General features: G+C 37.5%; 1 protein-coding gene across 8 annotated transcripts; it reads left to right on the top strand.

Moving 5' to 3' along the window:
• Positions 1-24,752: 24,752 nt before the first annotated feature.
• On the top strand, positions 24,753-52,396 carry LOC131053705 (disease resistance protein RPV1). 8 transcript variants are annotated; one of them, XM_057988309.2, is made up of 10 exons: positions 24,753-25,400; positions 31,889-34,954; positions 35,983-36,065; positions 36,359-36,443; positions 36,723-36,772; positions 36,898-37,118; positions 37,221-37,335; positions 37,581-37,678; positions 51,748-51,868; positions 52,060-52,396. In XM_057988309.2, the coding sequence occupies exons 1-2, from the start codon at positions 24,898-24,900 to the stop codon at positions 34,521-34,523; spliced, it is 3,138 nt and encodes a 1,045-aa protein (XP_057844292.2). In that variant the 5' UTR covers positions 24,753-24,897; the 3' UTR covers positions 34,524-34,954; positions 35,983-36,065; positions 36,359-36,443; positions 36,723-36,772; positions 36,898-37,118; positions 37,221-37,335; positions 37,581-37,678; positions 51,748-51,868; positions 52,060-52,396. The 8 variants fall into 8 exon arrangements, with proteins under 8 accessions (XP_057844292.2, XP_059068149.1, XP_059068148.1 ...); XM_059212166.1 differs by having other exon boundaries at positions 36,728-36,772; positions 36,898-37,335; XM_059212165.1 differs by having other exon boundaries at positions 36,728-37,335.
• The last annotated feature ends 19,693 nt before the right edge of the window (positions 52,397-72,089 follow it).

Here is a 72,089-nt window from a genome sequence, read left to right as displayed (position 1 = left end):
AACAAAGAAATTAAATAATGCAAACACAAAACCATTGGTATGACTAGATGATCCCAACATAATCGACACAACCCACTTGATGAAAATATAGACCCATAAGACACTTTTACAAAATAAGAGACCGTAGGATGACTAATGACGATAAATAATTTAAACACAGATGAATGATTTGTTAAAACCAGTGAAGTCATTTAGCATGCTATTGACTACACATAATACACACAAACCCAAAATTGTCTACACAACAAACTAAAAAGCATTGACAAGATCTTTTTTTGATATTTTATTAAATGGATTAAAAATCAAAACACATTGATTTTTAATTTATTTAATAAATGTAAAAAAACATCTTGTCAATGCTTTTTAGTTTGTTGCATAGCCATTGCCCGCAAGCCCAGTCTTTACATAGAATACCTACATGGTAGCAAATGGAAAACCAATGAATGTATATTGAGAAGAGAAGTAGCAGAGTGGGGGACTCTTTAGATAATTCCTTTCGATAGAGGATTTGACAGCTATAAAGATGAACAAACAATATATATTTAATCATCTTGCATTTCTGCTCTGAACGTTCAACCATTAATTCAAACTATAGGCATCGTTTCATATAATAATGAAGCACCTTTGCTGCTATGAGATCCACTAAGATTACTTTATTGCAACCATATATAATATAATTAAACATTGACAAAGAAGAATTATATCCACTAGCATGACTTTCCTAGCAATCTAAATAAAGGAGAGGGGGCCCTATAGTGTAGTGTGGTTCAATAGTGATGATGGTAGTGGGGCTCAAAAAAATATAATGTGAATACTCATCCCCAAAAAGATTTCATAAATTTGAAAAAGCAATCAATTATGTGATGCTGCATCAGCGCACCAATAAATATGATTTCGTGGACAACTATGAGTCTTACTTTGAGACTATTTTGGACACCTTGATTAAAAAGACATGTGATATGGTATATTTAACCATGTGAACTTGAAATCATTTTTTGTTAAGTAAGAGGCTTTCAACAAATAAATAGCTATACAAAATTCAAAGTAATTTTAAATATCTAAAACAAATTTCCTCTATAATATCCTCTCCCTTGTCATTGAATATTGATAGGCGAGAAAAACAAATAATAAATGAGGACCACTAAGGTACATAACTTTATTTATCATTGAACATCGAGAGTGACTATATTAATCATGAATATTGACCGACAAAATAATACAATTAAAAGCGAGCACATGCGTCGTAACTTGCACTCCTAAATCTTCCCAGTCGTTATAGTGGGACGTGGCAGGTTGACATCAGGAATGCAAATTTTTCTTTTTAGATTATCGAATTCTAATTGATAAGTTGTAGGAAGTGTAGTGGAAGTTACACTGTAAGAAAGCGGACAAGTGTGAAGAGATAAGAAAACAAATAATTCAAATAGAGAATGAGTTTGGATAAAGTAGAACTGGAATATATGACAGGAATTTAACTTAATTGGGTTCAATCCTTTCTGTCATTATTTTCTATTGCGGCTCTCATTCTAATACAAATTTAATTGTATCCACTTAGAGGAGGTTAGGATGTTTTATGAAAGTGCTGAAGTCTATTTTACTATTGGAATGGAAATATAATTTTTTATAGTTTATTAGATTATCTATTTTGAGATCTATTTTGCGATTGAAATGGAAATGAATTCTTTTATAGTTTATTAGATCATCTATTTGTTAGGATGAAGAAACAAATTTAAAAGAGCAGAGAAAACATATTTATAAATTCAGAACATAGACAAATGAGACACATAGATTTATCGTGGTTCAGCAATTGCCTACATCCACACTTAAGGTAGGGGAATCAATATATTAGTAAGCAAGTCTGGTTTGTACACACACAGCTGCAAGCAACTTCAGAATTCATCTCTACAAATGATATGCAATCAGCTCTTAAAGAGCTTACAAAGAGAAGTTGAAGAGCCAAGAGTTTTGGTGGTAAAGGGAAGGAGTCCATTGGACTTCACTTCCAACAATCTCCCACTGAAGGCCAACGAATTGCTGCAACAAGTAGATTCCCCCACTCAGTCCTGCTATTAGTTATTGGAAAGGCCGAGAGAAGCTCGATAGAAATCGAACTTCTCCCACTTAACTACTTTAGTGAGCACATCAACCCAATTCTTGTTGGTATGAAATTTATCTACATGAAACTTGCCTTCTTCGACCATATGGCGAACATAATGACTGTGAACATCAACATGTTTTGACTGAGGCTGAGATGTCTGATGTTTAGTCATAAAGATGGCACTGCTATTATCACAAAACAAAGCAAAATTTGATTGCTTCAAACCCAACTCGCTGAACAAGAGTTGCAACCATACCATCTCCTTGGCTCCCTCAGAAAGAGCTATGTATTCAGCCTCCACAGTCGATTGAACAATTGTATGTTGTAATTTTGAAGCCCAATAATTGCTGCCTTAACAAATGTGAAAGCATAACCTGAAGTAGACTTTTTTTTGTCTAAATCTTCGACAAAATCAGAATCAATAAACCCTTGCAAAACTACCTTGTCCTTCCCAAACCATAAGCAAAAATCAGAAGTACCCTTGAGATACCGCAAGATATAATTGACTGCCTCCCAATGTGATTTGCCCGGATTAGCCATAAATTTTCTCACCACTCCCACGACATGAGCAATGTCCGGACGAGTAGACACCATAGCGTACATAAGACTTCTAATTGCAGATTTGTATGGAATTTTGTCCATAAACTCCTTATCTTTTTGTGTTTTTGGACACAATTGAGAAGATAACTGAAAATGAGAGGCTAAGGCTATGCAAACAAACTTAGTATCCGCCATACCAAATCTGTCCAATACTTTTTTAATGTAGTCTTGCTGAGATAGTTTGAGTTCCCTCTTTTTCCTATCTCAAAAAATAGTCATTCCTAGAACTTCTTTGCCGCCCCTAACTCTTTCATGGCAAGTTCATTTGCTAAGTGAGTTTTAAGTTCACTCACAATCCTCATGCTTGTGCCGACCACTAGCATATCATCCACATAAAGGAGAAGTATGACAAATTCGTCATTAGGAAGATTTTTAAAATAGATACAAGGATCCGACTCGCTACGAGTAAACTTGTGATCAATCATGAATTTGTCAAATTTAAGATACCATTGGCAGGGGGCTTGCTTAAGCCCATACAATCTGCAATAGAGGTGTTTCTGACCCTTTTTAATAAACTCTTTAGGCTGATGCATAAATAGTTCCTCATCAAGATCGCCATGGAGAAATGTCGTCTTCACATCCAGTTGTTCAAGCTCAAGATCCCAGGCTGCAACCAATCCCAATACTGCTCGGACGGTAGTCATTTTGACTATTGGCGAGAAAATTTATTTGAAATCGAGGTCTTGCCGCTGAGCATATCCCTTGACAACTAGTCTTGCTCGAAATATTTTGCGACCACCGGCTTCATCTTTTAATTTATACACCTGTGTATGGTGAAAATGGATAACAATAATAACAATATTGAAAGGCTAAATGAATTCAACCACAAAACCCTAGCCTAACAATCAACAAAGATCCACCATAACATATGAAGATTACCTAAGACAATGCAAATCACATGAAATCACAAGGATTATACCATCACATGTCCAATAGGGTTTTGATCTCCATTCTTCCTATCTCCATTGATCTTGCTTGATATATTTGCTCTCAGATTTTATATGCACAAGAGCTCAACAAAGAACGGAATGTGGTTGCAAGTAGGATCGTAGTGTAGTCAAAATGATCATTAGGGTTTGATAATGAATGAGGCATCTCCTTAAATAGAAGACACAATATGAAATGGAGGGATAAGATTGAGAGGTGTAAAAAGGAGGTCGGCTAGGATTAGAGGGTAGGTAGAAGAAATAATAAAATAATGAAAGGGGTAGGTAGTGTAGGAATTAAGAGATGAATGACATGTGTCATGTGTAGAAAAAGATAATGAATTAATTAAATAAATAAAGATTTATTTAATTAATAGAAGAAGTGGGATAATTAAATAAATAAGATATTTATTTAATTTAGGAAAAGGATAATTTAAATAAATAAATGTATTTATTTAAATGAGAAATAAGGCTAGAAGAGGATAAATGAATTAATTAAATAAATAAGAATTTATTTAATTAATAGAAGAATTAATCTTAGATAATTAAATAAATAAAATATTTATTTAATTAGAGTGAACAATTTTGAGTGTCTACAACACCCACTTATTTCTTAATGCCTTTCTGTCAGGTGGAAGTGACACCAAATCCCATGTCTGATTTCGCAATAGTGCGTCCATTTCTTCACACATTGCAGCATGCCAGTTATCACAATTTGCAATTTTACAAGCTTCTTTGTATGTTGCAAGCTCTGTTTGATCAGAAATTAGCAAAGTAGGCTCAACTTCTTCACAAAACAATGTCATAGCCGGAGAATTTTGTAGGAGGTCACCTCTGTCTGGTAGATTTCCTCAATTGACTCTCTATTGGAGTAGTAGATTCATTCAATTTATGTGTTCTCTGTTTATGCAAGTCGATATCACTCCCACTGTTAATTTGCCTGATAGTGTCTGTTAATTTCCCTGTCTGCAGGGCAATCAATGACCTGTGGATTCTTATCCATGTTGGGTGCAGGCAAGTTGTGGGAGGATGAGCTCGCAGAGACATTTTTCTCTACCTATGTTGGGCAAGTGAGCAGGGAGTTGGGTCTACGAGAGGAGCTGGGTCCATGGGAGGAGGCTGCCACATCACTGTTGGCAGGGAAGGTATGTGGTGGTGGCACTAAGCTCTTGGAGGCTTGTGAACTCAAGAGAGAGTGGGGTGGAGAGCCCATGGAGTGAGGGCCTGTGGGGAGCCCATGAGGGGAGACTGTAGGGAGCCCACAGAGGTGAGTATGCTACGGGGTGTGGAGACAATGATGCAGGGCACCGTGAGGTGTGTGGACTATGTCATCCAAGAAAGGTTGACTGTGATGCAGGCCGTGGCACAAACTGGTTGAAAACATTTTCAACCGTCTTCCTACAAGCCTTTGAAGGCTGTGAAATGGTCTCCAATTCTTTTGTGTTACGATGTGCTATTTCAAATGGTAGTGGGCTGTCATAATAAATACTTTCTTCTTCATCATTCTCAGTCTGAGAATTGTATTCAATCGAGGTAGATGACATAGGGGCTCCCACTGGATGAGAGACCGGAGGCAGAGAACTGGTAGCAGAATTTTGAAACAGAGACATAGGGACATATTCTTTTTCTGATTCATTAGAACCTTGTAGCGCGGGGAAATAAATCTCATAAAAAATGGCATCCCTGCTGCGAACAATTCTTTTATGAATAGGATCCCACAATCTGAAACCAAATTGCTCTTCACCATACCCCACAAAAATACATTTCAGCGACTTTGGATCCAATTTGGTTCACTTCTCTTTGGGTATATGCGAGAAGGCTTCGCATCCAAACACATGAAGATGCGAGTATGAAATCCTCTTCCCTTGCCATTCCTCTTCTGGAATACCAAAATCCAATTTAGATGAGGGACTTCGGTTGGTTAAATACACTGCCGTGTTACATGCTTCTGCCCAAAATTCCTTGCCTAAACTTGCATAAGACAACATACATCTTGCCTTTTCAAGAATTGTCCTATTCATCCTCTCGGCTGCACCATTTTCTTGAGGAGTGAAGGGAACAACCTTAATTTTGTTAATCCCACTATCAGCACAAAAATCATCAAATTCATATGAACAAAATTCTCCACCATTATCGGTTTGTAAACACTTAATCTTATCCCCAATCTGATTTTCAACTAATGCTTTGAAAATTTTAAATTTTGAAAAGACTTCAGATTTCTTAGAAAGCATATAAATCCATACTTTTCTTGTACAATCATCAAGAATGGTGACAAAATAGTTAGCTCCTCCAATGGAGGTTACCTCGGTAGGCCCAAAAACATCCGAGTATACAAGCTCCAGCGGTGTTGTCTTTGTGTCATGCCCACCTTTCAAAAAACTAACTCTCTTTTGTTTGCCATAAAGGCAATGTTCACAAAAGGCTAAGTCAACAAGTTTGAGGCCCATAAGCTGATTTCTTGTGTGCATAACATGGAGTCCTTTCTTGCTAATATGCCCAAGTCTTTGATGCCAAAGATCTGCTTTGCTGTCCTCAATCACCATTGCATCTCCCACTTCACCATGAGTCTTAAATATATATAGACTACCCACTTTATTACCATTTGCAATCAGCATGGTACCATGAGTTACCTTCCATGTATCTGAAAGAAAATTTATATTAAGACCTTGATCAAAGAGCTATCCAACGGATAGCAAATTCCGCTTCAGTTTTGGGACATGGCGAACATCTTTGAGCAACCATGTTTTACCACCTTCTAATGGCAGCAACACATCACCTTTGCCTGTAATTTCACAAGCTTTGTTATCTCCTAAGAAAAAATTTCCAAAATGACCTTCATGGTAGTTAAAGAATGCTTCAAGACATGAGGTAGCATAATGGGAGGCACCAAAATCAAGCACCCATGAATCCAAAGTAGTGTTGGTTGTTGAAAGGATTAGTACACTATCATCTTTATCATAGACTGTATTTGCTTCGTTTTCCCACACCCTCTCTTGTGCCCTTTTGAAGTTTCTACAATCCTTCTTTACATGACCAACTTTGCCACAAAACCAACAATCACCATTTCTGTTTCTAGACTTCGATCTCCTTGCTGATTTCGAACGTCTATGATAATTATTTCTGCCTCTATTATGACTTCTACCTCTATTTTCGGTGCTGACCGCCGTTAAGGCTTCATCGGATAAATGTTCATCATTCTTTCTTCTCAAATCCTCGCTGAGAAGAGTAGTTGCTACATCATTAAAAACCAACTTATTTTTACCGGATATTGATGTGCTAACTGCTGTTACAATGCCGTCCTAGCTACTTGGCAAAGAACATAATAAAAGAACAACCTTGCTCTCATCATCTTGTGTCATCACCACCGAAGTCACTTGACTAATCAATGTATTAAATTCATTGATGTGGTTTGCCATAGCACAACCTTCCTTCATCTTAAGTTTGTACAAGCGCTTCATGATAAACACTTTATTTGCAGTCAATGTCATTTCATACATGGTTGTGAGTCTATCCCATACATCTTTTGTTGTTGCATCACCCGTGACATGGAAGAGAACATTGTTGGACAATGAGAGAAAAATTGTCACTCTTGCCTTCTTGTCTAATTTTTCTCATTCTTCATCAACCATCCCAGTTGGCTTCTTTGCTTTCCCTTCAAACACAAGTGAAAGGTCTTGCTTTATCAACAAAGACTCCATCTGCACCTTCCATAACCTGAAGCTCTGACCGGAGAACTTCTCTATCTTCGCTTCTTCCATGATTCTGGAATTTCAACCACCAAAATCTTAACAACAATCTAACCTCGCTCTGATACCAATTGTTAGGATGAAGAAACAAATTTAAAAGAGCAGATAAAAGATAATTATAAATTCAGAACATAGACAAATGAGACACACAGATTTATCGTGGTTCAACAATTGCCTACGTCCACACTTAAGGCAGGGGAATCAATATATTAGTAACCAATTATGGTTTGTACACACACAACTGCAAGGAGCTCTAGAATTAATCTCTACAAATGATATGTAATCAACTCTTAAAGATATTACAAAGAGAAGTTGAAGAGCCAAGAGTTTTGGTGGTAAAGGGAAGGAATTCGTTGGACTTCACTTCGAACACTATTTTGGGGTCTACAGATGACTTATAGTATATTAGACTATTCCATATTTCCAATATAGAGGAGGCATCTAGCTTTGCTTCAAATAGGAGGCTTACATTCTCTAGCCCTACAAAATTTCAACTTATTACCTCTTTTTCAAAAATACAAATTCTCTACTTAAAACAATTCAGATATGTACAAAAATAACTAATTACAATCAACTGGATCCACATCTTTCTCCCCAAAATAAATTTTTCAGTGAGTGTTGTTGAGATTTTTTAAGATTATTTTAAAGTGGACAGTCCCACAAATTTTGTAGTGTAGTTCAGGTTTAAGAGTTTAAGCTTTAAAATTTAAATAAATATATGAAAAACTTGTAAGTGGTAGAAAAATAGTCTTGGTTGGTGGGGCAATTTCTAGCCCCCCACCTTTTCCACCCACTAAAATCTGCAGTCTTAAAAGATAGGAGATACCATTCTCTATCAAAAGATTCCAATGAATCAAATAATTTTTAGAGATAAATGGGGGTAGAGGAAGAGAGAGAGAGAGAGAGAGAGAGAGAGAGAGAGAGAGAGAGAGAGAGAGAGATACAAATAGATAGACAGGTAGAGAGATCTAGATGGAGAGATAAATATAGAGAGGGATAGGGAGATAAAGAGGAAGCGAAAGAAGAAGAGATAGATAGATGTAAATGGTGAGATGGAAATAAAAACAAAGATTAACTTGTATCTAAATAAAAGAATTCACAACTTTATCTATCTAAGAGGTGTGTAGTTATCTTTAGGAACCTTTAAATGCAAACAAATATAAAGAATAAGAATAGTATCACATGCATTGTTAGTCATTTGACTTTGTGTTCCTTTAGGTTTATGAGATGATGTATCATTTTTCTATGATTTGCTTGGATATAGTAGCCTTAATTCTAGTAAGTGAAGACACTGGCTTGCATAGAGGGCATGAAGCTTTTTTGTCACTGTAATGTTGACTATACATTTGTTTTACTATCCAGCAATTACAAGCTTTCCAAAAATTACAAACCATGGGATTGAATCGAATTATATAGGGCCTACGCATGGGCGTGTGCACAAAGATGGTGGTAAAAAAAGTGGACACCATCCAAAAAAAACTTGAAAAAACAGGCAGCGCATACGCGGGTTTAAAATTTCAAATTCCTGCGTATGTGCTTAGGTTTGTTCTTCCCGAGCCTAGAAAAGGTAGCGTGTACGCGCTGCGTTTAGGAAACTTAGTGTGTATGCGCTACACCTTGGAAAATTAGCACGTATGCGCTGCTTATAGGAAAATGAGCGCGTATGCGCTAATAATCCTAGTAAAACCGCGTACGCGGTGCCTAATAAAAAAAGTTAAAAAAAAAACCGGGTCCTCATTTACCTGAAAATCGTGTTTTTTAGTTTGTTTTTTTCCCATTTTCTAACCTAAACCATGAATGGGGTGCTAAATTTGTCCTCCAGGCTATGGATCAAGGTTAGTTTTTGTTTATTTTTATCTTTCTTTCTGGTTTATGCAATTTGTTTTACATTTTGAATTTAATTTCATTAATTTTGATTAGGTTTTTTTATTTTTTGTTTCAAAAACCAGATTCTTCTAATCCAGAACAAGAACAACCAAATGCACCTCCTGAAAACCCACAAGAACAACCAAATGCACCTCCTGAAAACACACAAGAACAACCCCCAATTCCTCCTTTTGACCGCACAGCCGAAACATAGGAAGAATTAATTAATCAGTTAGGGCAAAATACATCCAAAATCAATAGACTGATTGTAAACTTGAAAACTTCTAAACTTGACCATCATCAATCCCTCGCCACTAGCCTAGAAACATTAACTAGTGGTGCCATAGCTATTTCCATAGAAATTACCAAATGGGGAAGCTTTAGGGATAGGTGTCGTCAATTCTATGCCAATGGGCTATCATACGATGGAGTTAAAAAAAATAAATTTCTAAACAACAAATATGTGCCCTTTTTGTTGACCCCAAAACTGGTCAGTCATTACCTCCTAATGCAAAGAGGTTTCCCATACATTGGTGTACCAATGTGCAGATGAAGAATCTTTTTTGGCAGAGGTGGTGGATGGTCTTTGACGATCCACCTTGTAATAATTATGAGGTGCCATTATATTTTTTGAGAAAAATATATTGTGAGTTTGTGCTCAATGTGCGCCCAAATTATTTTGACCTGGAGCCCGTAGGCGATTAGCCGCGGAGAGTCGTCGCCCCCTAGCACCCAAACCCAAGGTGCATTAGGTTGTCCCATTAGAGCTAAAAGAGTCGATGGAGCTACTGACTCTTTAGGTGGCCTCAACATTGACTGGTGCCATCATCCAGCATGGGACATCATTAGCACACCCTATTGTATTGGATGATGAGTCGTTAGAGGGCGACAGAGAGCCCATCGAGCATATGTGTGTCAGTTGCTCGGGGATATGCTCGGGGATAGATGATGCAACCGATATAGATGGATACTCATATCATCTATGCACGATTTGCGGTTGTAGATGTCAGGCTCACACGGTTGAGGATGTTGCGCTGACAGATGAGTTGATGGACATGGTGTTTGCCCATGAGCCACAGACACAGGTGTGTTGATTTGAATTCATAACATTTTATTTATCAGTCACTTTAATTTTGTAATTACATAAATGAATTTTCATTTATACATCAATTTAAATTGAGACAAATAATATGCATTTCAGGATGCAGCAGTGGTATCCCATACACCTCCCCTAGTTACCACAGCTGCAACTTCGACGCCTGAGGTATAAATTTTGTAACATGTTAAAATAGAATAGTACACTTTGAATTCAAAAAAATACAAGATATACTAACTATCTTTAATGCTTGGTCCAATTTCTGGTTTGTAGGTGTTGACAGGGGGCAAAATGTCCCAGATTGATGACATCACGCTCTCAGCGATCGATTTTGGCCTACAAGGCTATATGGTATGATATTTTGTACAACTCTTTTTATGTATTGTTTTGATGGAATATGCAAGTCATTTCATATTAGATTTTTAAAATTATGTTTAATTTATTATCTGTACTAATATCTCATGTTAATTTTGTGTTTTTAGGGTACCACCTCCGCGTCTAGGGCTTGTCCTAAGAAAAAGAATTCCTCGAAGACGCCAAAACGTGTGAAGAAGGTAATTGAACACATTTTTAGTTGTAGAATTGTTTGAAAATGTTGAAATCAAGTATTAGTTGGGGTTTGTAGATTGATTAGTGTTTTTTGTCTATTTTACATGTACAACGACCATTGAGCTTTGTGGATATGTTGAATGCACCTGATTCACCCACGGATCAAGAGAGGGCGGAGGTATGTATCTCTACTTTATTTTCTTGATTTCATGATTATATGCACGCGTACATGTGAACTTGTGATATATTATAATCTTATAATCTTTTCATACAGGAAATATCCATACCTATTTCGTCAATGGCGAACCCTCCTCCTTGCACTGGAATCTAGTACACTTTTGTTTGATATGTAAAATTAATTGTTTTCAACCTTCAATACTTATCATTATATTAATTGTATTTAATCTTTGTACATTTTTTGTATAGGTAATAGCGTCAGTTTCTACATCGATGGTGAGCCATCCTCAGTCCATTGGAGAAGCATCTCAGGCACAGGTACCTCATTGTTCTCTATATTATAGCTTTTAAGTGTTTTTGATATATTTATGTTAGTACATTGTATTAATTGTACATTTAATCTACAATAGACTCCTTCGCAGTACGGCCATAACGTGGATCAATTTAAGTATGTCTTCAAGAAAACTCCTAAGAGTGACAAGGAGAGGAGAGCGAAGACATTATCTCCTGGATCAGCCAATGAGGTAATCTACATTTCAATTGCAAAGGAATTAAAGTTAAATGCATAGTTATGATGTTAATTGTGAACTATTTTCTACAAAAGAATTCTAACTTGGCTTTTGAATTATGGTTTTGCAACCATCTACAGAGCCCCGTACTGTGCCAAAGAGGCTTGATTTTGATGATCCCCCAGAAGTTTAGGATCATATAGTGTTAGTTTTGGTCATAGAATGACCAATACATGTAGATATATTCTACATTTTTATTGTATATCGATTTGGACATGGCATATGCCACATTTTTGTAATACTTGTATTGACTTGGTAGACATGCCTTTTTTATATATATAAATATCGATATTCAATCCAATAAATGTGTAATGAGTTCATTATTTTGTATTCGTTGTATTTTGTGGTTGTCCTTTTATAAATTTAAATGAATATTTGCATATGTAATCAACAATATGAATATAAACAACAAAAATATATGATATAAAGCATTGCAATCGTGGAATATGATTTGATAAAATTTCTAAAATGTTGACTTAACCCTACAAAACTCCTTGTATTCAGTTCATTATTGTGTATTCGCTATATTTGGTGGCTGCCCTTTTATAAATTTAAATGAATATTTGCATATGTAATTAACAATATGAATATAAACAACAAAAATCAACAATATGAATTTAAACAACAACGTGTTTGGTGCGAGAGCGCCCTCACGCTCGCAATGGTCAAATTTTGTTCTTCGTGTGCACAAACCGACGTCGCAAGTGCGTCCGGGTGGGCAAGTTTACGCTAGGCATGCCCCTGTCGTGCATCCCAAAGCACCAGAACGTCGAGAGTCATACCCTACCGGTGAGATCTCTCAAGTGCCCTGAGTCCAAAAAATTGTCAAAATTTGGCGAACTGTTTCTTCCAATCCACGACACATACGGTCAATTTTTTTGATCATGTGGGGTCGTGTGAGGCTCCTCTACAATGGGCTATCTCGGTTTTCAACGTCTCGAAGCCATTTTCAATTAGTAGCATTTTTTCACCTGCTCAAAAAACCGTCAGTTGCTTGCAAGGAAAAGTTGCAAGATTGGCTAGAATTGATTCTGTTCCTCATGTGCACAAAAAGACGTCACGAGTGCGTCTGAGTGGGAATGTTTATGCTAGGAATGCCCCTGTCATGCATCCCAAAGCACCAGAACGTCGAGAGTCATACCCTACCGGTGAGATCTCTCAAGTGCCTTGAGTCCAAAAAATTGTCAAAATTTGACGGACTGTTTCTTCCAATCCACGATACATACGGTCAATCTGTTTGATCCTGTGGGGTTGTGTGAGGCTCCTCTATAATAGCCTATCTCGGTTTTCAATGACTCGGAGCCATTTTCAATTAGTAGCATTTTTTCACTTGCTTAAAAACCGTCAGTTGCTTGCAAGGAAAAGTTGCAAGATTGGCTAGAATTGATTCTGTTCCTCGTGTGCACAAACTGACATCACGAGTGCGTCCGGGTGGGCATGTTTACGCTAGGCATGCCCCTGTCGTGCATCCCAAAGCACCAGAACGTCGAGAATCATACCCTACTGGTGAGATCTCTTAAGTGCCCTGAGTCCAAAAAATTGTCAAAATTTGACGAACTATTTCTTCCAATCCACAAAACATACGATCTATTTGTTTGATCCTGTGGGTCGTATGAGGCTCCTCTACAATGGCCTATCTCGATTTTTGACGACTCGGAGCCATTTTCAATTAGTAGCATTTTTTTGCCTGCTCAAAAAACCGTCAGTTGCTTGCAAGGAAAAGTTGCAAGATTGGCTAGAATTGATTTTGTTCCTCATGTGCACAAACCAATGTTGCGAGCGCATTTGGGTGGGCATGTTTACGCTAGGCATGCCCCTATCATGCATCCCAAAGCACCAGAACGTCGAGAGTCATACCCTATCGGTGAGATCTCTCAAGTGCCCTGAGTCCAAAAAATTGTCAAAATTTGACGAACTGTTTCTTCCAATCCACGACACATACGGTTAATCTGTTTGATCCCATGGGGTCATGTGAGGCTCCTCTACAATGGCCTATCTCGGTTTTTGATCACTCAGAGCCATTTTCAATTAGTAGCATATTTCGCTTGCTCAAAAAACCGTCAGTTGCTTGCAAGGAAAGTTGCAAGATTGGCTAGAATTGATTATGTTCCTCATGTGCATAAACCGACACTGCGAGCGTGTCCAGGTGGGCATGTTTACGCTAGGCATGCCCCTGTCGTGCATCCCAAAGCACCAGAACATCGAGAGTCATACCCTACCGGTGAGATCTCTCAAGTGCCCTGAGTCCAAAAAATTGTCAAAATTTGATGAATTGTTTCTTCCAATCCACGACACATACGGTTGATCTGTTTGATCCCGTGGGGTTGCGTGAGGGTCCTCTACAATGGCCTATCTTGGTTTTCGATGACTCAGAGCCATTTTCAATTAGTAGCATTTTCTCGCCTGCTAAAAAACCGTGAGTTGCTTGCAAGAAAAAGTTGCAAGATTGGCTAGAATTGATTATGTTCCTCGTGTGCACAAAATGACATCGTGAGCACGTCTGAGTGGGCATTTTTATGCTAGGCATGCCCCTGTCATGCATCCCAAAGCACCAGAACGTCGAGAGTCATACTCTACCGACGCAATGTAGAAGTTGCTTGACAACTTTTTTGACAATTTTTTTGACAACAATGACAATTTTTGCTCAAATTGTATCTAGTCTCCATCTATCACCCCTATGACCCGATAATGACTCAAATAATTATCCATGATTATACAAGAATCAAGAATGCTCATGATTGACCAGGGACACATCACATATACTCAAAACATAGTCACAAAACATTGACACACAAAATAGTCACAAAACATTGTCACATATTATTCAAAAATTTGCCTCTAAATATGGTCAAATCAGCTCTTGGCTATTTGATTATACAAAAAATTGTCTTACAAATAATCTCATGGGCTTTTATACAAAATTTGGCATTACAGTATATGCAATTCAGCTCATCGCCATTTTAATATACAAATAATCTCATGGGCTTTTATACAAAATTTGGCATTACAATATGTGCGATTCATCTCATCGCCATTTTAATATACAAAATTTGGCATGTACATATGTACAAATCAACTCATTGCCACTTAAATATACAAAATTATGCCCCTAAACATGTAAAAATCAGCTCATGAGCATTTATATATACAAAAAACAAATATAGAACAATTCGTCGACGATTTATACAAAATTCTCAAAATCATTCTACTTTGAACCGTAGAATCAATCAAGTGAGCCTTCAGGATCGGCTCTAACCTGTATTGTGTCAAGTATTGCCTCGTGGTCAAATTCATGAAATTTTCATAAAATCTTGTTATGAGGTCTACCACAATACTTCATCAAATGAATATTTGTTGCAACAACAAGGTTAGAGAAATGAAGAATATGTTTGTATGTTTCAAAGTCCTTGAACAACCAAACATCAGAATTCTTGATAGGGTATCTTCGAAGCCATGTTCCTGTCACGACAACATACCCTATTGGGTACTCAATACCCTCTCTGTCAATGATTGTGGTTGTCAATTTTCTTTTAGGCTCAACACGACACAAATAGTAATCTGTTCCTTCTTCATTGTTCTCTTTTGCAACAACTGCATACACATGACCTGCATTTTATAAAGTGTTAATTAATACCAAAAATAAAGTATGATGTACAACAAAATGAACCAAAAAGAATACTTGCAAAAAAATTAACTCAAAAAATCACCTGAATCCACGAGGTCAGATACATGGTCAAAATCCACTGATGTCTCCATTTGGCTCAATTGTAGTGCATTGGGAATTTGATATGAATCAATGGGAACCAACGGTCTACAAGACCATTTGTCAACCCACTCTTCTGATTCACATTCTTCCCACAAACAATACATGCATGAAGAGCAAAAACATACCATCTATCTCGTATAATTTACCAGTGAACTTGAATTTGAACTCATAAATGAGTGCATGTCACTCGATCCTACAACTGTACAACAATCTAGATAGTTTTCAATGTTAGATTTAGTAATCAACCAAAAATATCTACGAACCAATGACGTACCTGGACCCATCGTAGACTTACACCATCGCACAATTGTTTCTGCATCTACCAACTCAGCACCACCTTCGTACTTCAATTCTTCCCTGGCTAGGGCTCTTTTCACATATGCTCCTGCACCATTGTGCTCTCCCTTACCATGTCCAACCTCAGTGGAATTCCAAAAATGTTGTACACTGCTTGTCACATGCATCCTTGTCAGTCAATAAAACATCCTTGCATTCTTAAATTGTGCGGTGCAATTATCTGACCATATTAAGTGTCGGTTGTATCGTATGTTCCTTTCCCTTAAACTATCATAGAAAACTTTAAAGCATCCTTGTACAAACTCCGATGAATGAGTACGATCATCACTTATGTAGAAGTGATACTCTCTTACAACCTTTCTATCCTCCTCTGTGCTATCATTTGCATGCATGAATGCTATGTGTACAAAAATAGAAACTTGTGTAGCGTGATAATACATGGATTGCACTTCATTTTGAGGTTGTAGTGTATAATTTTTAGCGAAATCAATGATAGAGACAATGGTGCCAAGAGGAAATGTGTCCTTACACAACTTGAATTGCTCATCTAACCATCGAGCTCTATGTGTATGCATTATGTACTCATAAACTAGTTTCTCTTGAAACATTTTCATAAATTGAGCTACACATATATCATTTTTCACTAGCTCACATCTCTTCAATTTTTTTCCATCTTTAACTCCATATGTGACTGTCTTGTATTTTCCAAAAGAAACTAGTTTCGTACCAATTTCATGTGTGCTCTCGAAATGTATGCATCTTGGTAAATGTTGCAAACCACCACATATAGCACAAGAACCTTCCAAACAAGGCATCTTATAATAAATGCAACCATCATGTCTATTACATAACACACTTGAAATAAACTCTTGCCAACTTAGGAGGTGTTTGTATATTACATTCCTGCAAAACATTGTTAGTGTGGAAAGTAGAACAAATATGATGAAAAATATCATAATGCATGGAAAATTCAATATGCATCCTACAACAACACGTGGTGCGTACATGATTAATCTTAATATAAAAAGGTTTTGCCATTTCAAAAAATCTTTGAGAAATTTTTATTTGAGGAAACTTTTGAAGGAATCTTTCATAAAATTTAGTTTGAGTCATATCCAAATAGTGTTTCGCATGTGGCTCACAATTTTTAGACCCAATTCGCCTTCTAACAACATCTCTTTGGTTGGGCGATACTATTGTGTTGTCATGCCAAAAATTTTCAATTAATGTTTTTAGTGCATCTACAACAACCTTGTCTTTGCGTGGTAGTCTAGCCGAGAATGCCCAAAGAGAATTATTGTTAGGTTCCTCTAATTGTTCTCACCTCTTTAATGCTTTACTTAATGTTGTTCTACTAATGTTCAATAACTTACTTGTTTTCCTTATCAAACGATCTTTTTTTATTTTCTTGCTCATTATGGTTGATGTAATGACACATCGAGTAGCATTAGAATCTTTACTACGTGATTTTGAACAAATAGATTGATATGCATCAAATAGATTTCTGACAATAGTTCTTTCACTGTTACTTTCAGATGATCTTAGGCCTAGAATTTTCGTTGTCTCTCTAAAATTCAAATTTTTAATCATTTGAACAATTAATTGACATCTTGCGGTTTGATTTAAGTTTTTAAAATAGTTTTGCCATATTCTTTTAACCATTCTCTTACAAGTTCGCTCATTCATTTTATTGGGCATTGACTTCAATATATTCTCATCAATGTCAATTAGATACTTTGGTTTCCTACAAATGATTCTAGGAGGTGTTAACATCGATGCATTATGTACATTCAATTCATCAAGTAGAGAAGGTGTAATATCTTCATCATTTAATTGATTATTCAATGCGGTATCTTCTTCAATTGCATTAGGTTCAAACGGTAAATTATCAAATGTTTCTTCTTCAATTGCATTAGGTGCATTATATTCATTTGGTAAATCGAATTGAGATGTTGAGGTTGACATACCTTCTTCTCCCATTGTTCTTATGTCACGCAATTTCTTCATACGCTGCCTTTATCTTTCCTTTTGAGCCTCTCATTGTTCCATCGTTCCTCTCTTGTTCTTTCCCATGGTTGAGATCGGTTGACTTAAATAGAATCATATTACATATATATGTAAAGAAAAGTTCAAAAATAGATAAATAACCATAAGTATGCATCTTATCACTATTTTTTGGAATCAAACTATTAAACAATCACAATTTAATCATTTGAAGCCATGCAAAAACAAAAAAACTAATAAAAACAACAATTCAATCATTTGAAATCATGCAAAAAACAAAAAATTCACTTACTTTTATGTATACAACAATGATAGAAGTGTAGACACAGTTCCAGTGGGGCCTTCAACGACCTCAAAAACTTCTTTTGAGGCCGTTGAGGCTCTTGGGCAACTAAAACTATGTCTATAAACCGCGTATGCTTTGCTAGGCCATAAAATGTTGGCAAGCCCAACGTTATTCTCGGCTGATAAGTAGTGCGTACATGCTACTAAGCCTAAAAATGTTATCCCAGGGTATCGAATAATGGGAATAGTACCCCGTACGCGTTTATGAGTAATAAGTACCACGTACGTGCTACTAAGCCTTAAAAAAGTTATGGAAGGGGTATGGAGGAAGGGAGAGGGAGAGAGGGAGAGAAGAGGGGGGAAAGGGAGAGAGAGGGAGAGAGAGGGAGAGAGGGAGAGGAGAGGGGAGAGGGGAGAGGGAGAGAACATGGGGGGAAGGGAGAGGTAGAGGGAGGGAGAGAGGGAGAGAAGAGGGGGGAGGGAAGAGAGAGAGAGAGAGAGAGAGAGAGAGAGAGAGAGAGAGAGAGAGAGAGAGAGAGGGAGAGGAGAGGGGAGAGGGAGAGGTAGAGGGAGGGAGAGAGGGAGAGAAGAGGGGGGGAGGGAAGGTAGAGAGAGAGAGAGAGAGAGAGAGAGAGAGAGAGAGAGAGAGAGAGAGAGAGAGAGAGAGAGAGAGAGAGAGGAGGGAAGGTAGAGAGAGGGAGAGAGGGAAGAGGGAGGGACAGAGGGAGAGAAGAGGGGGGAGGGAAGGTAGAGAGAGAGAGAGAGAGAGAGAGAGAGAGAGAGAGAGAGAGAGAGAGAGAGAGAGAGAGAGGGAGAGGGAGGGAGAGGGAGAGGTAGAGGGAGGGAGAGAATACATGATAAAAATCAAAGAGGAAGTTGCAGATAAGAAATAAATTCACTTACTTCTATAGAAGTGCAGACACAGTTGCAGTGGGGTATGGAGGGAGAGAAGAAGAGAAAGAGGGATGGGGTATGCAGGAAGGGAGAGAGAGAGAGAGAGAGAGAGAGAGAGAGAGAGAGAGAGAGAGAGAGAGAGAGAGACCTTGTATGCGTTTGAGAGGGAGAGACGATACACTTACATGTGTATATATATGTTTAATATATTATATGTATATAAACATATTATATATACAATGTCATATTATACACATTATATATTACATATATTATATGAATATAAACAAATTATACATAGAATATCATATTACACAATAGCGCGTACGCGCTGTTTATAGTAAAGATAGCGCGTACGCGCTGTTTAAAGGGAAACAAGCGTGTACGCGCTTCTTACACTATAAATACCCCGTACGCACTGTTTAAACCATAAGTACCCCCGTACGCGCTTTTGAATTTTTAGGCTTGGAAATAGGCCTGGATGACAAAGCTACGGATTGGAAGTTTGATTTCCCTCCATTTCTCTCATTTTTGACGTGTTTTATTTTATTAACTTGGTTTATCGACTTTGTCATCATCAGGTTTACACTTCATAAAGTGGGTATTTCTAAAATTGCCACCATATTTTCACCCATCTTCTGAGCTTTCTAACCATATATTTTTTTTTCAATTTGAACAACAATAACATATCATTATTGAATTTCTTTTACTAGTGTCTCCATAGTTCTCATAGACATAGGTGCACCATTTTTTGAATAAATTTTAAAATACCTATCTAAATTTTAAAAACTTTATATATTATTGTAATGCACTTGATTCTTTACAATTTAAAAAAAAAAATTGTATTTTCGATTTGTTTAGTGCAACTTATGCTTGGTGCACGAACAGGTACCGAATTTTTTAGGATGTGCTCGATTGGAAAAATCATTAAAAAAAAAAAATCAACAAAAAATTACAAAAACTTACACATCTTCTAATGCTCACTCTTAACTATCTTTCTGCCAAAGGATTTGTCAAAATACTAAATCTAACTATGACTTTTTTGATGCGCACGTCAGACACTATGTTATGTTTTTCAGAAAAAAAATAGGGTCAGTTTTTCGTGCGCGAAGGATTTGACCCCCTTAATCTTATCCAATTTTGAAAAAGTTTAGTAGTTTGGAAACTAGATTCAGAGTACTACAATATTTGTTCTTTGATTATCTTCATATCTTGAGTGGATGACTTTCAAATTTTGCCTCTAAGTTCAGGTTCACCTGATTTCAGAAAAAAAAAGTGTCCACTTATACCCCCCTTTTTGACCACCATCTTTGTGCACTTACCCACATCCGATGTTTTACTTTAGGATCATTGAAAGATGCATCTCTCTAGATGTTGTGACAAATGATTGATTTAACTTAGTTGTTTTAAACATTAAGAGGTTGATTTTTTTTATCTAATGCAATTTTGTGTATTTAAATGGCAATCAAAATGACTTTCTCTTGCATAGAAATAACAAGGAATGGTCTTACATCGACTTCAACTTATTTGGTAAGCTCTCATAATTTAAGAATAGTTAGATGCATTAGGGTTGTGTATACATTATAGTTAGCTAAATATGAGGTAGGAATGAGCCTAAATTGTTCATAGTTGTCAAGATATCATTGTATCCACTTAGATTTACCAAAAGAAAATTCATTATGTCAATACAAATTCACTGTGTCTGTAGCATATGTAGATTGAGGAGTCATTTGGAAAAGGAGTGTTGTAACCGAGAATGGAAGAGTAGAATCAAGATAGATCATATACATGTGAAGTATGTATGGATGGATGGATTGAGGTGGAGAAATATTGCTAATATGTTTTAGAATTTGTATAAGCATAGTCATTCAATTATGGAAGGGGATAGATCAATTTGAAGTAATGGAGGACACATGTAGAGCATAACAACAAAGAAAGAAGAGGGAGGAGAGAATAGTGTTGAAAGAAAGTTTTGTTTGAGATGTAAAGTAAAGAAAAGTTGGTGCTAGGTTGTGGCCTAAAGGTGGTATCATAGTGGGTTTTCAACTTGAGGTAGCTTTCAAAGAGGACTTGCACAAATTGATGACCATTGAGATAGTATAAGAATTTGTGAGCAGACCACTGAACTCAACTTGAAGTACCTTTCAAAGAGGATCTGTATAGACTGCTAACCTTTGAGATAGTGCAAAGATTCATGAGCAGATTGCAAGACCTCTGGAGTTATATATTCATTGAGGTATCTTTTGGAAAGGACATGTGCGAACCACTGACCTTTGAGGCAACATAGAGATTTGTGAGCTAAAATTGTCGAACTTAAGGATTGAGGAACACCATTGGTTGAGGATCAATTGAGGGTGGATAGCTGGGCATGTGAGAGGATCACTTTTCAATTAACCTGAGGAGTCTGATGCAGGAGCATCTAGAAGATTTAAATGATTGGTTGTCATAGAGTGTCACATAGAGAGGGATATTGCAGAGTACTGCATTCTACCATATTAGAGAGTTGGCTCTACGGTTTGGAAAGGGAGTATGTCTATACCTATTGTGTCTAATTCTAGAGTTTTCAAAGTGGATCTTTTGAGACTTAGATGTTTGAAGTGGTAGAGTAGCTACATGACGAGTTGGCCAACTACGTATCATTCTAGAGTGATATGCTAGAGAAGGAAAATGTGTGCCAACAAAGGGAAGCATGTGAAGGTGAATTGAGACCAATAGAGCTAGTCTTGAAAATTGTGCAACAATATTTTAGGTCTGGAGACGATTTAGGACCAAGGGATGCTCGACTACACGTTACATAAGGTTTGGTCTTTAGAGCCGACCATTGGGCGATGCAGATCAAATTAGGGAGTGTGGATGGTATATACACAAGCCTTATGATGGTTGCAAGACATTGAAGAAGGTAGAGGAGATCTAGAATAGGAGGGTAAGTAGGTGTTTTATAGAGTAGAGGATAGCAATAGGTTCTAGAGGAGCTAAATATGCTTTTGGAGGTGATGTGCTTTGATGATTGTATATGAGATTATTATAATCATGGGTTGTGAGCTAGCATGTTAAAATCCTTAGTGGAAAATGTAATAAGTTTTTAGATGTAATATAAGGAGGATGAATCTTTTGAGGCTAGGTTTTTCCCTTTGAGGGTTTTTCCAGGATAATTCTTGTGTCTGGAGCCTTTGTGTGATGATTCTTCTTTGTATGTTGTTATTTTATGCTATGGATGTATTCCAAAAGGCTAAGGCTGCAAGGTTGAATTGTCTTTTTCGAACCTTTCAACCTTGATTGTGTGAAAAAAGAAAAAAGAGAGGGGGTTGTTTTGAAATAAATGGGGTTAGAAAAAGATAGAGATAAAGAGATGAAGAGGGATATGTAAATAGATAAATAGGTAGAGAGAGGTAGAGGGAGAGATAAATATAGAGAGGGATAGGGAGATAGAGAGGAAGAGGAAGAAGAAGAGATAGATGGATGTAAATGGTGAGATGGAAATAAAAACAAAGATTAACTTGTATCTAAATAAAAGAATTCACAACTTTATTGATCTAAGAGGTGTGTAGTTATCTTTAGGAACCTTTAAATGCAAACAAATATAAAGAATAAGAGTAGTATCACATGCATTGTTAGTCACTTGTCTTTGTGTTCCTCTTGGTTTATGAGATGATATATTGATTTTCTATGATTTGCTTGGATATAGTGGCCATAATTATAGTAAGTGAAGATGCTGGCTTGACAATAGGGCATGCAACTTTTTGTCATTGTAATCTTGACTATACATTTTTTCCACTCTAGAAATTACAAGCTCTCCAAAAATTACAAACAATGGTATTGACTTGAATTATATAGGGCCTATGCATCCAATGTTTTACTTTAGGTTTGTTGAAAGACGCATCTCTCTAGATGTTGTGACAAATGAATGATTTAACTTAGTTGTTTTAAACCATTAAGAGATTGATTTTTTTTCATCTAATGCAATTGTGTGTATTTAAATGGCAATTGCAATGACTTTTTTCTTCATAGAAATAACAAGGAATGGTCTTATAGTGACTTCAACTGATTTGGTAAGCTCTCTTAATTTAAGAATAGTTAGATGCATTAGGGTTGTGTATGAATTATAGTTAGTTAAATATGAGGTAGGAATGAGCCTAAATTGTTCATAGTTGTCAAGATATCATTGTATCCACTTAGATGTACCAAAAGAAAATTCATTGTGTCAATACAAATTACATTAGAAATAATGTGTTAGGCAATGTTAAAACTTTAGTGTTATCTTTACAATGAATTATACAGTGGAATTGAAAATATTAACAAAATATATCACGTCTTTTTAAAAAATAATCATTAATATAAATTATAAAACAATTAGAACCTTAAAGTATTACTACATTTGTATTCGTGAAATGTAATTCTATATAATGTACCCTAAAGTTTAGAAATATTTAGTTTCAAATCAAAGTTTGACATTTAGTTTTTCTTTTTTAAAAACAAACTTACAAACAAAGAAATTAAATAATGCAAACACAAAACCATTGGTATGACTAGATGATCTCAACACAATGGACACAACCCACTTGATGAAAATATTGACCCATACGACACTTATACAAAATAAGAGACTGCGTGATGACTAATGACGACACATAATTTAGACACAGATGAATGATTTGTTAAAAACAATGAGTTCATTAGCATGTTATTGGCTACAAATAATACATGCAAACCTGAAATTGTTTACCCAACAAACGAAAAATCACTCGCAAGATCTTTTTTTGATATTTATTAAATGGATTAAAAATCAAAACACATTTAAAAAAAAAATTAATTTATTTAATAAATGTAAAAAAATATTTTGTCATTACGTAGAATACCCACATGGTAGGGAATGGGAAACTAAGGAATGTATATTGAGAAGAAAAGTAGTAGAGTGGTGGACTCTTTAGATGATGCCTTTCGATGGAGGATTTGATAGCTATAAAGATGAACAAACAATATATATTTAACCATCTTGCATTGCTTCTCTGAACTTTCAACCACTAATTTAAACTATAGGCATCGTTTCATATAATGAAACACCTTTGATGTAATCAGATCCACTAAGATAACTTTATTGCAAAGCTAAATACTATAATTAAACATTGATAGATCCATTAGCATGACTTTCCTATCAAACTAAATAAGGGAGAGGGCCTTATAGTGGAGTGGGGTTCAATAGTGGGGATGGTAGTCGGGTACAACTAGTCTTTTACTGGAGCACGAAAAGTGTCATGTGAATGCTTTTATCCCTAAAATGATTCCACAAACTTGAAAAAACAACAAATTATGTGATGTCACATCATCACACCAACAAACATGACTTCATGCACAACTATGGGTCTTACAAGAGCACAAGTTCTCCACCACGGCCGCGGCTATTCTAGCTCCAAAACAAACCTGTCGTACAACATGTTAGTGACAGGTTAGTCAATCGCAACCGTTAACTGCAAAATCGATGGTGTAAAACACGCGACTAACACACGTGTTAGTCAATCCGTACTGTCTTTTTGGAGCCAGAATAGACGCGTCTCTCCATCAGTAGACCAACTAAGCTATAGAGGCCAGCTCATTGAATATTGAATGACAAGAAAAACAAATAATAAATAAGGACCACTAAGGTACATAACTTATTTATCATTGAACATTGAGAGTGACTTTATTAGTCATGAATATTGACAGGTAAAAGAAAAAAATTAAAAGCGAGCACATGCGTCGTAACTTGCACTCCTAAATCTTCCCAGTCGTTATAGTGGGACGTGGCAGGTTGACATCAGGAATGCAAATTTTTCTTTTGAGATTATCGAATTCTAATTGATAAGTTGTAGGAAGTGTAGTGGAAGTTACACTGTAAGAAAGCGGACAAGTGTGAAGAGACAAGAAAACAGACAATTCAAATAGAGAATGAGTTTGGACAAAGTAGCACTGGAATGTATGATAGGAATTTAACTTCTGTATAATTGGGTTCAATCCTTTCTGCCATTATTTTCTATTGCAGCTCTCATCATGGAAGAATTCAAGCCTCCTACAACCAAAATGCTGTTTCAAAGCGATAAGAGATATCATGTGTTTCTGAGTTTCAGGGGAGAAGATGTGAGAAAAACTCTGGTTGACCATCTCTTTGAAGCTCTCTCCACAGCAGGACTGAATGTCTTCTTAGACAGTGAGAAGTTGGAAAAGGGGGAAATTATTGGGTTGGGCTTAGAAGCAGCAATCAAGAGCAGTGCCATACGAATTCCTATATTTTCCAAAGGTTATGCAAATTCAGCATGGTGTCTCAAAGAGGCTGCAGCCATGGTGAACAGCCCGGGATTGATCATTCCTCTGTTTTATGATGTGGAACCAACTCATGTAAGATATCCTGAAAAAGATACCAGTCCGTATAAGAGATCATTTTTAAAACATTATGGCCTTTTAGATCGATACCCACGAGAAGAGATTGATGAATGGAAGCATGCCCTTCAACAGATATGTTCTTGCTCAGGCTGGTCCATGGATATAACTGAAGGGTAAGTAAGTAGCCTCAATTTCTGCAAGTTTTTCTATCCCAACTTTCAACTCAGCCATTTTCAAATATAATAGCTGGAAAAGTGTTAGAGAAGAATGAATTTTGAATTGTTTTTTTTGGATTTGACACAAGGAGAGCCCAAAGGAAGTCCACTGTTACATTCAAAAGAAGGGTGAAAAACAAGACTACCCTAGATTTGTTAGGGATTAATCGGATTAATATGTTCAAAGATTAAAATTGGATAATTGTAAATATTGTTTCTATGTTTAAGATGACATCTGGAGGACAACTCTCACGTATTAGAAAAGGTACACAATCTTCCTAAAAAAAAGTTAGGATGTTTACAAATTTAATAGAAATTACAAGCCAATTAGTCAGTTCGTCAGCCCACAATATTTGCTATTGTGAGAGGAGAGACAACTGTTCTATAAAAGTGCTGAAATCTATATTATTATTGGAATGAAAATAGATTCTTTTATTGTTTATTAGATCATCTATTTTGGGGTGTATTTTGTTATTGGAATGGAAATAGATTCTTTTATAGAGTTTATTAGATTATCTATTCTGGGATCTACAAATGACTTATAGTATATTAGACTATTCCATTTTGGGGTCTATGAAATAGATTCTTTTATAGAGTTTATTAGATCATCTATTTTGGGGTCTACAAATGACATAGTATATTAGACTATTCCATATTTCCAATATAGAGGAGGCATCTAACTTTGCTTCAAATAGGAGGCTACATTCTCTAGCCCTACAAAATTTTAACTTATGACCTCTCTTTCAAAAATACAAATTGACCACTGTTAAAACAATTCAGAAATACAAAAATAACTAATTACAATCAACTGGATTCACATCTTTCTTCCAGAAATAAAAATTTCAGTGAGTGCCGTTGAGATTTTTCAAGATTATTTTAAAGTGGGTGGTCCCATGAATTTTGTTGTGCAGTTCAGACTTAAGAGTTTAAGCTTTGAAATTTAAATAAATATATAAAAAACTTGACAAACGACAGAAAAATAGCCTAGACTCGTGGAACAATTTCTAGAACCCCACCTTTTTCACCCACTCAAATCTACCGCCTAAAAAGATAAGGCCTACTATTTTCCATCAAAAGATTCCAACTAATCTAATATTTTTTTTTGTTGACTTTACCAGCTCCATAGGCCCCCCTCATGGACCCGTCTTAGAAATATTTGGAACAGGCAATCATCGTGTGTATGACCACTACCAAAATCATTATGCGCTAATGATTTCTTTGATCTTCCTCTCAGCCTCTATGGCCCAATATGGAAAAGCCTTCAAAGTTGGTGGGAAGAGTCCCCATCATTACACTGGAAAATGCAATCACTAACCAGGATTCTCCCCACCACCTGTAGAAGGAAAGCATTAGAGTTCCCCATTTAATACTTCAAATCCAGGCGTTGCCCATTCCAAGCTTAATCGATATAATATTTGGCCTAGATCAAGCTTCAGACTCATTTGAAAATGGAGACCCTATTGATTTTATGGATTGCGCAGTAGGGCTTGTGCAGGAGCTTGAGGATATGGTTGTGACCATATCTAATGAACTTCTATACTTTGGCATCTGGAGTACATATCATCTTTAGTTCTGATATGATTTTTTTTAATAGAAGTTCAGACCTGCAAACACAGCAGTCTCGCAAAGACATGAAGTCTTTGAGTACACCAGTCCAATGAAAATTTTTACAGAATACTTTTTATCCTCTTATACGAAGGGAGCCTATAGACTGAAACTCCCTCGACTAAAAACCAAAGATTAAATTTTAGATCAAGATTGTTCTAGCTTATTGTTATTTGAAATGATCATCGCCTCCAAATGATCACATACATGATTTGCCAATTGATCCTAGAAATGTTGTCGATACTATCTAAAATCTCCCAGATGACATTTAAGCTTCCAATCTGCTATTTTCCTTCTACAGACTGCATCCCCTTTTCATCGGATATCTCTTAGATTTGTCTCTCTCCATAATAGTTTCTTCTTTTGAAGATCTGAACACTTTTCTGTTTGCCACATTAGAATTTTTTTTATCTAGGGTGTTTTCCAGTCCTTTCCACACAAATTCGCGTCCCTTCACCTTTTCTGTACAGGTTCCAGGTAATTTATGACATGCCAGCCCTGGATGTTGGAGACAAGCTCCATATATGGAGTCAGAGTTGGAATATTTACCAATGGGGGAAAGCCATTACAAGAGTTCTTCTAAGGATATAGCGCATCGTCTATCGTTTACCACCCAAGAGAGATGATTTCTTATCGAATTTCGATATTGTAACATAAAATTCCAAATGTAAGAATCCACAAGGGGTTAGTCGTTGTCAAAATTTTTGGCCGGTTTGAGGAGTCCGAATTCTTTCTTCGTAAAATTTGGCTCCATCTTGCCTTTAGAGCTTCAAACATTCTTAACATAAGAGCTCAAACATTTCCCATACAAGCTTCACTTGAGAATTTTATTTTGCTTTTTAACCTTTCTAACCTCAAGCCACCATCTTCTTGCCTTTGTAGGCTATATCCCATCTAACTAGTGGATGCATTTCATCTCATTTGAGTATTCTTATAAAAATTTCTTTCACAATTCCTTTCATATTATGCTTGACTTCATTTGTTAAGTGATGCTTGAAATCAAATAAAAATAAATTGGAAGCATGGAAAGAACCACTTTGATCATAATTTCTTTTTGACAGAGTGAACCATCTTTATAAAAATCTTTCTTTTTATAAAGTACTTTGAATTTGCAATTGAATATTGTTTCTTGAATTCTTAGATTTATTTTGATAGTTTCTTTGAAGTACAATATTCCAAAATATTGGTTAGGCAGTTCTTTAATATTAAATTCAAGAATATCAATGATTTATCTTCAAATACTTTGATTGATATTTTAAAAAAAGTTCGACTTAGTCTTATCGATTGCTTGATAAGAAGCCATAACATATCTAGATCAAGTTTCCCAATAAAGTATTATGCCATCAATTAACTATCAATACATGATAGTTGGTATGTCATGAGAAATGTGTACACCTAGCCAAATTCTTTTTTCTGAATAGGCTTTGATTGCTTGTTCAAGCACTTCTACTATGATGACAAAGAGGAAGGGAAAGATGGGAATGTCCCTATTGAAGGCTCAATTGTAGGCTTGAAGAAACTATACACGACTACCATTAAGAAAAAAAAATATGGGGAAGAGATACAACTATGAATCTAGTTCAACCACTTCGAGCTGATGCCAAATTTACCAAGGACACCCATAAAAAAATGTTAATTCACTTGATCATAAGTTTTACTAGCATCTCATTTAGTTGCCATGCTACTCTAGTTAGTGGAGATGATTGAGTGGATAATTTTGTCAGCTATTATAATTCCATCAATGATATTCTTGCTTAGGATGAAGCCACTTTGAACTTTGAAATTTATATTGGACAAAATGATTTTAAGCTAATTTGCAATAACTTTGGATGAGAAGGTGTTACATAAAAATTAGATAGAAGTCTAAATAGGTTTTTAGACTTCTTAGGAACCAAAACAACAAATATATGGTAGTTGTGTCCTTCAAATCTTTCTTAGAGTTTATGAAGTCCTCAACTTCCTTCCAATGATCTTCACCCACAATATGTTTAGTATTTTTATAAAAGAAAGTGGGAATCCATTAAGCCCAAGTGCCTTATCTAGGTGCATTTGAAAGACTATAGACTTCACCTCTTCCATTCTAATGGGCCATCAACATTTTGGTGTTCTCCATAGATATGATACTAGGAATATGGTCCAACAAAAAGCTTGGTTGTGCAAATCTAAGGCCTTTGTGTTTGCCAAAACATATTGAAATGATTTCCAACTTCTCCTTGTATATCTTCCAACTAGGAAATGATTAAGCCACCTTCCTTCCTAATTGAATTAACATGATTCTAAGATCTATGGACCATGGTAGCATTGTGGAAAATATTGGTGTTGAGATTACCCTCCTTTAGAATTAAAAATTTCGAGTTTCACCTCAATCATCTCCTTTTCTTTGAAGATATTTCCAAAATAATTCTTATTCCACTCTTTGAGCTATTTCCTCATTATTATTAATTTCTTCATTACAATGAACACTTTAGAGCCAATTTCAATGTGAGCGTTTGTTCTCAATTCCTTAGTAAGCTCTAGAAGAGAGTCAATGCAAACCCACATTCATTCAAATTTGAATGGGAATTTGAGTGGAGGGGAGTCGTCCACAATTATAAAGAGGACCAAATTGATCCAGTCCAGCTAATGGAGGGATCAAGGATTTAAGCAAAATAGGAGATTGAAGTCAAATGGGGGAGTGAAAAAATCTATCAAACCTTTATGCTACTTTTGTAAAATCCATCCAACAATTCATCTATGTAAATTCACCATTCTTCAAAGAAGCATCCATGAGTTCATTAATTCTAACAAAGTTATGGAAATCAATTTGAACACGTCTAGCCCTTGATAAACCATCTTATTTTTCCAAAGAGAAAATAATGGCATTGAAATCCCCTCTAGAATGAGAAAATCCTTAAAAGGAGGAGAAATATGACAATTGAAATTTAACTCCATATTGTTGATTTATCCTCTATTTTAATAGGCTAGTAGGAATTGAGTGATGTTGAAGAAAGCATCGTGTGAAGGAGTTGAACTTTAGCTACCATCCAATTTAAGAACTCTTAAATAACTTCAATTGAAGCTTTATTTGCAACCTAGATAATATCAATCTCTCCAAGAGACCAAAATTGAATGGAGGAGCCTTCCCAATCTTTATAGTGTGTAAGGTTGGGGTCTCATGAATAGCCTTCAAAATCTAATTTTAAGATCCAAGAGGTCCCATGAAGCCAAACAATAAAAAAAAAATTGCTACATAATAAATTAGAATCTCTTTCTCAAAAATAACGACCCTACTTTTTAAAGTTGAAAATTAGATTATGGAAAAGATGGGGTTATAAATTGTTCTCTTTCTACTTAGACTTTTTTTGAATCACTTATCAATCATCTAATTTTTAAAATTTTTTATCAATTAATTTTCTTGATAATATTTTATATTTATTTATTATAATTGATTAATAATACTAAATAATAGAACTCATCAATCCACCCACTTCAAAAATAATCCAAAAAATTTTCAACAGCACCTACATAAGATCTCAGCTTGAATAAAGATTTTGCATCATCAAATTTGAATTAATTTCTTGTAACAAAATTATATCAGCTTTCAAATTTTGTAATTGACTTATAGAAAAACCCTTTCTGTATCGCTTTCTAGGGGTGAATTGCCTCCATATATCTCAGAAGATAGTTACTAATTGAAGCTTGGCCACTGGTCATGGCAAATTCTTTCACTTTTTGGCTGATTGGTTTTCCTTCCTAGGTTCTTCCGTGATTTCAGATTTAGCTATGAAATTTTTGAGGCGGAGTGGTTGAACATTCGAGCCTCCACAATCCCAATCTCCATCTTCTTCAGTAGACTAGGTCTGTCCAAGTCCGTAACTTCTAGCGGTTCCTTTACTACGAATGGAATAATTGCCAGGGCCTTGTCGGCGTTAAGAGCAAAGCTTCCTGGTTTTGGCGGCGTGCTTGAGGTGTTTTCATCTGTCTCTTCCGGACGAGGTTAAGGTGGCCTAGGGGCATGATCCTTGGAGGTTTTCGGAATCCATTTATTAACCAAAGTTTTTGTTCTTGGGGAAGTCCTTGACCTAATGTGAGAAACTTCTGCATTTAGGGCAATAGCTCTTTTCCTATTTAAACTTCGCCGATTGTGGTAATCACCCAGTTGTTAAGTCGCCTTCAAGTATTCCTTCCTCGTAATTGATGAAACTGCTCAGATCGTTATCGATCTTTGATAGCCAGTTCTTCGAAATGTATGCTTCGGGAAGATTGTATAATCAAACCCAGACAGGGGCATCATAAAAGTTGATCGCGAGCGGATTAAAATTGTTTTATCAAACCCTTTTTGCGTGTTGAGACAGGCAGTGCCCATCAACCAGGGTTCATGATTAAGGATATCATCACCCTCTGTTTCAAGGGCAAAGGCTGTGACAAAAAATCCCTCAGTCTCACTGTTCTAGCTGTTTTTCAAATATAATTATTTAATATTTAGATTCTGTCTTTGATTGTTAAGACAATAAATACTTCCATTGTCAACATGGACTGGCGAGGCCAACATTTGAACCTAAGACCATTTTTATAAAATAGTTAAGGTTCGATCCTAAGACCTGAACTGCTTTAATATTATTTGACTCTAGATTAGTTTTTATCATTCACAAATTTTCTTTAGATGCTCTTTCATTATCTTTGAAACAGTGCTACTGACTTTTCTATCAAAGTTTTATTTTCCAATTTTTCAATTTTTTCTTAAATCTTTGCAGAGAAGTAAAATGAGTAGTATTTTTGTAATTCCATCGATACTCTGGTTAGTTGTGAACTTTGAATTGCATTTCTTTTTAGTTGGTTGTAACGAAATTAGCAATGTGCAGATTTGAAGCTCGGCTAGTAAAAAGGGTGGTGAATGACGTGACTAAGACATTCGACAGAGTGCCGTTAGAAGTTGCCAAGCACCCTGTGGGACTGGAAAGCGTGACCGAGGATATCATTCAGAAATTGAATCTCAATTCTGTGGAAGGTGTGGTTAAAGTTGGAATGTGGGGTATAGGTGGTATCGGAAAGACCACAATTGCGAAGGCCGTGTACAATATAGTTTATGGTGATTTTAATGCTGCTTCCTTTCTATTTAATGTCCGTGCCACTGCTGCAGATGGCTCAGGCCTTACAAAATTGCAGAGAAAAATTCTTAAAGATGTAACCAAATATGGCGAAGAAGTGGACAGTGTTGATGAAGGCAAATCTTTATTGAGAGATCGTTTGGGAGGAAAACGCCTGCTTCTCATTCTGGATGATGTGGATGATGTGGTGCAATTGAATGCTTTGGTTGGGGATTGGCTGGCCCCTGGTAGCAGGGTTATTATTACTTCCAGAGACAGACACATTCTTAATGTTGCTCGGGTTTCATCTGAATGCATCCACGAGATGGGCGGATTGGAGATAAATGAAGGTCTCCAGTTATTTAGTTGGCACACATTTTTGAGAGCATCTCCAAGTCCAGGTTACGAAGATCTGTCCAAAAGAATAGTGGAAGCTTGCAAGGGGCATCCTCTTTCACTGGAAGTGATTGGATCCTTCTTGTACGATAAGCAGAATGATACAGGTTGCTGGACAGAAGCTCTTCACAACATTACTCTCAACCCACACATTCACAAGACGCTCTACATTAGTTATAGTGCTCTTAGTGCTGAGGAAAAAGAAATATTTCTTGACATTGCTTGCTTCTTTATTAGAGAAGACAAAACATGCCCATTGATTTTCTGGAAATCTCAGTACAAGATGGTAGACACTGCTATATCTAATCTTTCGATGAAGTTACTGATAAAGATTGATGATAAAGGTGTATTTGATATGCATGACCATTTGCGAGATATGGGGAGAACCATTGCTGAAAAAGAGGGTACACGTCTATGGGAGGCTGCCCATTTAAGAAGCATATCCAACAACACCAATTTCTCTCGCCTTCGACTCAATGGAGATAATCCACAGAGGCTTGAAATGTTGTACAGACCTGGTCTTCGCTATCTTCACTTGCAGAAGCTGCATATTGAAAACACAATAGAAGACATGATAGGCATGCTTCCTCCAGGTTTGATATGGTTAAGATTGGAAAGCTGTTATTTTGCAACTGGGATGAAGAGAACAAAAAAGAAGCCACATGGTGCCGGATTTGTTGATAGCATTTGGCAATTGAAGATCATCCTACTAGATTATGGTTGTTGCTTTGACGGCCTCTCTACCTTCTCTCTACTTGGGAACCTGTCACAGCTGCAGCACTTGGACTTCTCTGGTTGTCACATGTTAAATGATCTCCCTGATACAATTGGCAACCTGTCACAGGTGGAGCACATGGACTTATCTGTCTGTAAAAAGTTAAATAAGCTCCCTGATACTATTGGCAGCCTGTCTCAGCTGCAGCACCTGAACTTGTCTGATTGTCAAAAGTTAAACAGCCTGCCCGATAGCATTGGCAACCTGTCACAGCTACACTTCTTGAATTTGAATTTCTGTTACAGGTTAAATAACCTGCCTCCTGCAATTGGCAACCTATCACAGCTACAACACTTGGGCTTGAGAAAGTGTGAAAGTTTAAATAATCTCCCTGATACCATTGGCAACCTGTTAGAGCTGAAGCACTTGGATCTGGGAGGATGTGCAAACCTAGATAACCTACCAGACAGCATTGGCAACCTGTCACAGCTGCAACATTTGGATTTGTCTGGTTGTCGAAAGTTAGATTTAATTCCTAATACCATTGGCAACCAATCACAATTACAATACTTGAATTTGAATTTTTGTTACAATTTAAATAACCTTCCAGATGCCATTGGCAAACTGGCCCGGCTGCAGCACTTGGACTTGTTTGGTTGTCAAAAGTTGAATAATCTCCCTGATCACATTGGCAAACTGTCACAACTGAGGCATTTGGGTTTGAGAGACTGTGTGAGGTTGAATAAACTCCCTGATACCATTGGCAACCTTTTGCAGCTGCAGCACTTGGATTTGGGAGGGTGTGAAAGCTTAAATAACCTCCCTGCTACCATTGGCAACCTGTCACAGCTGCAGCACTTGGATTTGGGAAAGTGTATAAACTTAAATAACCTCCCCGATAGTATTGGCAACCTATCACAGCTGCAGCTCTTGGACTTGAGCTTTTGTTATGTCTTAAATAAGCTCCCTGATACCATTGGCAGCCTGTCACAGCTGCATCACTTGGACTTGTCTGTTTGTCAAAAGTTGAATAACCTCCCTAATACCATTGGTAACTTGTCACATCTGCAGCACTTGGACTTGGGAAAGTGTATAAATTTAATTAACCTCCCTGAGACCATTGGCAACTTGTCACAGCTGCAGAACTTGGACTTGTCTGGTTGTAAGAAGTTAAATAACCTTCCCATAAATGTTGGCGACCTGTCAAACCTGCAGTTTTTGAGATTGTATGAATGTGAAAACTTAAAGAACATCTCTGATACCATTGGCAGTGGCCACGGCTGCATTCTTCGAGATTGAATATGTATAAACCTAAATAATCTCTCTGACACCATTGGTAACCTGTCACAGCTGCAGTGATACATGGATTTGGAATGGTACACCAGCTCGCAAAGCCTTTTAGAAACCACTCGCAACTTTTCAGAGTTGAAAAAAAAGTTGGAAACTTTTGGGTTGCCAGAGCTTTCACGACACCATTATAAACCACCCAAAATTCTGATTGGGACTGAAATTTTCTCATGGATCAGTTGGATTAAAATTCAGGACCATCTCTTTGATGTCGGCGTGCTCTACTACTGAACTATCAGCCTACTTGGTGACCAATTCATTTATGGTTCGACATGATTCATTTTCCAAGAGGGATTATCTCATCAACTGTAGCATCAAAGACTCTGATGGAGCTTCTAGTTTTGCCAGGGCAGAAATTGATACAGTCTTGGTCCTTTTATATGGTAGGTAAATGTTAAATTTTCACTGTCTAAAATTGAAATGCTGAATGTGATTTAATGGAATGTAATTTATGTCTTGCTCTATTGTGCAGAAATGCAAAATAATACATTCTCTGCAAAATTTACGATTCAGAATATCTTGGATTCTTACACATGTTAATCTATAGAAATGTGATTCTTATAAATGTTTTAGTGCAGCCTTGAGCAAATTTAGAGTTCAATTGTTCTTTGACTCACAGAAGCAATTATTTGGTACCTGAACTTTTAAATTGTAATAAAAACTTAATAGGTATTTGCTGCCTTTTTTTCAACAAACCAATCACGTTTCTCATTGTTCTTTTTCCAGTATTGAAGTTGCAACTTCCTTTTTGTGTTACACTGTATCTTACATTTTTATCGATTCTGTTGTATACGAACCAACCACTGTTATTTTTATGTGAATATTTATAGACTTTGTGAGCAATTACACAATATTAGTTTACAAAATGGGTAACCTTCAAATGGTTTAATTGTCCGAAGCTCGACGGTGTCTATCTCAACGCCTCCCTCAGTGTAAAAGTCGTCAAAGCATGTTTATGTATGCCTGAGTATATCTGGTTGGGAAGATCTTGTGCTTGATTTGGAGAAGTTTATGATTATTCCAATACGGATTAATGGGGCCTCTTCTTAAGGAGAAGCTAAAGAAAAACTTGAGTTTAAATGTTCTCTATTTGACTTCAAATTTGGGGAAGAAAATTGAATAACATCAATTAATCTTTCAGATCACATTTCTTTTATTTGATTTCAATTTGGGAAAGAAAATTTAATAACATCAATCGATTTTTCATCTTAAATCAAATAAAAAAAAATTAATTATTTAATTCTTTCTTATGATATTCGAAATACTGTTTCTGACTAGAAGTTTATTTGAACTTCACATTTACTTGTCCTGTCAGGTTTACCTATAATGTTGAAATAATGAGAGTTAACACATGCACCTTCTATCTTTTTGAATTTGAGACAATTGCAAATGATGATAAATGACTTTGCAGAGGATGCCTTTTCGTTGGGTTGCTAAAGTTTTGGAGGATAGGAGATTAAAGTCAACCTCATACCGTTACTACAATGGTCAATGGTAAACTCTACTTTGCATAAACATATATTCATAAAATTAAGAAAATAATATCTAGGAAGAGTAAATGTTACCAGTTCTCTATGTTTTTAGCCCTGTCCTTTACAATAAATTATTGTAATCACTGTTTTCCATCAACATATATCTTTTATTTCAAAATGAAAGGTCTATTGGAAGGTCACATTTACTTGTCCTCTTAAGTTTGTGAATAAAATTCAAATTATGAAAATCAATATATGCACTTTTTATTTTCTAAATTTGAAAAAAATTGTAAATGATAATAAATGACTTTGCAGGGGGTGCCCTTTCACTGGGGTGCTAAATTTTAAAGGTTGCGAGATTGAAGTGCACCTCATACCACCAGTATTACAATGATCAGTGGTAAACTCTACTTTTGCATAAACTTATATGCATAAAATGAAGAAAATAAAATATTAGAAAGGGCAAATTTTACCAGGCTTGTATATTTTTTATTTCTGCCTTCAACAATAGACTATATTTATCTGTATTGAAATCCATGCAAACACATATTTTGATTTTTCTAGTTTAGCGACTTCATTTTATTTGATGGTCAGTAGAATTGAGTTTTCAATTTTTTTTTAATTGGACGGGATTTAATTTTCCTGGGTACATTTATCATATTTTTGGAAAAATAAAAAGATCAGGCCAGCCTTACAGTTACTGCAAGAAGACTACTCTGAGACAAGCAGGTAATCTCCAATAACAAAGAAATTGTCTTGTTTGTCATTCATGGTGCACGGTTAAGAATTATTTTTGCTAGACTCCATTTGTCTTTCGACAGCAGCCATAGTCTTTATACAATCATCACTATCAGGCTATAAATCACCAAAGCACTGAGCAATCCTTCATTCAGCACCTGGTCATTTCTCGATCCACCTCAAGCTGCACATAAGCCTTATTCTTTTAGGTTTTCAGTTGATGAAAAAGGAACAATAAAATCCGTGGTAGAGTGTTTCAAACAGACTAAAACACGGCATGTATCTACCATGCCAATAAGTTGGAAATCAGCATAAGCTAAGCTATTTTCTAATGGAGGTAAGCACTTCTAACTCAAATATATTTTTGAAATGAAGTTCTTTGTAGCATTTAACTTTATTTGTGCCAGGGGTGTAGGGTATTGATTGAGGTAATTTATAGGTCTAAAAAAATGTTGAGGCCACTGCTATTCAAAATGTTTGAATGAGAGACAAATTACTGCCTTTCTGAAAGTTCATGTCAGCACCCTCGGGAATGAGAGACGGACATCTTAAAGGTATTTTCTTTCTGCATTATTTAATGCTAGTTTTTTCTTCTTTATTCTTGAGAAATGGGTTATTTTTGTTAGATGTATTCTAAGTAAGTATTGTATTAATCATATTGTGCTTTGTTGCCTGAACTGTAAAGGCATCCAGTTCCATGATATATTGAGTTATCTTTCATTATTGAATCAAGTTAAGCACAATTTTTTCATTCAGTAGACTACTTTGTAAAACTGATTTGTCGTCTCTTCATATGCAGAATGTATTATATAATGGTTATCATTAAAGATCCATTTGCAAAAGAATTTGGACGTAAGCAATAAACTTGCTTCGAGCCCAGAAACTAATACAACTTGGGTATTGATTCTGCTTGCACCTTTTGTTTTCTTCTCTATTTATTTTAAAATAGTTTATTTTGTAAAATAACAGTGTTTAAAATCTGAGTTTTTGGGACAGGAGACAGGGAACCTGGGATGGGATTTTGGGGGACGGTTAGTGGTATTTATATTTAAAATTTAAATTACATTAAAGTAAGGGAAAAGAAGATATCCAATAAACCATGGTGATAATTATCCGATGTAGTAAGAGCAGATTATATATCAATTACTAGAAAATTGGTGGCTACCCATAGTTCTGTTGAAAACTTGAACAATGTTTAATGAACCTAGAATCAGAAAAATGTGGATTAGATCATCTGGATTCTGTTATGGTCTTACATATTAGCACGCCCATGTAGAAAACATTCAGAATTCTTCTATCATGCTGTTTTCTAGTCATTCATCTGAATCAGATTGATTGGAAGACCCTGGTGGCGAAACACTGTTTTTCCTACACATAAAGCTGGAAATAGCTGAAAGTTTATGTAAAAGTATCCAAGCTGCTTCTCAGCCTGACAGATCTCATTTTGATGGAAATCCAAGTATGAGCAAAAAGCTTTTCTTACTTTTTAGGATGTTTCAGATTTATAACTATACACATACCCATAGTTGGAAAACTTGGAGTCAACAAAAACTTGCCAGACCCAAAAAACTCGACTCAGCAAAAGCTCGACAACCTTAAAAATTGCTTAAATTTCATTAGAAAAACATTTTTTGCAAGATGTATCCAGTGAGTCTAGAAATGAGTACAAAAGTGTTTTCTATTAAATTTGATTGATTTGAATGCAAATTGAGTACAAAATCACATCTTCATGTAGAATCTTGATATAATAGTTAGCTGACAACTATTATGTTTTTATGATGATTGCTTTGAACATCATTATGATGCATCATTATTCATAAATTGCATATTACAACATTTTACATCTTCCTCTTCCCTGGTCTAGTGAAAACTTGGGTCTTGGTTCTAAGTTTCTAATAATCCAATATGAATCTTTGATACTGATAGTATGATACTTCATCATTGATCAATAATATTATGATAGTGATTTAATTAATTGTCTAAGTTCTTGATTCTGGTCCCCACTCCTAGACTCCCTTATTGTAATCAAATTTCTTATATGACAAGATATCCCAATTACTAGTTTCTAAGCAGCCAAGTCTTTTTGTCAGACTCATCGAATCTTTACAAAAGAATGCGCCAAAAAATTTGACAAGTTTTCTGCCAAAATTGACAAGTTTTTGGCAGAAAAACTCAACGAGTAGTCGTTCTATGCACATACCATCAAAGTAAAATCTGGCTTCATAGTTATAACCAAATCTTGTTCCAAACTTCCATGGACCTTGACCCACTTACCATCTATCCATCTTGACTTTGTAGTCTATTGTTGCCCTGCTGTAAATTTTAGTTACCAGGTACTTGACCATACCATTGATTACAGCCCTGTGTGACTCCAAGTTTTGGTAGATTGCATGGATGTCCAACTAGACATCTTTAACAGGAAAATGATAAGAAAAGGATAAAGAACTAGAAAATGAGGTCAAAGAAATATTTTTTAACATTTATCCTTATTCTTCACCAAGACTTGAGTTGGGTCTAGTATGCCCCATTTCTAGCAATTCCTTAATTTCTTCTTCAATTTCCTCCTTGTATCCCTAGGGTGGTGGTAGGGAGTAGTGATGATAGACTTAGTCCCCTCCTCTAGCTCAATGACATGCTCAAAGCTTTTTTCCAGTGGTCTCCTCAAAGGAGTACTACTAAATAAAATTTCATGCTTGTCCAAGATACATTGCACATCTACATGATATGACTTCTTTACCTTGGCTAGTTTTGTGAAAGTTAACACACATTGAGCTGCCCATGCTACTTTCTTGTGGTAGAAAATCCTCTCCATTTTCTTAGTCGATATAGACCTCAATGCCTTATTTGTCATTCCCATGGTATCACTTCTTTTCCCTTCGATTGAAAATTTCATTTCCATGGTCTAGAAGTTTAGTGTGATCTCTTCTAATGTGTGTAGCCATTGGATACCTAGGACCATATCATATCCTCCTAAATTGACTTAGTTGAGAGATCTTTCTATTGCATTGGATGATAAAATCACTGGCCACCATACCATTAAATCCTTCAAATTCGTCTTTCTTGAGGCCTCACTTGTCATCAGTCCCTCATCAATGATGTTATGAGTGGTACCAATGTCAATGAGTTCAGTCGTCCTTTGACCTTGCAAAATCTCATGAATGTGAAAGTGGTTGTACATTGGACTTGGAGTACTAGAGAGCATGGCAAGAGTGCCTACCACAATGGCTCCTTCCTCTTTTGGTTGGCCTTCTTCTCCAATCTCCTATTCAATTTCTTTCTCACTTTATGGTTTGGGTTCCTCAAATCCCAATTCATCATCAGACCTAACCTCAATGTAATGCACTTGTCCTTTCCCAAGACATCAATCTCTAGGTGACGATGACTCCTTATTGTTGAAACATAGTTTGTTCCTCCTCATCAGATTCCTTGCTCCAATGTTTTGTCTTGATGGGAAACTCTTGGTTTGTTGTAAAATTTTGTGCAAAGGTTTCTTTGGAATGAAGGTTTTGGTTCAGAACTTATTCTTCAACATGGAAGTCTCCAATGCCAAAACCCGTCTAGTTGCCTCTTGTAGGGTAGGTGATTTGAAAGCCTTGACCAGCCCTTTGAGAGATTAATTTAACCCTTTGATGAAGAGAATTGTCAATCTTCTTTCTGTGATGTTTGGGGCCATTACCACTACCTTCTGAAACTTTATTACACAGTTCTCCATTAATTACACCATTTAAGATAAGTCAAATTTTTGAAATAAACTTTAAGGTCCTTCTAATCAAACCTCTCAAACAAAATTGTGCGAAATCCATCATATGAGGTAATGGATCCATGATCTTGAGTGATTACACAGTGGTACTACCACTCTTGTAGAGTAACCTCCAAATGCAAGGCAGCAAACTTGATTGCTTCATCTTTGGTAATTGGTGTAAGGGACATATACATGTCTAGCATCTATACCCATTCACAATTGAGCATCTATTAGACCCATCATAGTCAACTTCCCCAAAGCTTGTTGCACATTTGAAAGGCTGGCAGCCTAGGCTCAAGTTTGTAACCATTATGGGACATTTTCATGTTCATATAATGGTGAGTGATATTTTTCTTTGGACTTCCTTAGGAAGAGCTCTATATTCTACATGACAACCCCTAATATCATCAAACAATCAGTTTTGTGCTTCAATCTCTACAACCTCCACCTCCTTATTCAAAAAGGTAGGCTGGGTTAATTTTTTAGCTAAAACAAGAGCAGCCCTTTGTGTGTGGCTCTAAGTGGCATCCATATTATTACTCTCAGAAGCACTTCCTTCACCTATTGGTTATCTAGGTGTATTCAAATTTCTATTCATCTTATCAAGCAATTGTGCCATCATATCAATTATCAAATAAAACTTTCTTTTGGGCTGACTCTCAAGGTTTTTTGTTTACATTCTTTCTCCTCTCTTTTTGCCATATTATTATGCTTTACAGCAGGTTTTGAAGGAGATAATTGAGTCTCCGAACTCTCCACAGATCGACTTTGTTTCTTGATCTCCCGGTGCATTAGATTCGGTTGCTCTATCATTGTAATGCATAAAACTAAAAAAGTCATTTTTAACTCTAAACCATAGGTTGGCAAGATAACCATCTCTAATACCATTGTCATGTCCCAATCCAAAACACTAATGCAAATCTGATTCTTAATGATCCGCCATTGCTTATTATTTTGACAATAGTATTGAGCTCTAGTATTCAATCAAATCTTAGACAACTCAAATTAAAATTATTGTTTATTCTAGGATTGCCATGCTTGGACACTAGTGCTAAAAATGGATTTTGAAAGGAACTTGGTTAAGTGTAGATGATGGCCTAGAATGGAAATATTCACTCTTTTATATCCTCTACAAACAAAACAAGTTGGTCTCCAAGCACATGCATAACTTCAAATTTGAATAGTGATCATGGGTGGGAAAGATTCCACTTTGAAAGTTATGGCACCCGAAGTAGATGAGTGGAAACAACACAACATGTGTTGGGAGTTAGGAGGGGAATGGAAACACAAGCAAATTATTGTGGCTCAAGGATCGGAGACTCAAACTAAAAATCGAGGCATCACGGGTCAAGCAATGGTCATGTTGGTAAGGGGAAGTATAAAATCTTGACAAATACAACAGTGAGGAAAGCCATAGATAGAAGGCATGATAGGATGGAGAAGTCAAATTTTTACAAGAAGGGAAGAGCAGAGTTGGAAGAAAGGCATACTCAAGAAGGGAAAACACATAGTAGACAAAAATAGGGAAGATACAAGTGCAAACCTAGTATGTTTAGACTCAAATTGATTGGAAACAAGACATGAGTGTTCTCCTTCTCTAATCAATCCAACCAAGGCTCTAATAACAAATCTAGAAAATAGGAAAAAACTTTACCATGAAAATATGTTGAATATTTTAAGCATCCAAGTAAATAGATAGTGATAAATCATAGATGAACAAGAAAATGATAAGAATTACGTGGAGAAGCCTTGGCAAAAAATTCTCCACACCCAAAGAGATCCAAGACTTGTATTAATCCTCCAATGAGTTACACCAGTACATATTCTCTCTCTAAATTTCTACAACACTTCATCATTTCAACAACTTGAAAAAATAACTTATTTTTCCTTCAACTCAAGCTCTTAAAATATAGGCACAGGATAAACCACAAATTATGAATGGTTTCTAAAACCATGTGCTAGAAACCATTAGTTATTTTAGGCATCCTTATCGATGCACAAATCACGACACCTAAATCAAGAGTAGTTAAATAAGAAATGTTCTCTTCCAACTTGTGTTTTATCTGCCTTTTTGGTAACATGCAAATGTGACCAAAGGTCTTACGTATCTTCTCCAAGTTCAAATATAACTTCCCCTTTTCATGCTCTTTCTAATCCAATGACTAAAAGCACCTTACAAGTTGTCATAGTTGCATTTAGCAACTTTCATGACAACTAAGTGATAATATAAATTCCCAAAATACTATTAAATGCAAATCTTAAAAAACCCAAGGTTGAAACATTTTTCCAACAAGTCCCATGAAGGCCAACAAAACTAATTTCCAAACAAAACTAATTTCCAAACTTCCTAGCTTACACAAACCTTTATACATTCACCTTGACCTTTATACATTCACCTTTTTTATAGAGGATGTTAATTGAGAAGCACATGCCACTACTCATAAGATATTCAACCACAATCAAGAATAGGCAAAGAAGGAAAATGCAAGTCAAAAGACTTCATTGAATGTAACTTCCTATCAAAAATTTGTAACACAAACACTCACAAACCCATTAAGAATTGCCCAACATGGAGGAGAGAAATGTCTTTCAGCTAATAATAGGCTTTACCTATGATTTTCCAAAAATAGTGAGTGATGGGGAAGTAAAGTGTTTGTCAAAGATTATAGGCGAATGATTTTTCATGACTTCATCTACGTTGTCTATAAAAAATGGATGAGCACCAATCCTAGAGGCCCCATCAAAAACTCAGAGGTGTTTAAAATGCCACACATGGAAAAGATCGACACAATTCCAAATTGGATTGAGAAATTTTTATCACATAGGACCTAAGGAGAAAGAAAAGGCCACATCTACATAGCATGAAACCAAAAAACATGTACAACCAACTTGAAAACACAAAAAAAATAGAACAAAAAAAATTTGGACAATCACTATTTTTGGATGATGTGGGCTAATAGGTGACCTAGATGCTCTTGCATCATGACACTATTAGAAAAGTAACACCTAAAATAAAATAGCCTATTATTAGTTGTGCCCAAAACTCTAGTAAACTATAAAATGTGTCGAAACTTCTTCAACAACAACTATCTTTATCTCTGTCAACAACTATCTATCATCTGTAACAACTACTATACAACTTTAACAACACTAGTAATTTGAATTTATCAGCTTCTCCTAACTTCATCAATATCAATTATCTTTGTTAGCTTAACTTCATGAGCATACTATTGTTTGATATTATAATTTCCTACTTTCTCCTCCTTGATCTCAAATACTTATCTACAAATTTGTCTTAGAACCTAAATCTATTGCCTTCCCTAGCCCTTTATTTATCATATCTACCAATTGTTCCTCTGACCTATTGTTGTCCTCAATTTCAGCACGGCTAAAATCGTGGTACAACCCCTACGAAATTTGTTCATTTCGTAGCTTATGTCCTCCAAGGTCGGTCGACTTCCCTTGTAAGTCGTGTCAGTTTGCATCTTTGTTTTTGTCATTTTCATGGTTTTGCCTTCATCTTTTATTTTATCTTTTGTCTACACTTCGGGTTTTAAAACCTGAAATGCAGTGTTTCTTGTGTTTTCTTGCATGTCGGGTTTTAAAACTCGAAGTGCAGTTTTGGTCTGCCAAGTAATGCAGGTCGGGGAATTTTTCTCCGACCTGCAGGTCTGCCCTTATGTGCAGGTCAGGGAATTTTTCCCGACCTGTCGATCCATATGCAGGTCGGGGAAAATTTTTCCCGACCTGCCAATCCATGTGCAGGTCGGGGAATTTTTCCAGACCTGCAAGTTTGCCTATGTGCAGGTCGGGGAATTTTTCCCAACCTGCAAGTTTGCCTATGTGCAGGTCGGGGAATTTTTCCCGACCTGCAAGTTAAGGTTTGCCCTTCTCGCATATCGGACTTAAAGTCCGATATGCAATCTTTGATTGATTTTATTTGCACATCGGACTTTAAAGTCCGATGTGCGAATTTTGAGTTTCCTTCCTGTTGACGTGTATTTTGTACACAGCCTAACACAGAATAAAATACCCAAGGGTACCTTATCCTCTCTTGAACAAAGCCTCCGATTGCTGAAGATATCGCAAAAAAGGATCAATCAGGATGACTCCAAGGTTCTTTGATGTAGGGTCTCTACGTGTGGATAAGCTCGCCGTGGTATGATGTGATTTGCTGGAATCACAAGGGGACTTACATTGAACGTCTGATCTGCTTTGATTATTGCTGGAACACGGGCTCTTACTAGCTTGGATTTGAAAAAATGGAAAAAGGATAAGGGCGAAGAGAGGATCTAATCCTAATACTAAGAATGTAGGAGCAATGACTTGATTTTTGATGAAACTCTAACTAGGTCTTGTTTTGACATCAATGGAACATCTACACAAGACTAGTGCGATCTTCTAAGGGAAGCTTTATGATGTTCAAATCATCACCGCAGGCATAGATACCATCCAAGTTGATGCATATCAATGAAGAGGCAACAAATTGAAATTGAGCTTAAGTTGAACGATTCCAGTTGACTACACAAGGCAAGTCTGCAATCAACAAACTGCTAGTAGTATGGATATACGAATTCCACCATCAATCAATCACATTTCCTCCATTCATCTAATCATCTACCATCTAGGATTGAAGACTCAACAAGAAACCATGCAAATTGCAAGAAACGACACACTTCACCATTACTTCAATGAAAATGGAGTTTGTTTACAATCAATGGCAACAATTTCTTGCCTTGTCCTCCTATTCTACTCTAATTGCTATTCTATTTCTATCTTCTAATTATTCCAACTATCTCCTAACTCTCTAGCTATTGCTCATTAGCCTTTACAAATGAAATGCCTGGGCTTATATAGTGCCCACAATACAATTTGATGGCTTAGATCAATTCAAGATCAATGGCCAAGATTTTACAATGAAAACCCTAATTAGGGTTTGTTACAACCATTACATAACATTTAATGCTTGACCAATGATAAAATTGTATTGCTTGGACACATGTCCTCTCTAGAAAAATCGACCAATGGATAGCCGGGGTAGGTACATCGGAGTTTGTGCCACCTTCCATGAGTTAAGTACATTGAATCTGGACATGCTGAGGTGGACCACACTGACTGGAGGAGTGATGACTAGGATGCCACCTCATCTGACACTTGTAGCTTGCTAGATATTCAATTTGATGTCGTTGAGAGGCTATCTTTAATTAACTATTGTCCTAACTCCTTTTGTCCTTGATTTGCAAGATGATGATGTACCTCGCCTTAGAACGCTGGATTGAAAGAGGTTGCCCATGTCCTTACTTGATCGTCCTGGCGAAGACCGTCCTGGATCCGGCTTGATTTTCCTTGAAGAGATCTCCATTTGATGCCTACACAACATTTCAAAATTAGTACCATGATTTTGCAATACATAACATAAATTAGAGAGCAAATTTTAGGAAACTTAATGATAAGTCCTTTATTAATCATTTCCTAAAAACGACTATTGAGCTATGAATTCAAAATTTCAAAATTTCAAAATCTAAGCTATGACGATCAAAAACTAAAACAATAAAACAAATATCGCCATACCTCAGTTGAGGGCTAACTCTAGAATGCAAAATAAAGGAATTTGCCTAGGCAAAATTGATGTTAGATGGTCTTCAACGTGATCTCTTCCTCAAGTTAGCAACTTCGCCACCTTTGATATGCCCTTGACGTCCTTGGCAAATTCGCCCAAGTGAAACTTCAAGTTCGCCTCTCCTTTGGATAGTAGTTTCGCACCACCTTTGATTGAAATGAAGGCTCGCACTTGAATGGTAAAACGATGATGTAAAAATGAGGGTTTTCACCTCCCTTTATAAACACTTACCTCTCACCTCCATATAGGCCGACTATTGTAAAAATAAAGCAATTTAAACGATTTTTTAATAAATAACAAGGGCCGACCTTCATAAAACAATAAAATACCAAGCGCAATATTTAAATGCCATTTAATTGAATTTTCAAAAATTATCGATTTTAGCATTTAAAATAAATTTAAACATATTTGTTTGAGCGCCAAATTTTGAAGATGAAAATTACGTACCTCATCGCCCTGGTCCCTGACCGAGGGACAGGAGCGATCCATCAACCTTGTCTCGATACTTGCACTTTTAACGTTCAAAGTCTTGATCTCCACGTTGATTTTGTCATTTTCGCTAGGGATCTTCGAGCTTGAGTGTCTTGCTTGTGTGAATGAATGCATCTCATGACCAATATCGCCCTGGTCTTTTGGAGAGGGACAGGAGCGATCCTGGTATTTTCTCCTTGACCTTGCATCTTTGATCTCAAATCTTCATTGTAAGGCGAAAAACAACATTGTTTCTTTACCCCACGCTTGTTTCTCTTGAATTCTATAAGGCATTTAGGAATTTGGAAGGATCATCGCCCTTGTCCCTTGGAGAGGGACAGGAGCGATCTTGAAGCTATAGCCAAAACGCGTTATCTTTCAACCTCGGTTCCTCGTTCATTGCCTCTTAAAGGACGTCCTTGACCTTGTGTGAACTTACCTTGACATGCATTTAAAGGAAAATGAAGGATCCTATGCAAATCGCCCTGGTCCCTTGGAGAGGGACAGGAGCGATATAGCCTCTTTATTCAATTTGATGATCGTTTAACGTTTGAAACCTTTAAATATCATCTTCTAATCATGCCTTGGACCCTTTACCACCTCGCATGATCTTTTCTTAACGTGATTTTTGAGAGATTTTACCACTATGATAAATATCGCTTTGGTCCCTTCCTGAGGGACAGGAGCGAAATTCAAGTTTTTGAGCTTGTCCTTGCTTCCATCAACTTGCCATCACTTTCATCGCGTAGAATGAAGTCTCTTTGATCCCCTTGGATACTTGATGTTTGATAAACTTTCAAAATTTAGAGCTTCATGAGGATTTCGCTCTGGTCCCTTGGAGAGGGACAGGAGCGAACCTAGGTTTTTAAGTGCAAATCCTTCATTTTGGCGATCCTTGTAACTTTGTGCTTGATTGAGACGCTTCGAAATGTCCTTGCCACCTCTCTCCTTGACTTGGAGTGGTTTGAATTTGAGGAAAAGGCAACATAACTAAGATATCGCCCTGGTCCCTTGGAGAGGGACAGGAGCGAATTTGTACTTGTAGTCTCCATCACACTTCGCCAGCTTCCAAATTTATCTTCAACGGTCTCGTAATGTCCCCTTTCATTCATCCATGCCTTGGAATTCATTGTAACTTGGCAAGAAATTTGTCTAAGACAAAAATCGCTCTGGTCCCTTGGAGAGGGACAGGAGCGAACTTGGGCATTTGGGTCCCTTGTTGACGTTTGATAATCTTCAATTTGTCTTCAATGGGTTCAATTCATCTCCTTTCTTGCCTTCAAACATAAAACTTGCTTGATCTTTGCCCAGATCGTACCTTATGAAGAATTTCGCTCTGGTCCTTCAGTGAGGGACAGGAGCGAATTTGACCCTCTAGGCAAAAACTTCATCATTTCATTGTTTTTGATCAAGTCTGGATGCTCTATCATGCTCATTTCGTCCTTCACCATGCCTTTGATGTCTCAATTCGTCCAAAAACGGTCAGGAATAGCTCAAATAAGTATTTTCGCTCTGGTCCCTTGGAGAGGGACAGGAGCGAAATTCGCTCTGGATCCTCAGTGAAGGACATGAGCGAAATTTGACTTTTCGCACTCTCTATCAGGATAATTTTTATGGAATATAACATTTAAGTATAAGTGACATTTCCTTCTATGTTTCTTCTTTCTTATACTTTAAGTTATATTCCATATATACTTTCAGGATGTTTGAGAGTGGTTTCAGACCTCCAGGAGTTATATTGCAAAATCTAGTTTTTGGAGGTTTTTTCAGTTTCCAGACTTAGTCAAATTTCAGGATCAGGACATCACTCAAGCCGGACTTGCTACCCTATTGATCTCCTGGGCGACGTTCAAAATGCAAAGGCTAGCTAACAAAACCCTAAAAAACCTAAAGAACAAACCCTAAAAAGCAAAAAACATGGGTCCCCATTTGCAATGGGGCGATGTGTGAAAACGTCACAACACTTCCCAAGTTGCAGATTGGACTTTAAAGTCCGACATGTAGTTGCTTGTCAAGTTTTTCCCTTGCAAGTCCGACCTGCGTATGATGTTGTTTGAACTTGCAGGTCGGACTTTAAAGTCCGACCTGCAAGTTTTTCCCATTTTGTCTCCTAAGTCATTTCTGACTCCTTTTTCTTGTTTTGATTGATGAAATTTGGTCGTCCGATGGTGATCATTTTCAAAACACTAATGATCTATGTTGAAATGTCCGAGCCCTCTCCCAGCAAATCGACAAAGAAAAGAAGATGCATTGATGAGATTGTTGATATGGCGCTAGACAAAGCTAAGATGCAAGTTGCTTTATCTCGGTTTGAAGAATTTCGGAAATCCAATGAGGAGGAGGAAGATGAATAAAGTGTCCTCTTTTTGACACTTTCTTTTCATGTAGTTGCATTGTTAGATGCTGCAAGTTTTCTTGCAACTACATATTTTCTTTCTGCTGAAGTTGTAGTCAAGTGGGACTGTGTAGTTGAATTAGTCAACTGTGCCCACATTTCTCTCCAACATTTTCCTATATAAGGAGGACCCTCATTTGTAAATAGGATCTTTTTGGCAATGCAACAAAATTCTGCCAGTTTGTATGTGCACTCTAAGACTTTGAGTTTAGATGTAAATCAGATTGTTTTCAATAAAAGAGGCAAGTTGTGTTGAGACTTTGTGCCAATTCAAGTTGTTATGTGACGACATTTTCTAGAGTTGATTGTGAGTTTTGTTCTATTGTGAAAGAGGGATTTAAATTCAATCTTGCAGACTTTGAGCTGCTAATTGTATTTAGAGTTATATGTTTGGTTTTCAAATTTGGTCTTGTAGACTTTGAGCTGCTTATCATATCTGAAACTAGTGTGGAAAGCTAAAGTGGGAAGATAGCTTGTAGACTTTGTGCTGCTTCTATTTTTAAGACTTGTGCATGTGAGTTGAAGGGCATCATGTAGTTAGACTTTGAGCTGCTACATATTGTGCTTAGTTAGCAGAAAATCATCTAAAAAGGTTGATAGGAGAATAGATAGTTGAAGACTGTGAGCTTTCTTTCTGTTTTCCCGTCCCGGGGAAGTGACGGAGGTCTTTGTGCCTTCATGGAAACTTTGCTTCCCTTTATGTTCCAAAATCCTACAAAGAAGTCTCATTTTTGTATTTGCTGTTATTTATTTCTAGTTGCTACTACTTTTCTGTGAAGAGAAAAGAGTATAGTTTTTCTTGAAAGAAGAAGAAAGACTGTTGTCCCACTCATATTAGATTAGTTTAGTTTGTAGATAGGGGGAGCCTTCCCTTAATTAGGAGAGTTTTACTCACACACTGTGGTTGAAGCCACAATTTTGTATATTTCCCCAAGTGTACAAAATTTTCAACCAACATCTATAAAACTGAATTTCAACTTTCTTCTCTTGTATGAACCCTCTAATGTAACTGTGCTTTAGTTCTGTGTGTTTTCCATCCTCTTTTTGCTACTAGTAATAATAACAATCTTAAACTGTAATGCCTTGCAAAAAGTGCACGGGTCTTTTGTATCTTTCAAGTTTTCAACCATTCCATCACTTTTGTACTTTATCTTGTAAATCATTTCTTTGCCTTTTGGTAGCTTTACAATCTCTAATGTTTTTTTCTTTAAATAGCATCAATCTCTTATTCCATTGTTGAATAGATAGATCTTCTTCAAACTTAGTAGGTTCCACCTCAATATTTGAATAAAAGGAATAATTAACTAATTCATCATCTTCGTTGCTTTCGCTAGCTTGTCCTCTTGTTGACCTTTCATAGTTCTGATCTATTATTAAATTGGAGGATGAGTTTGCATTACCTTCTTACTTTTTGCGACAACATTTCTTAATCTTGATGTAGGTTTTGAACTTTCAGCTTTTTCTTCTTGATCTCAAATCATTCCATGACACTATTTCTTTTTTCTATCTTCAAATGATCTTCATAGACTCTTCCTTCAACAAATATTGCATCTCTAGAAATACTGCTCTTCATTCCTTGAGGGGAGTAAAACTTGTAGACCCTACTTTCTGCACTGTAACCGATAAATATGCATGTTTTACTCTTTGCATCCAATTTCTGCCTTTTCTCATCACCTGTGTGAATATATTCTAACCAACCAAATACTTCCAAATGTGCCACTACAGGATTTCCTCCATAGCATCTTATCACCTAATATAATAATTGGTTTCCTGTTCATGATATAAAAAAGAGTACTAATTGACAAGTAGGGGGTATTTTTAACATTGTGTCAAGTTATGATATTTATATCAAGATTCAACTGCATAGTTTTGAGACAAACTTATTGATCTATATTTCACGAGCAATGGTTCACACAGACCGATCTCTCATGAAAAGGAATAATCCACTTAGTACTCGTTGTATTGAGATGATGCTCACAAAGGTGAAGCATTGGGACTTACGAGGAGATCACCTATCCTAATACTTCTTTGATTCAAACCCACTTAACTTGCTATCAATTTGCAAAACCTTCAACAAGTGTTGTGCCTTATGAACCATTCATTGTAGAGCCCCTTTGGCTCATCCATTGACAAGGACATCTCTGTCAAATCATGATACTTATATAATGATTTAAGCACACTTAAATATGGAGTTTCCCCCAAGATCAAGCCCACTTAACTTGCTAGCCCATTTGCAAAACCTTAAGCAAGTGTTCTGCGTTATGACAATTCATTATATTGCAAGGACATGTTTTTGGTGGTTAAAATGGTTTTAACATACCGTAATGGGTAATTGATGTGCTCTCTGTTTTTGCCTACAGAGTGTCAACTCATATCCTATTATTGATTATTCTAATCCATTCCTCATGGCCAGACTAAATCAAGATATGCATGAAAACTGTTGGCAAAGAAGCAGATACAAAACTCAGAGAAGAAATTTGAACTTCTTGTAGTCATGTTTGTTGACAACAATGGTTCTTTGTATGGTGTGAATAGTTTCCTTTTTGATTAATTTAGTAATTTGTTTATTTGATTTAATACAAGATAATGAAGAGCTCAGGAATTGGTTCACTGGTATTGGATTGTTTTCTAAAACTATTAGAAACTTATTGAAGCTGCCTTGTAACTCTGGGATGTCTGTGACATGTTAATTAATGGTGGCCAGTGATGACTCATTACTGTCTCATGTGTTGCTTCAGGGAACTTAAGCGAATATGTGAAACTGGTCTTGGTTTAGTTTCAAAATGCTACCTGACAAAGCACATGTTCAATTTGACCAGGCAGTATCTTGCAAATGTTGTTCTTAAAATTAAAGTTAAGGTATGCGCTTAAAGATGTTTTTTTGTATTCCCAGTATGTCAGCAGATGTCTATATTTTAGGTTTCTTTCAAGAAATCATTGCTTAATAAATTTATTTCTGTAAGTTCATAGTCTATGTTGGTGTAATAAACACTATCCTTGTTGATGCAATGCATTTCTGCATGTACTTTTGTTCGGTGACATACCTACAGTTATCTTTGAAGCAGATGTTACTCACTACACCCTGGTGAAGATTCCAATCCATCAATAGCAGCTGCAGGTTTTCAATTTCAATCTTTATCTACTGCTGTCCACGGCTCCCACAATGCACATATAAAAATTACTTAACCCATTTTGTGGGATTTGATGCAATTACTAGGTTGTGGCTTCTCAAGCTTGGCCCGAAGCCACCAATTAGACAGGCCTAGTTTGTGCTTAGGCACATTGACAAGAGCTTAAGCAAGATTTCTATAAAGCCTGGGTAGATTCTGTACAAGTCACTGTAAGTGGAGGCATGACATAGAATGGATCTCATCTTGTATTGGCTTAGTCTCTGGGTTCATCATTTGATGAGTTGGTTTAGCAGTTCTCATCTGGGACCATGTTTGTGGTGCAATCTTATTTAATGCTGTCAATTGTTTTTTAAATCGTTGAGATTTTCCATCATTATATATTCACACTAACAGCTCTTCAGAGTCTGAGTTTCCCTTGTTAAATATCTCAATTGTAGGATGTCAAATGAGAATAGAAGACAAAAAATTAGGTAGAAGAAAAAGATGGACTGTTTGTTGCAGAGAAGCAAAAAGAATCACAAGCATTGAACAGTAGACATAAAAGAGTAAATCAGCAGATAGATTGTAATTATAATAACCATTCCATTGCATAAAACTTGATGATAAAAAGTATGAAATGTGTCCAATCTCCACATTAAAGAATAAAAGCACCAATCAGGGAATGGGTAGATCTAAGTTAAAGAAGAAAGGTGCCACAAACTTGGATACCACTATCAAAAAGAGATTGATTTCTGATCTTGTTCTTTCAGATAATTAAACAAAAAAGGATCCAAAGGCCAAATGTTCTTATGTCTTGCAGCCTTCGTGGTTGGACCTGTCATGGGATAATAAACTTTTATATTCAAGCAGAAGGATTGCAACACCCTCCATAATATAAAAATCATCAAGAAATTCTATGACAAATTTGTCCATGTCTTCTCTACCATTGTAGTCCTTTTTGTTAGGATTTCTGAACACAGCTATGATGTGATTCTCAATACCTTTTTCTTTCCCTTACAACTTTCAAATCTGACCATTGATAAAATGATTACTCTGAAAATCTACTGTGCACATCTGATATAGATCTCACAAATGTTCATCCTTTGATGCTTGCATTGCTTATTCATCTTTCTTTGCATCATCAGTCACAGACAATGTTTATTTTCATGTCTTTGGTGTGCTCTCTTGCAATCTTTCCATTTCTTGTGTTCTTTGATGATGCTAGCCCATCGTATCTGTTTGTTTATGGGCTCTTGGATCTGCACAAGGGACTTCTTGATATGCAAGAAGAATACTTCCAGCTCTGCTTTAAATCATTTTGTTTTCTTGCAGCCTACCAATCACATCAATCTTGGTATATGGCTTTGTGAGTTCAGTCACCAAACAACTTCGGAGCTTGGTGGCTTTATTCAAATTACTATTTGTTTCTACTTTAATCATCAAGTTGCGACACTTAATTATAACCACAGATGTCATGGTGACCACATCATTACAGTTAAGCAACTTCTCTGTAGTGTCTAAGAGGTCATGCTAGATAGCTTAGCTTCAAGATACTCAACCTTCAAATACTCCACCTTAGATGGATTGGATGAAAATTTTAGTGGGAGCTGAGGAAATCCTGCAAAAGTGGGCTTGAGTTGATCCCCTTTTGCTGTCCCCTTCCCTTTTCTCAAGGCTTAACAAAGGCTAGGAGGAGGTTAATCATGATCCGTCAATGTTCACCACATCCCTCCCCCAATCTTTTTGATGCTTTTCCACCTAGTTGCGTTCCACTTGGCCCTATTGGATTCGTTGTTCACTCTATGCTGAACCCTTAGGCCATCCTTTTCTATTTATGTCCTCGTGTCTCATTGGCTCCTGTTGACTATGGCAGATTTGTGGGTTTACTTGGGATTCTATTTCACCAATTTTGAGTTTTTCCATCTGATTTGCATTTGTTATTGATGAACTAACCATTATCGAGACTGGTCCTTGTATAATGCCCTTGTGACAATTAGGTTGTCACTTCTTTCCTCCATGTCAACCAGTAGCTCTGGCTTGCCCGTTCATATTCTCTTGAGGTCCTCGCATCTTCTTATTCTCTCATTTTGCCAAGGAATAATGATGTTTGTGAAAAAGGGTTATTCATAATCAGAAAAGTCAGTATCAAGAATGGATGAAATTCAAGTGAGAAGCATCAAACAATGTTGAATGAATGAATTAATGTTTTTAATAACATCTACGAGGCCAAACAACCTATGGGACCTAAGGGTAGCCAGCAAAAAAAAGCATGCAAACCCAAAACAATGTTTGCTAAACCTCATTTTCCTTCTGCATCTTGGATTTTCTATTGTGTATCTTGATCGAGAAGTCTACAACTCTTGTTATCTTTTCTTCTTCAAATAGATTACTCAAGGTGTTTACATTTAGCATCTTAGTATAGTTGATCCGAATATCCTTGTAGCCTAGACACTCCATGATGTAATGCCATTTTGTCTCCATCACTCCTTGAGTGCAATATCTATATCTTCTATCTGCCCACTCCTTTTTAGGTATCAACCATCTTCTAGTTTCGCATTAAGTTGATGTGAGCTGGTTCTTATCTTAGCAAGCAACATTTTTGCTTTCCATTTTATTTTCATTCCTATGTAGTTCTTGTGTGTAAGGTCATGCGTGGGATTGAAATGTTTGATATAGTATTCCTTTTTCCTCCCAAGTTGTCCTGTCCACATGTTTTCTTTGAATTTTTCTTGCACATACTTTTTTATTTCCCCTTTTTATTTGGGCAATCTCTTATGCTAATATCACACTTATTCATCCATTTAATGTTTTGTTTCATCCATGTGCTCTTCCTTCTGTCTAGTTTCTCTTCCACTGCTATTTTTGGCCAACAATGTATCTCCATGTTTTCTAATCTTCTTAGATAACTTAGCAATTGGAACATAGCCGACGCCTCAATAGGAAAAACTCCTACTTCTACTAGGACAATCTCGTATGAGATAGATGAATTAATCTTGAGGCTATTTGTGATTAAATGTTTTTTAATCTCTCTATTGGTCTCCATTTTCTTGTTGAAGTGCTGCTACCCCATACTTCACATCCATATAGTACCACTATAACCACAAGAAGCCCACAAAGAGTTTTCCTAGTTTCCAGTCCCATAGTTCAGCTCTTCTAGATCTATTTTGCAATAAGTATAAGGCTTTCCATCCCCTTTGAATCTTTTTCGCTCTACATGTTTCCCAACTAAGTTTATTGTGGAAGTCAAGGCCAAGGTACTTGTATTCATTGATCATTTGTTAGGGGTTGCTTTAAAAAAAAAAATCCCTATAAACCTTCTTTCTCTTCAAGAAAAAAATCATAACCTTAGTTTTCCTAGTGTTCACCTGCATCCCCACCTCATGACAAAAATGTTTTAGAGCTTTCAAGTGTTCCTTCAAATCTTGTGTTGTTTTTGCCATTAAAATAAGATCATCAACATGTAGAAACAACTTTATTACATAATTAGTCAAATGAACTCCCCCACCACTGAACTTGTTTATCCATTCATCTAATTTGTCAATGTATATCCCAAATAGAGTAGGAGATAAAGGGCAGCCCTTCTTGACCCCAATGTCACTTCCGAAGCATTCTTATATTTCCTATTTGGTTCAAATTTTGGCCTAGACTTGGCCATACAACCTATGAACAACAACCCTATATTGTTTTGAAATTTTCAATTCTTCCATTCTACTCCACAATTTGCTTCTAGGTATCGTGTCAAAAACTTTCTTGAAATCAATGAAGCAATAAAAGACCTCCCCTCCTTGTTTGTTCCAAACCTTCTCAATCAAGTGTTTGAGTGTAATGCAATGATCGATGGTAGAATGCATTGGCCTAAAGTCAACTTGGCCTTTCGCCATCTTTCCCTCCTTTTTAGCCCTAATACTGATTTGTCTTTATATCATGCTCCCAAAATGTTTACCAAAAAGAGGATTGATCATTATAGTGCGGTAATTTGAGGGGTTATCGGAAACCCATTTTGAATGATTCCGTTGAATATTTCTTTAATCTAAGGCTTAAGGATTTCCAAGCCCCATTTTAAGTATTTTGCTTGTAGGGCATCTATGTCTCGAGATTTACCCACCACAAGCTTTTTAATTCCTTCTTTAATATTGTCCGAAGAGAAGAGTTTAGTTCTCGAATTGATTATCAGAGGGATATTTTTATCTTGCACTCTCTCATATAGCTGCTTTGCATATTCTAGCCATTGAAGATTTGTGATATTATTCTCTTTGATTATGTCTCTTTGTTACAACTCTTTCCAAAAGCCTCTTGGATTGTGCCTCTCAAGCGGAATCAACTCTTTTCTTCTTGCTTGCATGTAATCTTCTTCTTTCATTCTTACTAGCTTTGCATATTCTTTGTTATTACCCCATATTTGACTATTTTCTTTGCTAGCTTACAGTCTTCATCATACCATGGGTTTGTGGAGAAGCTATTCTTGTTGCTTCTTTTAGGCCTAGACCTTTTGCACAAGTTGAGAGCCTTGAGAATTATTGAGGTTAACTTGATGTTGCCTATTGTTTCCTTGTTTGAATTGGCCAGCCCATTGGCTCCATTTCATCCAATTTTTTTTTGAGCATTGTTCAAAAGATTTTTTGGTTTTCATGTGTCAAAAAGATACCACACTTTTATCAGATGATAGGACATACTTTTGGTATTCACGCATACCAATAAATTGTCAAGATATTGTACTGTAAATTTTATATTTTATGTTTCATCTAGATAATGGCATCAAGTGAAACTGAAAATGTGTGAGACTTAAAGGTAGTTGTTGTGTATGAACATTGGTTGTAATTTATTGACCCTCAACTATGAATCTAAAAAATGATATAAAACGAAATGTCTTTGTACTATAATTTTTGTATTTTAATTTATATCTGTAGTAAAAGCTTAAGCAATTTTTTCTTATGCTTTCATCTTGAGTGGGAATGAATTCACTCCTAGCTCTTGTTATCACCCACAAACTAATGGGCAAACAAAGATTTCCAACAAGTGGGTGGAACTTTACCTTAGGAATTATATTAAGGGGCAACAAACAACTTGGGTAAGATGATTACATTTGGGTGAGTATTATTATGATTTTACTTATCACATGTCTATTAAGACGCCTCCATTTACAACTTTGTATGGGTATGAAGTTCCTAGCTCTATTGATTTATTGTTTGGTGATAGTAGAGTGCCCCAAGCTAACAATTTATTGTAGCAAAGTCAAGATATAATGAAATCCTTGAAGGACAATCTCCATGCTCAAAATCAGCAAAAGATGTATGCAATCAACATCATATAGATTGTGCATTGGAAGTTGGAGACATGGTTTAGTTGAGGTGGCAACTATACAGACAATCTACTTTTAGAAAAAGAGTGGATTAGAGAAGTTGAAGCCACATTTTTTTAATAACAAAGATACAATAAATAAATAATTCTTGTTGTCCTAATTTTTTTTAAATAAGCAAAATGAGTAAAATTTGCAAATCTAACAAAATCTTTTTTTTAAACAACAAAAACAATGTCGAAGATGCAACATGTTACAATCTGCACAAACATGTCATGTGAACCACACCAACACAAGGACAATAACCAACAAGAACAATCTCACCATTGCTACAAGCAAGGTGGCACTAGTAGAAGACTTGCTAATCATGGGACAAAGTCACCACAATGAACTTGTAAGAGGGGGAAACCACACACACCATCAATTGGGATCCAACCCATGATCACATTCACACAAAATGACGCAAGGATAAGATGAGCGAATCATTTACCTAGGATCAACCCCAAGATGCACTAAGAACTCCATGACACCCATGAAAACCCACATAGATAGTGGAACAACTAGGAGCTAACATCACTCAACTAGATGACAAAACTACCAATTTTTGGAACAAAGAGTAGGATGAGGCTACACTCATCTTCAATCCACTCATTAACAACCTAAGACAACATCTAAAGATAGAGGCCAACCTTCACAAGAGGTTACCTAACCAAGAGGTATAGACCCTCCACCAACTAGAACAATGATGGGTTGCTTGTACAAATTGACATGCTTCCCATGATAAAAATATGCCATTAAAAGTTGAAGTGACACTTCTGAATGAAACTATGACATAGGAAGACTCTCGACATCAAGGGGGACAAATTTTGTATATAATTTATTTGGCTCATAATTGCTCATTTTTTCATTTTGATTATTCATTTAAATTCTATTTAATTTTTTTTCAACATTTTCTCTAGGCTAGTTTTCTCTAATTGATTTATTGTAGTTAGGATCTAGGTGCCATCTAGTTTGTAAATCCCATGTCATTTTACAAGTTTCCAACATCCTTGAAATTTTTTTCTAGGCACTAGGGTGTTACTAGAAATTAATTTGTATCTATTGTGTGCATAAAATTGTATTCAATACTAATAGAAACTGCAATAATATCCAAACAAACATGAAATTAAACAAACACCTAGATTGGCCTAAAGAAAATCAAACTGAACCAAGGGAAACTATGGTGAAGATATAAGGTTAGTTTGAACACAAATATGACATAAAACATTCAAATAAACTCAATAAACACCATTATACCTTCACAAATCTTCACTTGTTCCTCGGATTGAGTGGGATGAGGTTGAAGTAGCACCCCTTCTCCAACCTGATTGGATGTGCTCCTTGATTGAATGTGGTTGGCTCTCCAATTGTGCACAAATGATTAAGAGGATGATGAGATGGATGGATTGAGGAAGGACTGGATATGCAAGGTGGATGACTAAGTGATGGATGAGTGTGAATTTGACTATAGTCTAGGTGCTTGGATGATTTCTTGGACTCAAAATGACAACATGAACTTACAAAGCTTAGAGATGTCAAATGAGGGGGTAGAGTCCTCAATTTATAGAAGAAAAGGAGGAGAAACAGAGGGCTGGGGTTGATCCAAGATGGAGGGCCAAGATTGCATGTGAGCCCACACATGGACCAAGAGGGGTTGATAAGACAATTGTGGAGTCCAAGAGATACGCCATAAAGACATTTCTTGTCTCCACATTCCTCAAGGTTTATTGGGAAGGCTTCCGAATGCACCTAGGGAAGACAAAAGGAATGAAAATATTCTATGAATGATGAGAGGAAGAATTTAAAAATTCTCCAATAGGGAAGCATGGGGATTTGAGGAATAAAAAACTCTTTGGGTGAAGGGATACCTAGAAATTTGATATTCACCTAGGAAAAGAGCATTTAAGGAAGGTAGTTGGATGGGGGGGATGCGAGATGTGAGAAGAGCATTTAAGGAAAGTGGTTGGATGAGGATACAAGGGGTTGACTTTGTGGCTAATCATGGGGATTAGCCTCTAGCAACCCATTAGAAGAGATATTAGAAGAAATTAGAAGGGGGATTAGGTGGGATTAGAGCAAGTGGGATTTGTAGGAGGATTTGACTAGGAGAGATAATGAGTGGAAGCAATTAAAAATTTGAGGAATAATGGTAAGTGGGATTAAGAGAGTTTCTAGAAGAATTAATTAGGCTGATGGTGGATTAGAAAAAAAGTGATTTGTAGGAATCACAAGGATTAATTAATTACAAGGGGAGATAAAGAAGAATTAATTTTGATTGCCTTAGAGGAAGAAAGGGAAAAATGATTTATTAAATAAATCAACCATTGGACTATAGTGACATTATTAATTAGGTGAAATTTAATTAATATTGAGAAGAATAAGGATTAATCATAATTAAATAAATTAATTATGTGGGAGGGTTAAATTAATTAAAATAATTAATATAAGTGTCTACATTTTGCCCCTCTTTTATGCAGCGGCAAAATTTGGCGATGGGTAAAAGATAGAAGAAAGAGGATGCCCTGGCGTAAAGTGTGGGTGGTGTATGCCCCCTCGAGAATTTTTTGAAATTTTTGAAAAAAAATAGTGGAAAATTCTCGAAAAGAAGGAAGGAGGAAAAATAACGAACGAATGTGAGAAAAAAAGAGAAATGATTGAGGAAATACGAGAGGAGTTAGAAGAAGGAAGGAGATGAAGGGGGTGGGTCCATGAGGGGGACCCATATAAGCCACACATGGCCCAATGAAGGGTCATTGTCACACATAAGCATTGGAGCATATCAAAGCTTAGAGAGCATAAGAAAAGATGGACCGCATTCCGACATAAGAGCACCGCGTAGAGAGGGTTCGCTGTCATGAGAGGCTTGCCCATTATGGTCTGCCGGTACGTACCCCGACCCTCCTTTGTGATTCGATAAGTTTAGGGTAGATTTTAGGGCTAGAGTTAGGCTTAAAGTCTAATGGGGCGGACGCACTGATCGTTGTTTTAGCATGCGCGCCCCGTTGTTAGCGTGAGCATTGGCGAATAGCACTAGCACACGTGGGGAAATATGGTCCAAATAGGGTTTTGGGGCAAGCATACGCGCATGACGCTAGTGCCCACGCTGGTCTAGGTTAGGGTTTGGTTTTGGTTTTGGTTAGGTCCAAAGTTAGGGGGTTTAGCGCATGTGACTGTGGTATAGCGCGAGCGCTGGATGAATCAACTAGAGCACTGGGGAGGTGGAAATTAAAGAATTTTGATGAGTATAAGTATAGGAAATGGCTTAGGGGGGTATCATGAATGTCTTAGGAATAGAATAAGTTGAGATTTAATAAGAATGGAAGGGATAATGAAGTGGTTTGCGTCAATGCAGGCGGATTTAAGGCCGTTGGCATCGAGGGAACACTGGCCGACGACTATGAGGCTTTATAGGCAGCTGAGGGCGGACGAGCTCGAGATATTGAGCATTGTAGGATTGCATTCTATCGGTCGATGGCCAAGGATCATAGTGCGTACTGCCATGATAACTGGGCTGGTGGAGAGGTGGGATAGCAGGACCTGTACCTTCCATCTGCCTATAGGAGAGGCTACAGTGACATTATTAGATGTATGGAGCATCTTGATGCCCATTCATGGCGTGATTCTTGAGTATCGACTTGATGCGGAAGACTTCTATCTTCGAGAGGTTTGCGAGTATGAGGTGCTATCTATGATGGACAGGAGCCATATGCATCTAGGGAGAGCGATGGAGATCCGACACATTCCTTGCCTAGTTCTTGTGATCTGTGGGTTTTTGAGCGGATGAGTGATGCCTGATCTGGGAGGGTATGGATTTCCTGTTGGATGGAGCAGATGTGCCTATTATATGGTACATGATTGCGCGAAGCATGCTTGGGGAGCAACGATGCTTTCTCAACTATATCATGATATGCATCTCGCTGTGTATAGGGATTATGCTAGTCTATTCGCAGGGGTTACCTTACTACATGTATGGGCGTGGGAGCAAATTGCAGTGACTCGGCCACTCAGGGTACACGACAGGTGACCTCGACGACCGTACATTTATAGATACAGGGGCCTTCTGCATTACGCATGGATAGGAGCCATATGGTTTTGGTGCTACATTTTTTATGAGCTTATGGAGTTTACATGGCAGCCATTTTTGGACAGTGAGTGGTGGAGAGGAGACTAGCAACTGCATTAGGCAGGTGTGGAGATGTGGCTTTTTGGGCGATCAGTATATGTGATGGAGTATTACACACTTTATAGGGTGGCTCGAGAATTTGGACAGGTATAGCATATAGTAGGAGACATACCATTTTATCCTCGGACTACTCGGGAGGTGGGGAGATGGGCGTAGATAGTGAGTCCACTGGAGGGGAGGACTAGGTTTTAGACCGTAACCTATCTGGTCTGAGATGAGTGGAGGGGTGTGGGGGAGGATCCAGGGATGACGGGGGGATACCAGAGCTATTGGGAGGCGCACCTACCAGTGCGTCTGACCATTCCAAGAGTATTAGAGGATGATGAGGTACATCTGGCGGTAGATGAGATTGTCGAAGGAGAGGAGGATGCTCCTGGGGACAGGGTTTTGGCAGGAGGCAGGGGTGTCGTGAGGTAGAGGAGAGTGGTGGTAAGAGGGAGAGGGCCAGACGTGGCCATGCCAGCATAGGTATAGGTGGCGGCAACAATGATAGGATAGGCAACAAGAGAGAGAGAGGGTGGAGAGGATGAGGTAATGCCTATGTAGATTCCTAATGTACGGGCACAAGATGCTGGAGTGGAGGGTGGAGGAGGGCTATCCCAGACAGATTTTGACAGGGTCCTATAGGAGAGGGATGCGGCTAGAGCGACATTACACTTGCTTGAGGATGATTTATAGGTGGTGAGAGCGAGGAGGGAGAGTCTACAGGTAGACATGGAGAGGCTATAGTGGGAGGTCAGTGATTTGACAGAGAACCTACAAACGACTAGGATGGAAGTGGATGATCTACAGAGGGAGGGTGAGGAGACAGAGAGGATGCTAGAGGAGGTGAGGATAGGGACTGCTATTGGGGAGCTATAGAGAACCTTACAACAATAGGATGAGGAACTGGAGAGGTTGTGAGCAAGGGCACAAAGAGCAGAGGCAAATGTTACTCGCCTGCGGGGGGAGGGACGCAACACAACAAATGTTGGTCCCCGCGGGGCTAGGACAAATGTATTATGATATGATCCAGCAACGGGAGACGACAGAGAGGGCAAGACGGGAGGCTGCTTATTACAGAGGGTTATATTATGGAGTGGTCCCAGCAGATCAACGAGCAGCCTCGTACACATAAAGTGTACGCTCTCATAGGACCCACAACTAGCATCCCACATAGAGCTAACAGACAGGGGGATCGGTGGGTATGAGACCACCTAGGATAGGGGGAGTAGAGGGATCTAGAGGAGGAGGAGGTGATGAGGAGGGGGCTGGGGAGACAGGAGGGGAGAGTTAGCTTCTTTTGACTTATGTATTATTTTTTACCCTTCGGGGCGGCCATTGTACTATGATTGTTACATTCATTTTTGAGATATATATATATATATATATATATATATATATATATATATATATATATGTTTATGGCGGCGCTTATGCATGCATGTACTTTATTATGGACATTATGATGGACATTATCTATTATTTTATGATGTGATGCATTGATGATGATTATGGATGTATTGTGTTGACCTATTCGTGATGCAGGATGGATGCTTACATCTGCCTATACTTATGATGTGCTACTGACACTTTGATGGATGTAGGATGGATACTCATGCATGTGTTTAGGATGTATCACTAACACTTTGATGGATGCATGATGGTTGTCTTATGTGGATGCATATGTTTTTGAGATTTTATGATGCGTATATATATATTTGTGTGATGTATTATTTTGGGATTTTCTGATGATTTTAGAATGCACAATGTGATTTAATGGATTAATCTAAAAGGGATATCCAACAAAATCTATAATGGAATGAATATATACTCTATAATGGATAACCTATAAAATGAAAAGTGGAACAAAATTTGAACGCAAACTAGGTGATAGGCACACTGTACAAAATAAAAATGAATAATGCAACAAAATTTGGAATGTAACCTAAATGATGGATAAGAAATGATTGACGTATCAAAATTTTGAGATGCAACATAAAAGATGAAAGATGAAAGATTAATGCAACAGATAAAAATGAGTAATGCACCTATATGAATAATGCAAAATTTATTTGAGATTATGCCAATCATAATACAATGACCTTAGATAGGATAGAAGAACAAGAGGAGGAAAATTGAGGACTCCACAGGAATGCGAGACGAGGAGAATTGGGGACTCGATGAAAATACAAAATGGTAATGATAAGGGGGGTGAATTGTGCACAAAAGATGTGGAGAGCCAACCTAGTTTAATATTGCCCTAGGTAACCTGCACCACTGATTATAGGAACTAGGATGCCATGAGAAACCCAAGGTGTGGATTGACTCATACAAAGTTGTGGGTATGTGCAAGGAAACTCTCAAACACACAGATATCCATGATAAGGTAAGTGTTGACAAACATTAATACCAGGTCACCGGTTCGTACATGAGAGATCCCAAACATGCCATACCACGAAAACATGCCCCAATATACACCCATTGTAAACATACCAGGATATGAAGGATCCAGACAGTCATAGATAGGAGCAGTCATAGGGAAAAAGATGCAAGTCAAAAATGAAAATCCGAAAAATGAGACAAGTCACTCACACATGACCAATTGACGCCCCTTACCAAGAGTAGGATTAGGATAAAAGATTAAACTGCTAGGCGAGGGAAGGATTCATCCCAAGGGCAAAGGATGAGGTGGATAAGATTGACTAGGTAATTGACTAGATGACCATGAGGACTGACCTGCATATGTAGGACTGACACCAAGACTTGATGAAGCTCACATAGAGGCACAAGCTCAGGATGCGGGGAAAAGCTCAGTTTGATGGGATAAAAGCTCATCTTAATGGGATAAAAGATTAGTTTAATGGGTTGATCGTTATTCATGATTCAGGAAAAGACTCATCCTTATGCGAGTGATCATTCTGTCGGGTGCGGGTGAGTGAGTGGATAATGAATACTATTATAGGAGGGTTGGGTGGTAGCGAACATGGATACCTAATGGGTGAGTGGTGGAGAGCGAGTCTGGCTTGATAGACGATGGATCCAGATCATTTACCTTGATGCCTGTGCACAAATTTTTACCAAGGTACTTGCCCATAGTGCCACAAAGTCGTTTTCATTGATGGACAATTTATTATTTTTCTTTAATTTTTGCCTTTTTCATTTTGAATTTTTTGAGATTTTAAGACAATTGGTGACCTTCTGAGGACTAGGCATAGAATCTTTTTAGGTGCATGATGTTCATAGGTTCATCCAAGGGATCTCCTTTAGGAGTAGCCAATTGATATGCCCTTGACCCATACTTTGCTGTGATCACATAGGGTCCAAGCCAATTGGGCTCAAACTTGCGTTTCTTCTCTCTTTCTTGGAGGTTTCTCTGATTTTCCATAAGGATCAGATTACTAACTTCAAACTCTCGGGTTCTGACTTTCTTGTTTTAACTCAAGTGTAAGTTATTATGATATACCCGAAGGTGGTTTAAGGCCTTGAGGCACCTTTCGTCCAACAATTCTAGCTCTTGCAACCTAGCAACTCTATATTCCTCATGTGGGAAGATATTCTGCAGCGACACCCTTAGGGAGGGGATCTCGATCTCAAGAGGGAGGACAACTTTAGAGCTAAAGAGGAGGGAATATGGAGTGGCGCGTGTGGGTGTGCGGATGGAGGTGCTGTAAGCCCACAGAGCAGGATGGAGTTGGAGGCGTTAGTCATGGCCAACTTCATTGACTGTCTTTTTAAGAATTTTGATTAAGGTTTTATCAGAGGCCTCAACTTGACCGTTACCTTGCGGGTGATATGGAGTGGAGAAGCGGTGTTGGATATCAAACTTTTGACAGAGCTCTTTAACATCTTGATTTTTGAAAGGTCTTCCATTATCTATGATGATGACCTTGGGGATTCCATATCGATAGATTAAATAGTTCAGAATGAATTTAGAGATTTGTTTACCTGTGGTGAAGGTAAGAGGGATGGCTTCCACCCACTTGGTGAAGTATTCAGTGGCGGTAATGATGAATTTATGACCATTGGAGGATGCAGGGTGAATTTTCCCAATGAGATCGAGCCCCCACTATGAGAAAGGTCACGGTGTGATAAAAGGCTGCAAAACTTGTGATGGAGCATGGATCTTGTCGCCATGCTTTTGGCAAGGGATACATTTCTTCACATAATTATATGCATCTACTTCCATTGTAGGCCAATAGAATCCTGTTCACAATTTTTTTTAAGCCAAAGTGAGACCACTTAAGTGTTCCCCACAGATACCTTCGTACACTTCACATAGTTCCCATTTAGCCTCTTATTTATCTAGACACCTTAGGAGGGAACCATCAAAATGCCTTCTAAACAGGTTGTCTCCAAGGATAGTATAACGGGCACATCGACAGATAAAGGTTTGTTGTTGGGTTTTGGTGAGGTGTGGGAGAATGGTGTTATCTCTTAGGTAAGTGAAGGTCTCTTGATACCAAGGGGATTCGGGACCAACGAGTACGCACACCATTTCAAACTCTGGTAGGTCATATGCCGGTATGAAGAGTTACTTGACCCAAAACTCACACTTCTGACTATGTGCCGACATTTGAAGGAGGGAACCAATAGTGGCCGTTGCATCTGCAACTCTGTTGTTGGTACGTGGAATCTGATCAAACTTGATTGATGTAAAATGCTACTTGAGGTCCTCAACCATACTACGATAAGGGAGAAGCTTGTCATCCTTTGTTTGATACTCATCATTGAATTGTTTAATGACAAGTTGGGAATCACCATAGACATGTAATTTCAATATCTTCCATTGGATAGCCAAACATAGTCTAGTGATTAGTGCTTCATATTCTGCAATGTTGTTAGTGCATGCAAATGCTATCTTGTATGATTTAGGGATGCAATCTCCTTGGGGTATGATCAACAATATACCTGCCCTCGATCCATTTTGGGTGTAAGAACCATCAAAGTATAACTGCCACGTGGAGGATGTAGTGACCGTCATTATGAATTCATTTGGAAATTCTGTGAGGATCGGGTGATCACGTGGAAGCGGAGCATCAACCAGTTGGTCTGCTACTAATTGTCCTTTGATTTCTTTTCTATCCACATTCGATGTCAAATTTACTTAACAACATGACCCATTTAGCGGTTCTGCCAATGAGAGCAACCTTTGACAAGAGATACTTGAGAGGGTCGATCCTAGCAATCAATTTTGTTTTATTGTTAAGCATGTAGTGCCAAAGTTTTTGTGTGCTGAAAACAAGTGCTAAGCATTCTCTTTCAATAGGGGTATAATTGAGTTCATACCATACTAATGTGCGACTAATATAGTATATAGCCTTCTCTTTTCCCTGATCATCCGTTTGTGCCAATAATGCCCACAATGCCACTGCAGTAGCTGATATGTACAAGAGAAGTGACTGTCTTGGAATAGGAGGCATAAGAACTGGAGGCGATGCAACATATTCCTTGAGTTTCTCAAAAGCCTTCTGACACAGGAAGTCCCATTTGAATTTGGTATCCTTGTGTAATAGGTGCGTAAATGGGTGACATTTGTCTGCAAGCTATGAAATGAAGCGTCTGATGGATTGGACCTTTCCTTGGAGGTTGCGCAGCTGTCTAAGGGTCTTTGGGGAGGCATTTCCATGATAGCTTTCACCTTTGCAAGATCAACCTCTATGCCTTTGCGAGAAACAATGGAACCTAACAATTTCCCCGATGTGACACCAAATACACATTTCTTGGGATTTAGGCACAGTTTATATTTTTCCAATCTCTCAAAAATTTGCCTTAGGATAGGGATGTGCTCATCTCATGTCTTGGATTTTCCTAGAAGATCATCCACATAATCCTCCATGATTTTGTGTAGAAGATCATGGAAAATCGTTGTCATTGCTTGTTGGTACGTAGCTCCGGCATTCTTGAGACCAAAAGGCATGACTTGATAACAAAAGGTGCCCCATGGTGTTGTGAATGCCGTTTTGTGTTGGTTTTCCTCTGCAATCCTAATTTGATTGTATCCAAAAAATCCATCCGTAAGTAATAACATTTCATGTCCCACTGTGAGGTCTACAATCATGTCTATATTGAGGAGCATGAAATCATCCTTAGGGCAGGCTTTATTCAAATCTTGGAAATCTGTGCAAATGCGGATGCCCCCAATAGGTTTGCCGACAGGTACAACATTGGATACCCATTCAAGATAGTCTATTGGTTTTATGAATGCAGTGTCCAACATCTTTTGATGTTTTGCTTTGACGAGGAGTGCAATGTGTGGATGCATCTTGCATAATTTTTGCTTTATTAGTTTTGTATATGGACGAACAACAAGATTGTGAACTAGCAAGTCGGGATGTAGGCCTGGCATATCAACATACAAGCAGGAGAAATTGATCTTTGTTTCTGCGAGAAAATTCATAAAGTTCTATTTCTCTTGATTCGACAAGGACTTGGCAATAACCACATTCTTGGGAGTGTCTTCAGTGCCCACATTGATAGTATATGTTTCCTCTATCAGTAAAGTTGACCTGTCCTGTTGAGGAGTAATGGTAGGGAGGTCAAGTCCCTTATCCTCAAGTGCCTAATCCAAGTTTTCACTTTCAGATATGCCCTTTATTTTTATTTTTTCCTCATCCAAAGGTGCGACGAAGAGGTTTTCACCTAGGGAATCATTATTTTTCTTTTTTATTTTCTCTTTTACGACTAAGGGCATTGACCTGACTACCAAAGTATCCTTTTTCATGTAATTGAATCCCATGAACTCTGTTACAGTCTTCTAAATTGCACATAGTCAAGAGAGTCATGAGAGCATTGTCATCGACACAGATGTCTAGAGCGGGCTTGTCTTGTTGGTCCCAATCTATAAGCTCGGGGTGAACAAGCTGTAGTTGATGCGGGGTGGAAGGGGTCGTGGGGGTGATGGTGTTGACATGGGTATCAAAGAAGATATCATCTTCATATTCAAAAGGCATTTCATGGAATTCCTCTTCATCAGAGTCTTCAACATCCAAGGAGGGACTTGAAGGGGTAGTAGTGATAGTGATCTTAGGTACTAGAGTATAACCCCAAGGCCCTGTTATGCTTGTATGAGATGGGATTTATCAGTGCTTTGATTCCTTTCTCTTTCGGCCCCAGGCGGTGTCCTTTATAACCCATCTTCTCCACTATGGCCGATGCTTTTGGATACATTTTCCTGGGTATTTTTGCTAGATCTTCATCTTCTTCCCGGTACAACCACGAAGAAACATTTGTCTCAAGAATTTCCTCATCAAGTGGACCCCATTGCTTGAAGGTAGTGTCCTGACATTGTATAATGGGTTTCTGATCTTTTTTTATTTCTTTGGGCTTACCAAATGACTTAGGAGACAAGGGAAGATTGCCTATTAATAAGACATCCTCAAGTTTGTATTCTCCGCAACCATTGTCTAGGATCTTGAATTTGGGCTCTATTTGAGACGAGGTGGAGGCGACTTTAGATGCGTCAGATGGGGGAGTTGGAGTGGGTATGTTTAATAGGAAATGGTATGGATGCTTTCCCTAGAAGAGTTTGCAATACTGGAAGGGTTGTCGATCACCTTTGATAGTGATCTCTCTACTATTGAAGGGAAATTTGATGCATTGATGGTAAGTGGAAGGAAGGACTTGAAGGGAATGAATCCACAGGCATCCGAGGAGGATGTTATAGGGGAGATCAAGATCCGGAACTTGGCAAGGGGTCTCAATTGTAACAGGGCCCACTTGAAGAGGTAAAGTGATCATTCCTTTGGAAATCCTTTCTGCATCGTCATAGGCTTTGATTGTGATTCGTCCTGACGTATCCACCAGGTCCTCAGAAAGCCCCAATTTATTTATCAACTTGTATGTACAGAGATTGAGTCTACATCCATCGTCTATCAAGATGCATTTAACGTTGTGTTTCTGGATAAGGGCTTCAATGTGCAATGGTTTGTTATGATCATCATCTACATGAGCGTCATTGGAGGTGAAAACAAGGTGTTGTTGGGCAGCAAGGTTTCCAATGAGGGCTTGGAATTGGGAAACGTTAATGTTGTCGGGGACACATGACTCGAGGAGGGCTTGTTCCTCCTTGTGGATAGGGGAGGTCTTTAGGAGCTCTAGGATGGAGATCTGTGCGTGGGTCTTACCAAGATGGTCCAGGAGGTCATATCGACGGGTGGATTACATGGGAGGAGGGTTCGGTGGAGGAGGGGCTCCTTGGACAGTTGCCCTCCCTCGACGGGTAGCTACGTTGCAGTCATTCTGAGAGTGGGAAGTGGAAGATGTGGTGCCTTGAATGACTATCATAGTAGGGTTAGGTTTTCTTGCTTGTTGAGGAGGGGCGGGATCACCTTGAACAGTGATCCTAGGTTTGCTTCGGGAAGGGGAAGGGTTAGCTCCTTGGATAATGATGACATTGACATGGTTATCTATAGGCTCAATGCAACCCACCAAAAAGTCAAAGCCCGTTATATGATTGGTATAATCATAGTTCACGACATTAGATGATGAGCCCTTGCCTTTGTCATGCTTAGGGAAAGGTTCCTAGTACATCTTGAGTTTGTCATTGTTATTACCAAGTTTTGCTGTTGCTACCTTAATATCACTCTTATCAATGAGATCTTGAATGTAGTTCTTCAGTTTCATGCACTTTTGCATATCATGCCCATTAATGCGATGATAGTCACAATACTCATTCTCATTATACCATCTAGGTTTAGGTTGATTAGGATCAAATAGAAGATTTATTGGAAAGATGACTGCACCTGCTTGGACAAGTTTTTGGAACACAACCTCAATGGGCTCAACAAGGGGAGTATACTCTCTTAGAACCTGATTGTTAGATTGGGGTGGTCACCCCTGAACTGAAACATTGTTGGGAGGCCTTTGAGATTGATTTTGATTGTTTTGATGAGTATTGAATTGTCATTTGGTGGTGGTGGACTTTGGAGGAGCAACCATGATCTGAACTTGCTTTGCATCAGTAACACCATCATTGATTATGTTCTTGTTCTTGGACCAAAATTTTGGTTTGTCATTGTGATAAGAGGAGGAATTATGACTTGATTTTTGATAATGCTTTAGGGTACCTTCCTCTAACAAGACACATTTAAGGGCTAGGCCCTTGTGAGTCAACTTCTGGAAAGACTTTATGCACCGAGATGTCAAGGGTTTTGATAGTTCGAGCACCAGAGTTTTATGAAATAATTCAATTTGATGTTTCTCTAGCATATCCCACTGGAATTTCTTGATAAGGTGTCACCACCTCTGCAAGAAGTTAGCGAAAGTTTCTCCAGGCCTTTGTTTCGTATTACAAAGGTCCATCATAGAAATATCATTGACAATGTTATGAGCATAGTGGGCCACAAAATTTTCTGCTAAGTCTGGGAAGGATGTGATAGAACCTCAAGGCAAGGATGAGAACCATGCAAGAGCGTCTCCCGTGAGATTCTTAGGGAAGAGCCTTCAAAGATATAAATCACTATAGGAGACTTCTTGGCATAAGATATGAAACTCACGGACATGGTCTCGGGGGTTCCCTTGGCCCTCATATTTCGTGAACCTAGGCATCTCAAACCCTGGTGGGTAAGGTGCAATTGATATCGATGGATCATAAGGACAAGGACAAAATTCCTCAAACAAATAAGGTTTTCTCTTGTTAGTCCCTTCATATTTTTGATGATGTTTTTTATGTCCTGGATTTCCTTGATTATATCATGTTGTAGATCTTGGACATGATGGAATGTGTTTGCCCCTAGTATCAGATGAGTCGTGGAAGGTATGCCACCACCACTAATATATTGATATGATGAGGAAGTGGGAATGTGAGATGTGATGACCGATGTGACAGGGACTTGAGTGACAATTGGTTGCGACCCACCAATTGTTGTGATGGGAGGAAGCGAAGCATGGATGCAATTAGCAACATTGTTGAGAGGTGTAAAGTGGAAAATTGAACCCTAGTGATTCCCCACCTAGGAGAGAGAAAGGAAATCACTAGGATGATTTTCAGTTGGGAGATACTTTACATACAAAAGAGGAGTTGAATTCACTAGATCCAAACCCTAGAGTGATTAAGGATCTGAATACTAAGTGAATTGCAAGGGTACGATGCAATTTACCCTCTTTTGTAATTAGAAGAGTTGACATGTTGACTATGTAGAAAATGAAGACAAAATTGGTGAAATAAGGAGCAACCAATTTGGGATCACGCTGTAACTTCGGATTTGAGGTATTTAGACTGATACAGACCTACCTGCAAATTTGGAGCAAAGTCATCGGGACGGGGTTGAAGTTGCACTTGGTCCTCTAGAAAACCTGTGCGCTGAAAAGGGTTTTTCCATCTCTGAAAATGAAGCCTAAATATGCAATTACAACTGCGCACTTGCAATCTACACACAAAAAATAAGGGAGGAAGGGTTGTGCATAGGGGTTTGCCTTAGTCAAACCCTAGTTGTGGAATCAACCTTGAAAGAAAGTAATTGCAAATGCTCA

This window comes from Cryptomeria japonica, chromosome 10 (genome assembly GCF_030272615.1).
Source record: "Cryptomeria japonica chromosome 10, Sugi_1.0, whole genome shotgun sequence".
NCBI lineage: Eukaryota > Viridiplantae > Streptophyta > Pinopsida > Cupressales > Cupressaceae > Cryptomeria > Cryptomeria japonica.
Note: the sequence above shows the minus strand (reverse complement) of the source record. Positions and strands in the feature narration are given on the sequence as shown.

What these genes read in the sequence shown, in the direction of transcription:
- LOC131053705 (XM_059212166.1), top strand. Translation starts at nt 24,898, where the DNA reads ATGGAAGAATTCAAGCCTCCTACAACCAAAATGCTGTTTCAAAGCGAT. An exon ending in TCCATGGATATAACTGAAGG is followed by an intron (nt 25,401 to 31,888) that starts GTAAGTAAGTAG and finishes AGCAATGTGCAG; the next exon opens with ATTTGAAGCTCGGCTAGTAA.